Below are 71,426 nucleotides of genomic sequence, written 5' to 3'. Positions count from 1 at the left end.
GTCAACACTTTGTTCTGAGCCAGTATGGCATTCAGAGCATCAATTTCAAGAACTCCCTTCTTCTGAGGGACCCTATTATTCACGGAATTCCTCTCAGAGGTATACATGAACTGGTTGTTTGCAACCATGTCAATGAGTTCTTGAGCCTCTTCAGGCGTTTTCTTCAGGTGAATAGATCCACCTGCAGAATGGTCCAGTGACATTTTCGAAAATTCAGAGAGACCATAATAGAATATATCTAATAGGGTCCATTCTGAAAACATGTCAGATGGACATCTCTTGGTCAGCTGCTTGTATCTTTCCCAAGCTTCATAGAGGGATTCACCATCTTTTTGTTTGAAAGTTTGAACATCCACTCTCAGCTTGCTCAGCTTTTGAGGAGGAAAGAATTTATCTAAGAAGGCAGTGACCAGCTTATCCCAAGAGTCCAGGCTATCCTTAGGTTGTGAATCCAACCATATTCTAGCTCTGTCTCTTACAGCAAAAGGGAAAAGCATGAGTCTGTAGACTTCAGGATTAACTCCATTCGTCTTTACAGTATCACAGACTTGCAAGAATTCAGTTAAAAACTGATAAGGATCTTCAGATGGAAGTCCATAAAACTTGCAGTTTTGTTGCATTAATGCAACTAGTTGAGGCTTAAGCTCAAAGTTATTGGCTCCAATGGCAGGAATGGAGATGCTTCTTCCATCAAACTTGGATGTTGGCTTTGTGAAATCACCAAGCATTCTCCTTACATTATTATTATTATTTTCGGCCATCTCTTCCTCTTGTTCGAAATTTTCTAAAAGGTTGCCTCTGGATTGTTGTAATTTAGCTTCTCTTAATTTTCTCTTCAGAGTCCTTTCAGGTTCTGGATCAGCTTCAACAAGAGTGCCTTTATCCTTGTTCCTGCTCATAAGAAAGAGAAGAAAACAGGAAAAGAAAGAGGAATCCTCTATGTCACAGTATAGAGATTCCCTTATGTTAGTAGAAGAAGAAAGGGGTAGAAGAATGAAGGAGGAGGTTCGGATTTGGATGAAGAGAGGTGAAGAGAAGTGTTAGTAATTAAATAATTAAATAGAATAAGAAAAGAGAAGAGAAATTTTCGAAAATAATTTTGAAAAAATGGTTAGTGATTTTCGAAAATTAAAGATAAGATGAGATTAAAATTAAAATTTAAAACAAAAAGAATTTTTGAAAAAGAGAGGGAGAATTTTCGAAAATTAGAGAGGGAAGAGTAGTTAGGTGGTTTTGAAAAAGATAAGAAACAAATAAAAAGTTGGTTAGTTGATTGAAAAAGACTTTGAAATCAATTTTTGAAAAAGATAAGAAGATAAGAAGTTAGATAAGATATTTTGAAATCAAATTTTGAAAAAGATAAGATAAAAGATAAAAAGATATATTTGAAAAAGATATTTGAAAAAGATTTAATTTTAAAATTGACTTAACTAACAAGAAACTACAAGATAAGATTCTAGAACTTAAAGATTGAACCTTTCTTAACAAGAAAGTAACAAACTTCAAATTTTTGAACCAATCACATTAATTGTTAGCTAATTTTTCGAAAATTTGATAAAAAGATAAGAAAAAGATTTTGAAAATATTTTGAAAAATAATTTTGAAATTTTCGAAAATTAAAAAAAATGAAAAAGATATGATTTTTGAAAAAGACTTTGAAAAGATAAGATTTTTAAAATTGAAATTTTGACTTGACTTGTAAGAAACAACTAATTTTGAAAATTTTTGACCAAGTCAACCCAAAATTTCGAAATTTTAGAGGGAAATAAGGAAAAGATATTTTTTTTATTTTTGAATTTTTAAAGAAAAACACAAAAATGACCCAAAACATGAAAATTTTGGATCAAGACACAAGATGCATGCAAGAATGCTATGAATGTCAAGATGAACACCAAGAACACTATGAAGATCATGATGAACATCAAGAACATAATTTTGAAAAATCTTTAATGCAAAGAAAACATGCAAGACACCAAACTTAGAAATTTTTAATGCATGGAAAATATGAATGCAAAAATGCTCATGAAAAACAACAAAAGACACAAAACAAGAAATCATCAAGATCAAACAAGAGAACTTGTCAAGAACAACTTGAAGATCATGAAGAATACTATGAAAGCATGAATTTTCGAAAACAATGCAAGAAAAATTTTAAAAGCATGCACTTGACACCAAACTTAAAAATTAACACAAGATTCAAACAAGAAACACAAAATATTTTTGATTTTTATGATTTTCTAATTTTTTTGTATTTTTATTAATTTTTTCGAAAAACATAGTTTGGAAAAACGAAAAATAAAAGAAAAATTTTGAAAAAGATTTTTGAAAAGAAAATTACCTAATCTGAGCAACAAGATGAACCGTCAGTTGTCCATACTCGAACAATCCCCGGCAACGGCGCCAAAAACTTGGTGTTGTTGCCGGATTAAAAACTTGGTGCTGTGGTTGCACGTAATTGTAATTCAAATAATCCCCGGCAACGGCGCCAAAAACTTGGTGTTGTTGCCGGATTAAAAACTTGGTGCTGTGGTTGCACGTAATTGTAATTCAAATAATCCCCGGCAACGGCGCCAAAAACTTGGTGGACGAAATTGTGATTCCCTTTTTTCTTGTAATTGGATTTATAAAAGATGTATACTCTGAGGACATTGTTTATTTCCTTCACAATCTCGTTCAACTAGCCAGCAAGTGTACTGGGTCGTCCAAGTAATAACCTTACGTGAGTAAGGGTCGAATCCACAGAGATTGTTGGTATGAAGCAAGCTATGGTCACCTTGTAAATCTCAGTCAGGCAAATTAAACATTATTTATGGGTTTGAGGATAGGAATAATAAAAAGAAATAAATAATAAAAGGGATAGAACACTTATGCAGATTCATTGGTGGGAATTTCAGATAAGCGGATGGAGATGCTGTAGAGCTCTTGGACGCCTGCTCTCCTACTCCTTCTACTCAATCCTTCTTACTCCTTTCCATGGCAAGCTTTGTATAGGGGTTCACCATCAACTGTGGCTACTTTCATTCCTCACGGGGAAATAACCTGTGCGGCTGTCACTCGCACAGCTAACCAGTCTGGAGGCATCACCCATGGCTGATGGCTACATCCCATCCTCGCAGTGAAAACTATGCTAACGCACTCTGTCACAGTACGGCTAATCACCGGTTGGTTCCCGCTCCTACTGTCACCAACGCCCAGCAGGTTAAAGTTTGAAGCACGTCACGGTCATTCATGATCGGAATCCTACTCGGAACACCACAGACAAGGTTGGACTTTCCGGACTCCCAGGATCCTACTCGGAACACCACAGACAAGGTTGGACTTTCCGGATCCAGATGAATGCCGCCAACTATCTAACTTATACCACGAAGATTCTGTTGGGGAATCTAAGAGATACGCATTCAAGCTCTGTTGCATGTAGAACGGACATGGTTGTCAATCACGCGCATTCATAAGTGAGAATGATAATGAGGGTAATCTGACTCATAACATTCATCATGTTCTTGGGTACGAATGAATATCTTGGAATAAGAATAAAAGAGAATTGAATAAAAGAAGATAGAATTTCATTAATACTTGAGGTACAGCAGAGCTCCACACCCTTAATCTATGGTGTGCAGAAACTCCACCGTTGAAAATACATAAGCAAAAGGTTCAGGCATGGCCGAATGGCCAGCCCTCTCCATGATCAAGTGACCAAATAATGAAAGACTTAAAGTGGTCAAAAGATGGTCAAAAGATGTCTAATACAATAGATAAATGTCCTATATATACTAGACTAGCTACTAGGGTTTACATGAGTAAGTAATTGATGCATAAATCCACTTCCGGGGCCCACTTGGTGTGTGCTTGGGCTGAGCTTGAGGAATTCACGTGCTAAGGCATTTCTTGGCGTTGAACTCTGAGTTATGACGTGTTTTGGGCGTTCAACTCCGGATCATGACGTTTTTCTGGCGTTTAACTCTAGACAGCAGCGTGTACTTGGCGTTCAACGCCAAGTTACGTCGTCATTCTTCGAATAAAGTATGGACTATTATATATTGCTGGAAAGCCCTGGATGTCTACTTTCCAACGCCGTTGAGAGCGCGCCAATTGGAGTTCTGTAGCTCCAGAAAATCCATTCCGAGTGCAGGGAGGTCAGAATCCAACAGCATCAGCAGTCCTTTTGTCAGCCTTCTTCAGAGTTTTGCTCAAATCCCTCAATTTCAGTCAGAATTTACCTGAAATCACAGAAAAACACACAAACTCATAGTAAAGTCCAGAAATGTGAATTTAACATAAAAACTAATGAAAACATCCCTAAAAGTAGCTCAAACTTACTAAAAACTATATGAAAACAATGCCAAAAAGCGTATAAATTATCCGCTCATCAATCTCCTGAGTAAGTTTGCATGATATGGGTGCTGAGCTTCATTTTCTGGAATGTAGTGAAGAATAGTACATCGGCGCTGCTCCCAGGATCAAGCAGCACTTTCCGGACAATAAGGTCTCCCAACTGAATTGAGATCACCACAGGATCATCATAGTTCATATGGTTTGACTTAAAATCAGAACAACCAAAAGTCATCTCAGGGATGTCTGGGGTTGGTTGATATTGGACAGAAGAGTGTTCGACCGCCAACATGGCCTGGTATGTCCGTTTTCTTGCCGAGTTTGTTTCTCCTCCACCGGCATATCCTCCTGAAATGCAGTTAATGACTCCTCTGGGCTGAGCTGGTGCTTTGTCCTTTTCCTTGGATGATGAAATTGTCGCGGGTTGGTCGGAGCTTGGACGTTTCTGCATATGTCCTGCAATGAATTTATCAAGGTGTCCTTGCCGCGCCAAGCGTTCTAATAGATCCTTGGCGATCACACATTCATCTGTAGTGTGACCATGCTTTTGGTGAAAACTGCAGTACTTCGATTTGTCTACGTTCTTTGGCTCGGGGTAGTTGCCGGCTTTACGGGGTGGCTTGATGAGCTTGGAGTTTAAAATTTCTTTGATAATGTCGTCCCTTTTGGTGTTGAACTGAGTGTAGGACTCGTATCGTGGCACAAGCTTAAAGTTTTTCTTGCTCTCCCGAGGTTTATCCTCATCTTTCATGAAGGGAGACTTTTCTGCTCGTCGGGCCTGTCGAAGCTCTTCGATATCTATTTGCCCCTTAGCTTTCTCCCTAAACTCGGCCAAGGTCTTTGGCTTGGCCACTGCAATTGTTTCTTGGAATTTGCCAGGTCGGAGGCCGCTTTTAATTGCATGCAGGTGGACCTCTGGGTGTAGATCAGGAATTTGCATGGCCACTTTCGTGAAACGGGTAATATAATCCTTCAGACTTTCCTGTGGACCCTGTTTGATTGTAGTCAGATAGTCGGAATCATGCAAGTAAATTGCCGATGCTGCAAAATGTTGTTCGAATTGCTTTGCTAGCTCCTGAAAGCGTGAAATGGAATCTGCAGGCAAAGAGCAAAACCAGTCAAGCGCGGGTCCGTCTAAAAAGGAAGGAAAACAACGACATAAAATGGGGTCGGATGCCCCATTGACAATCATAATAGATCTAAATTTTTTAATGTGCTGCTTAGGATCCCCTAGCCCATCGTATGGGGTTAGTGTTGTCGGTAACGTGAATTGTCGTGGTAGTTGGAAATTCATGATGTCGGCCGTAAAAGGCCCCGCCGAGTTGTCGGGCTGGTCATCATCATCCTCGGGTATCGCCTCCTCGTCCCGATTGTCAGCATCGTTGTCTTGGGGTGTTTCCGAGACATGAGTCGGTTCGGAGCGTCGGTCATCATTTTCCTGGCGCTCGCGACGATCATTGTTATGTTCCAGTCTGGCGTTAGCCAATTGTTGAATCTGTTGTTGCATTCTTTGGTTTTCTTCCGTCATGCGCTGGTTTGCTTCAGCCATGCGTTGATTCGCCTGCTGGAGCTCGGTTACCATCCGGAGAAGTTCGGACGGGGTGGGGGGAGGGACATCGGCCATTGTCAAATGTCAGGGTTTCAAGGGCTCGTGGAAGGAAATTTCACACGAAGGCCCTCCTTCTAGCGCCAATCTGTTCTTGCCTGAATGAGGTGGAGGTATAACTCGGTTCTTTGACGTAGGTCGGCGATTCCTCCCTGGTGAGTATAATATACGTCGGTCGGTTGGAGCGGGGGGTCGGGTACCTGCAAAGGCACTCCGATGCTTAAGTTAGTAGAGTAATATGTGATGTGAATGCTTTCATCAAAAGATGATCTTACCTTTGGTTGTTTCCTCGTTCCTTTATATCCATGTGGACGAGGTTGTAACGTCTGAGAATTGATTGTGTATCCGAACGGATGAGGTTGTAACGTCTGAGAATTGATTGTGTATCTGACGTTACAAGCAATGATTAATGCTATCCTTCAGAAAAAGGGTCGGTTGCCGAGGATCATGCGTTGCCGAGCTCATAACTCGTAACCGATGTTTACTGGTCATATCAATGTGAATTATGAGTGCTAAATTGAGAAATCAAATTAAATAAATTGAAATTTTAGTCACCAAAAAAAAAATAAATTGAAATTTAAATATTGCAAGTGTAACTTTCGAACTTGTATGAATATTAACTCAATTAATATTTAATGCCGTATCAAGTAGGCCGTGGATGACTATGGATGTAAAAGAAAGGTCAGATTCAACTAATGATACAATAGTACTTAAAACAGCTGTGACTGAAAAATGCTCTTGATAACAGGCGCTTGTGTTCATTGTACTTAACAAACACTATTTGAGTCGCATTTTATGATGTTACATCAACAAAATTGAACCATGCATGAATCCTCTATGGCCTAACTGATAGCAAACAAATGTTAGTCATGTATGCTCTTTAACCCCTCAATTATTCATTAATAGCCTAATAGGTATCGTTTTCATCGTTTGACTGTCTGTTTTCCATGGTCCTCTGAGCTTGCTAGCCTTATTGAATTCGCTTTGCTTGTTTAATTTGTTCTTCTTAGCCTTTTCCGTTAAAAGAAAACAAATATTTTTTGCACAACATTAACAAATTTGTTTGTTTATTTAATTATTTTGGCGTTATGACTAACTTGGAACCAGGAAATTCGCGAGCTTTCCATGATGGACTTAAACATAAACAATCCATGGTTTATGTAATGACAAATTAAATAATTTACAATAATATATCAACCAGGCCCCGCGAATGGGTAATTAAAATATGATTTTTATGATTATCTTTCCCCCTTCCCTTCACAACATTTTCTTTGTATCATATTTTATATTTTTTACAGTGGAAAAGAGAAAAATATTTGTACGAAATGCATGTTCTTAGTCTTATTTTATTTCATGTAACATGTACATATTATTTGTTTATTGTATAAGATAAGAAACTCCGACGAGTGGATAGGAATGGATAAATTCTTATATATAATGAGCAATTAATTATTCCATTAAACACATAAAGAAAGATGAATAGGGCAAAGTCCAAAGGGTAGGTAATAAGCCAAATGAATAAAAAGATTAATCCACCCTTCTGGATGCATTGGATAGTGTCTTCTATGCTGACAAGTGACGACTAGGACTAACGCATGAAGAGTGAAGAGGGAAGGCAGGGAAGGAAGAAAGCAACTGATAAATTATTGAAGTCACTCGGAGAAAAAAGAAACAGAACCTTCTCGCCTTATCATTTCAATTCCCTCAAACACTCCAATAACTTAAAAAAAAAAAAAAAGAGAGGAAAATCTCTCTGTGTTCTGTCACCGGTGACCAAAACCGTAATTTCAGGTTTTTTGTGTTTCCCTCTGTAGTAAGACTAGAGTGATGAAGCCGCAATCACCGGATCGTCCGGTTCCCACTCTCTCCCCTCGCTCCCCCTTCGCCGCATCAGCCTCCGCTTCTCACCGCAAAATCGCCATCGCCGTCGATCTCAGCGACGAGAGCGCCTACGCCGTCCAGTGGGCCGTACAGAACTACCTCCGCCCTGGAGACGCCGTGATCCTGTTGCATGTGCGTCCCACGAGCGTGCTCTACGGCGCCGACTGGGGTTCCGTCGACTGCGGCGGCGGAGAGGAATCCTCGGAATCGGCGGAATCAGAGCAGAAGAAGCGGGAGGAGGATTTCGATAACTTCACAGCGACGAAGGCGAGTGACCTTGCGGAACCCTTGGTGGAGGCGAAGATCCCGTTCAAGATCCACATTGTGAAGGACCATGACATGAAGGAGAGGCTGTGCTTGGAGGTCGAGAGGTTAGGGCTTAGTGCTGTTATCATGGGGAGTAGGGGTTTTGGTGCTTCCAAGAGAGCTTCCAAGGGTGGAAGGTTGGGGAGTGTTAGTGATTACTGTGTTCATCACTGTGTTTGCCCCGTTGTGGTGGTGCGGTACCCCGACGAGAAGGACGGTGGTAACGGTGGTTTTGGTGGTGCTGGTAGTGCTCAGGGCAAGGTTGTGGATGAAGGGGAGGTTCTTCACCCTGTGCCTGAGGAGGAGCACGAGGTTGAGGAGTATCATGATGCCCAGGATGAACACCACAAAGGTTTGGACTTTCGACTTTAGCTTCTGTTCACTAGAAATATTGTTAGTCAACGCTTTTCTTATTCATTCAGAAGAATGAAAGTGATTGTTTCTGTATTCTTAAGGGTTTAATACTTGAGTTTGCATTAAAAACGTTGCTGATGTATTGAATGTTTGAAAAGTACAAAGCAGCTATTGATGACTGATTGTTATTTGAGTCAAAATAACAATTCAGTTTGGGGGATTTTGAGAATTCATGACTAGGGTTGAGGTTGGTGTGGTTGGTTTCTTTGTGGAATTGAATTTTCAGTTTGAGCCTGAGGTTAGATTGCATTTTGCAGTTTGAAAATGATGAGGATCATATCAGGAGGAGTTAGAAATGCCATTATTTATTAGTATTCCTTTACTTTTTTAAACTTAGGTGGTGCTTTTTGGTTATTGTTGTTTTTGTTTAGCTTCAGCTTAGGACTGGTGATGCGTATGCTATCATTTGAAGTAGTTCATGTTCAAATGTTTTAGGAGATAAATTATATAGGACTGTACTATTCTATGCACGATAACAACCAAGGGTAATACAGCCATGTAAAATCAAAGGGGCAGGGTGCTCTCCATAAGAAGACTGATTCCATTATCTTGACCTCTTTCTCATTCTGAATTCTAAATTCAATAAAATGTGTATTGCTTTGCAAGTTTTTATATAAGTTCTGAGTAATTATCACTGGACTTTTGGAAGTTTTGAATGTGGTTTACTTGAAATGGTTTGATATGAGGCTACAATTCATAGGACTGATGAGGATGATATATATTATTCTCAAGTATAGTATACAATGCAAACATTGCTAGCCAAGGTCATATTTGTTAGTTGTCAATCCAAATCTCAGTATGTGTTTCATGAATATATTTCATTACAAAATCATGTCTAACATATATGATACTGATCATTTCATTCTTTTCTATTGTACTTCCACTAAATAATGTTATTTGGTTAGAAACTATAGACACTAGGAAGCTGGATTGAATTCATTTGCTATTTAGCACAAACCAAAAAGGTTCCTAAACTGAGGTTTTTGCAAAAAAGAGGTATCTCATAGATTGATAGATATAATTTTTTATTTTGTTCAAGTTTTCTTAGGCAAGGCTATACTGCATTAAGAATTTAACATGGTCTTGTATCCCGTTGTAAGCATAATCAATATCGTTGTTTTTATTAAGAGGTCACCAAACTATGAAATTATCTATTTATTTACGTTTGACTAATTTTTCTCGGGTTTTACATATATATTTTTGTCGTGTGAACAGATACTTGATAAGAAGAATAGAGAGCAATATCAATATCCTACTTACTACAGGTAATATGCATGAATTACGTTTGTATTTTATCATTAAACATTTTACCCTCAAGTTTTGAAGTTAGCTGTTATTGACTCCCATTGAAATGTTGTGATGTATTATCATGAATTGAACTGTGCTTTAAAATTACCGCGTCTTCAATTTGTTTTTCAGAAAGGAGTTACAGCGTTAAGGCATGTGCCTGAAGAAGAAGGACGTGTGAAATTTGAGAACCATCTTGGACAAATTATACATTTTAAAGCGGTTGTTTGTTTGATTAAGCATTTGTATGCTTTGTACAAGTTTGTTTGGACACTGCTTCAATGCTTCATTGAAAGCTTTGAATATGCTATCTTTCAACTTCAGTGTTTGGAAACCATTTTATATAAGCTAAAAAAAAAAAAATCTCATTTGGCATATCAGCTATGTAATACCTGTTTCGTTCTGAAGTTTATGTCAAAGGAAAGTTGAATTGAACATTCTTATCGAGAGGTCTCGCCACAAATTCTCAAGAACTATGAAGTTAAATTACTAATCCCTATATAACCATCAAAATTCTATCTCTACACAAAGTGGATCGAACGAGGAATCAAGAAAAGGAAATTAGATTAAGAAAGAAGGGAGAAAGAAAGATGTGCACAGAACAACTGCAGGAGGTGATCAAGAAACAGTATCTTAATTTCAAAGCCCAACTTTTTCTATTTGGTCAAGCAAAGCCTAACTTTTTTTTTTTTTTTTTGCTACAAACCAAAGCCTAACTTTGAACTTCAGTATCTAGCTATTTATCGTTGCTGGTGTATCATGCCATTTAAAAATCGATGCACTTAGGAGTTACGAGCCAAACCTGTTATGTGGAGGCAGATTGAGGAGGATAAATATTTACAAGCCCACAAACCAACCTTATTTTAAGGTGATCATCTCACATTCAATCCAAATTTAAAAAAAAAAAAATTGGGGCAGTGTATGGTTCATTTTTAAATACTGCTATAAGACTGACTATGTTTTATGGTACAGAGTGTTGGGTGGTCAAAAGGAAGCACAAACATAAGTTAAATGTGGCAGAGATGAAGATGTTGAGATGGATGAGCGGTCATACGCAATTTGATAAAATAAAAAACGAAGAGAGTTGGAGTAGCACCCATTGTGAAAAAGATGGTAGAATCGCGTCTCAGGTGGTTTGGACATGTGAGAAGGTGACCGACAGAGCACCCAGTCAGGAGGGTAGATGAGATGGAGGATGGACAAAGGATGAAAGGCAGAGAAAAATCTAAAAAGATCATTCATGAGGTGGTCAAACGAGATCTACATGTAAACAGTCTCGTTGTAGATATAATACATGATAGAGCTCAATAACATCGTTTGATTCATATAACCAACCCTACCTAGTAGGACTTGTTGTATGGTACACTTTGGCAAGTGCGGTGCACCATAGCAGTAGCCCAAATTAATGAGTAATGACATGTTCATTTGTGTGAAAATTGAACTTTGTTAATACTAGGGAATCTCAACTTCAGTTCACACTGATTTGAATACGTCGTACTAGTATCTATTTGTGGGTCTTTTACTTGTAGAATTGAGGAATAGAGCTAGTAGTAATTTATTGACTTAAAGTCCTGCAATTGAATCATTTATGAGGTACCGATCTGGTTTATGTGGTCAACATTTCAATGTTTTTCGTGAAATCTTGTCTTTATTAAAAAAACAAGTTTGAACTAGCATTACTACAATAATTTATGCTTGTCCAGTTGTCCTGTTAGGCAAGCTATGTTCAAGAATAGAGTAAACTGTTAAAATAATATTCAAAAATTCATATCACTAATAAAACAAATTTTAAAAGATATTAATAATAAATAAGTTTTTAAAAAATTTAAAAATATAATAAAAATAATTAAATATTAAATATATTATAAAAAATAATACTAAAATTAAATTTTGATTTAGTTTTTTTAAGCATTATTAGAGAAATAAATTTTTTATTTATAAAATTTGATAATTTTATGTCAAGTAAATTTTAAAAAAAAAATTATGATTGTGAATGATTAATTTTTTTATAAATAAAAAAATTCTAGAGATTAAATTTTATTCTATTTTTTTTTATGCACCTCCTAAATATTTATTCAAAAGTTGTCAAAAAAAATCAAATAAAAAGGATAAGTTATTTGCTAAATATCAAAGATTTTTTTGTCACGTATAAATATATATTATATTTATTGATTATTTTTATCGTATTTTCAAATTATTCAAAAATTATTTTATTGATAACATTTTTTAGAAACTTTTTATCAGCATCTTCCGGTACCAAATTGGTAATTAACTCATCAAGAATATAATGGTTAGGTTGTTAACACTCAAGAGGACTTCACCATTCACTACCAAGGTAGGTAAGTATCCAATGGCAAAATGGCAACGAAAATTCAATGATTCAACGGCTAAATTATGACATAAAGGTGCAACAGTACATTAACACGGATGAAATTTGGCAAAAAACTGTGCCTAACTATTATCAATTAGAGTGGCTAAATTTGCATTGCGACTTTTTTTTCCCCCCTTATCTTTTCAAAGTATGATTGACCATAGATCTATTTTAATGAAAAGGCTCGAATTTTGTCACATCTGATATGGACGTGAATGGGCTGGAAAAGTCCTTGCAATAAGTTAAGTATAATAAGCATAATTGGTTTTTCAGTTAAAAACTTATAAACTTGGATTGTGGCAAATACTTCTTTGACAACTTCTATCAGTATGTATACCATAATTTTGGAATTCCAAGGTTCTAACGTAAATTCACTCGTAGTGTAAGATAAAGGTGGTGAGTTGACACATTTCTTTGTATAAAATTAATAAGAGTTGGGAAACACTGACATTTGGATGAATAAGTGTGAAATAATAACTTATCCGATCACCTCCCATTTCATTCCATTTGACCAACAAAATTCAAGAATGAATAAAAGAAAAGAAAATATATGTTATATTGAAGATCGTAGTACCAAATTCAATAATAATAGGTTGAGTGTTGGAATGAAATTACCATAAACTAAACATTTGACAAAATATTTTCCTTGATTTTTTTATGTTGGTATATGGCAGGCAAATTAGCTTAGTGTGCTAAATAAGGCTTAACTTGCTTTCATCATATCATATCTACGACATAAGATGGACAATGATTTTCTCTCGTTCGGCCACTAACCCAATTCCATGAAGATTTGTAGTGCCACTCACTTGTTTTGTGTTGTGAGGCACATGAAAATGTTGGCTGCTTAGCTTTTACCACATCTTTGCTCATGCTAGGCATGCTGATTGGGCAAATCTTCCCACCTTCGCAATGATGTTGTCTTATATGCAATCAACACTAAAATCTAACAAGCGATCAAGTGGATGGATGTTCAATTTTCTTCTACCAGATATGTATATGTGTGTACACTATTTTTAGAAACACAGACTAAACAAAAAACTGTTATGAAAAAAATAAAGAGTGTAATGTTTTTTTAAAATTAACAAATATAATATTTTAAATTTTAAATTCTAAAGATAAAATTTAAAATTTAAAATATTAATATAAAATATAATAAAAAAGAGTTAAGATTTGTTTTATTAATAAAATTTGTAGTAATAAATTAATAATGTAGTATTACTTATTTATTAACAAGCATTGAAAGGTGAGCCGATAAAAAAATATATTTTTTATTAAAAAGAAATAAAAACACAACCAAACAAACATATTATTAAGTTATGCTTTTACAAGAAGTACTCCTCCAAAAATATAAGTAGAAATAATTTTTTATTGGATATAATTATATAAAGAATAATATTATATGACTAATAAAGTTTATTATTTTTGGTTATTAATACTTGTCAATTTTAAATATTAAAGACTAATTATGATATCTAAAATTTAAAATATAAATCTTAAATTCTAATAATATAAAAATAAAATATTTATCTAAAATATTAATTAATATTAATAAAAAGTATTGATTTTCTAACATTTTTCTTATATAAATACTTATATAATGGTAACCGAAATTTTTTTGATTTATTGTATATGTCATATATTTTTTTTGTAAATTACAATAATTACGGATAAGTGTCATGATACTTTTTTTTAAAAAATTTAAGCTAAAAAAAAGACATATGAATGATTATATTTTTAACATATTTTCTTAAACAAAAGACATTAAATTGTTATATAGATAATTTTTTTCCTTTTATTTGTTTTATGTTGGTTTTTTTTTTGAATTTACCAAAAATCGAATTTATTTTAAATCTTTTGAACATAAAAATTTTAATATCATATCATAATACAACTTTTTTCAAAACTTTACTTTGATAAAAAAAATATAAATAATTACTTTCAAAAATAAATCTACATGTATTAGTATGGGGCAATTGCCCCCATTAAATTTTTAAAAACTCAATAATAAGTATATATGTATGTAGATAATTATCCTAATATAATAATTTATTTGCCTTCACACTTCAAAAAAAAAAATATAATGTGTAGATATTAATACAATAATAAAATTATTGTATTATATAAATTTAAACCAAATAATAATAATAACTAATAATAATATAATTATTTAATTACCTAAAGTGAAGCTTAACCTTTTAAATATAAATGAGATTATTAGTATTTAATTTTTTTTATAATATATATCATTTATTTACTTTTTATTGTTTTGTTTAATTTAATTTTTTTATATATTTAATATTATTTTCGTCGAAAAAGTTTTTGCTATAATATTATAAAATGTCAACTTTGTAATTAAATATCGAAAAATTATTTGAATATTTGTTTAACAGAAAAAAGATATTATTTTATCCATATCTATATATATAAAGAGAATTGTAGTTATTTGATTTAAATTTTTATTTTTTTTTTACAATTTTTTTATCCCTCTCACATAATTTTAATTAAAATTCAGACACCAAAATAAAAAATAATAAAAATTCTAAATTAGCTAATTCATCCGAGTTATACTCTTTATAAATTTTTTTAGCTATATACTGAGTTATTATTTTTTTTGTATCATATAAAAAATAATCAATAAAAATAAGATTTGACGGATATTAGATGCTTGACTAGACGTTAGTATTAATAATAAATATATTATTCATGCAATATTACCAAAACATTGAAATGAAAAAATATTTAAATTAATATACTTTTAGATGTGTTAATTATATTTATTTATTAGAAACTTGACTAACTAATACATTTCAAGATTTAAATATCTAAATATATATATTAATAATATTTTTTATTAATTTATCCCCACTTCTAAAATTTTTTAGATCCATCACCGGTTATGTCTCTAACAATAAGTAAAAGTTTTGTCGACAAAACGGAATCTATCAAGGATTTGACTTGCACCGTAAAATGATACAAACAGTTAGTGTGTGTTTGGATTGAAGTTTATAAATGGAAATTTGTATAAATTTGATTTTGATTAAAAGTGAGTTGATATTAATGTGATTTATGTTTGACAATATTTATATCAAAATAGATTATAATAAATTAAATATTATTTGGATTATATTATTCAAAATCACTTTTAGATAAAAAATTACTAAAAAAGATATAAATTTAAATAATTATTTTATCTTAGATACTTTAAATAAATTCTAATATTTTTTCTAGTACTCTTAATATTTTTTAGTTAGAATTTTTTTATTACTTATGATGCTAATATTATTTTTACGTTAGTTTTTTTATTTAATTTAGTCTTTTTAATAAAATTAATAGAATTACAATATAAAAAAATCTACATAAAAAAGAAATAACAAGAGCGATAAAAGAAACTCATATAAACCAAAAATAATAAGAATTTTATAAAAAATAATAATACGAATGAGAGAGTATTAAAAATAAATATTATAAAAAATAAAAATTATCATATAAATAATAAAGGAGAAATTAGTAGATAAGAAATAATTTTTTTTAGTTAATGGTTAAACGAAAAAAGCGAATGACAATAGTTAGAATTTTAAGTTTTTGGTGAAGGTGGGTTACACTACGGAATTATGTTTGTGTTTATGATTAAAAAAAATTAGCTAAAAAAAAAAGTAAAACTTAGTGAAAAAAAACTAAATATGTGTTTGAAGTTTCCAACACTAAACCAAACGCACTCTAATGATATGATGATCATGGACTAGGAATAGAATTTTAACGGGATTGCTCCTAATCCTCTATAGAAATTAAACACTATTTATGAAACAATTATCTATTTATAATAATTAGGGTATAAACTTGTAAACTAAAGGAGACTAGAATGTTCTAGGTGTTACTAGAAAGAAATATATCCCCTACATATATACATGCATCATGCATGTTACTGTGTCAGTCTTATTATTATAACCTCCACTACTTACTCGGACGCGTGGCAAAGAAACTCAGCCAAGCATATAGCATATAGCTTCCTCAACCATGTATTCTCGATCATCATGCGAGGTGAAATTTTATAGCCCTTGCAATACTTTCCCATAATGTGTTAACATTCAATGCTGGAAAGTAGTGAGGAAATGCGTGACGTGTACTCGGCTTGGCATGCATATATATCGAAAGCATATGCCTAATTCATCTTCACTCCTATGTGTTATGAGAAATTTCAAGCATATTTTATTGTGGGGCTACATATTATAATCGCATGGCTTAAATTAGTTGCCCAATCCTATTCACCACATATATTCTATTTTTGATTCTATAAGTCAAATTCATATATATGAGTAGAGCTAGCTACTTATATATCCTCCACACTACATAAGTTAAAATATCTAGTACCTCGCACCAAAATATGGGCCATAAGATCTCTATGGTGGCATTAATAAATGAATCATATATCAATTTATTTTCTTTTGTTTTATGGTCATGTAAATCCATATCATCACCACCCTTCATTACTCATGATATAAACAATGGAATTATACATTATGTATGAGATGAGATTGAACTATATATAATAAAATTTTATAGTGATATATATCAGCTGATCAGATAATAACAACATAACATCTAGAGATCAAATAATTTTATAAAGTGATATATATCAAGTGATCCGATAATAACATAACATAATAGAGATCAAATAATAGTATTTATATGATAATCATATTAAATATTATATATACTAAAATTAAATTAAAATATATATTAAAAATTAATTAAATAATATACATATTTATATATAAATATATAATAATTAATTTTAATGATTGATTGGAATATAATTTGTGATATGACGTTATTCGTTTTTTATCTATAATAGTACATATACATTCTCTAAATTTGTTATGTGTTGTCTTTAATTATTTAATTAGTTTGGAATTAATTAAAAAACTTATTTTATTAGTTTTATATTAATTATTTTTGAATGATTAAATAAACAAATAATTATGATAATGTAATGAACCACAAAATCTTAAAAAAATTATTACTACAAAAGAATTTATATTTTATAAGACTTTTTTTCAAGTGTTGGCTCTTCATGTATGTGAAACTATTTTAAGTATTAGTCCCACAAAATTTATAACATAGCATCTCTCTTTAAGAGTTGGCATCCCAATGATTTACTATACGATATTTTATTCAGTGGTACTTTACTCGATCTTTTATCAGTTAAAATCATCCACTGATCAGATTTTTTTATAGGTAGTCTTTTTTGGTTGGCCAATTTTCAATGACGACACCAATATAATGAATTACAATATTTTAAGAAAATTATTACAGCAAAAGCTAACTCATATGGTGAGAGAATCCAAAGCCTCATAATACGTGGTTGAAATGTTCTTAATAGGAAGAATTTAAGTATTATTTTTTAGTTATTAGTTTATATTTTTAAATATTAAAATATTTAATTATTTAATTTTATGTATTTTGATTTTATTTATTTAATTATTAAATTAATTTTTATGTTAATAGATTTAGAATTTTTTTAATTTTAATTTAATAAGAAGTTATAAAAAACTTTTAAATTGTTATAATCGTTATAGAGAAAATAGAAGATTGTCAGAGTATTTTTTAATTTCGTAATGAAATTATGGTGTGTGGACAAGTAAGATTGAATAGGTCTCTCTCTTATTGTATTGAAGAATTGGGTAGAAAGTTGAGTAATTATTTTTTATTCAATTTTTAAACTATGATGTGGAGTGTGGACAAATTAACTTGAGTGACTCTATTTTCTTGTTATGTCAAGAAATTGAATAAAAAATAGAGTGATTCTCTTTATATTCAATTTCAATTTGTCCCTTTTATTTTTCTATTTTAAATTTTGATTTATCTTTTCTATTCAATTTTAATTATTGTCTTTTTGTTTATCCCTTATTAAGGCTCTTTTTCAGGTATTGATCCATCGATATCACTAGAAGAAAAACGCTAAATACCGTCAGATTTAACGCTGAATTTATTATAAATTTGTCAGTAATTAATATCATCAGATTGAATTTGACGGGATAAACGACGCCGAAAAATTTTTATTGGCAGATTATTTTGTCTGACGCTAATTACCGACGAATTTTGCGTCGAATTTTGCAATTAATGTGACAAAAATAAACTGTTGGATACCATCGGATTATGTTTTGTGCCATATTATGTTTTATAGCGCCTAATTACCGTCAGATTATTCTACTGAAAATTTGACGGCATATTTTTTTTTTGCACACTTAGCGCATAATTAGTAGTCAAATTAAAATTTTTGTTTACAAAATTAGGGCACAAATTCAAAATTATCATAAATCAACTAACCATTTTATTAAATATCAAAGATATGAATATAATACAAAGTTAAAAAAGTATAATACAATGAAATAGACATAAAATAAATTAAATCCCTAAATTGTACGAATTCCAGCAATCGTCGTCGTCGTCTGTTCTTTGTTGAGGCAGCAGACTAGGTGCTGATGTTAGCGCCCCACAAGTAGCGCCGCTGCCTCCAGCATGCATCTGGTCGTTGTATACCGCCATCTGGTCTTGCAAACACTCTAGCCGCTCTAGCTTCTCCGTTAGCTCCGACCTGATGGCAACGGTATCTTCTATACGTGCAAGAAGCTTGTTGTTCCTCTTCTCAGATTGCTTAGCTTATTGGTGAAGCTCCTATGTGAGCTTTTGCACCTCCTCCCTCTAGTCGACAACTTCCTTGGGATCGGCAGGACTGGTGGTAGAGGCAGAGAAAGATGAAGCCACCAATTTGGAGGTGCAGAGGCCGCTGGCGGAAAATGACCCCAACCCGTAGACATGATTCTTGTAGGAGACAGAGGCGGTCTCATACCAAACCCTATCAGGATCTACGACTGAGACATTGGAGCCAGTATCGTCCCCACTAGGCTGAGATTGTTGGACGCGACCTCCAATCTCTGCGTGTAGTCCTCCTATGTAACACACATTGTGATTAGGATGATAGTTGATTGACTTTAAATCGAATACATTTCGAACTTAGAATTAATTGAAACTTACATAATGATCCGTAGACTGCTCATCAGCAAATCTCTCCTTGTTAGACGTCAATGTATGGGTATATTTGAAGGTCTCCGCTAATGTCGCCTCACGTTCCAACGACTTATACTACACATATTGAAACCAACTAATAAAATAAATCAAGTAACAATTAATTCAAGTAATGATAAACAGAGATTACCAAGCTATATACCAGCCTGCTCTTCGTCTTCATGAAAGTCGCCGACCCACCGATATACTTCGACGACCTCGACGAAGCTCTGTTAGTTCTGTTCGTCAGAAGGCAACACTTGAACTCCTTCTCAGTACTAAAATGTACATCCAGTTCCTTCTTAATATTTGGACAGAGCCAAATCATGAGGTGGTCGCACCCCTGACGAACGTCTTGCATCATCTACTAAAGTCGTCTAGCTATCTGGTGGTCGTAGATCTTGCAAATCAAGATATCATGTTTCTTATCCCGTATGAATTTCTCATGCACAAAGTAATTCAACTACATTAGCTAGTCGAAATAAAATACAGTTAAAATATAGTTAATTCAATAATATTGGGTTCTTACCCCCCACTTCTGAAACCACCCCTCTCTGGTCTTAGCAGGAATTTTCGTGTAGCTCGACCATAGGTTAACGTATATCGATATATGGACTTAATCACATTGGAGATCTCCTATGTACATGCATTGTTGTTTGGGGGCAAACCTATCAATGAAAACCTTAAAATTAGCAAACACATAAAAACACATAAAACTTAACAAATTCAAAATAGATTGTGGATAAAAGACCTTAAAATAGTATGTACACACATTTGCATGTCATCAGGCCAAATCCTTATCCATATGACAGACGGTAGTGGAAGAGCATCTGATTGGGACGCATCACCTACCGCGGACTCTGTCAATGGAGCTGTAGGAGGCAGAAGTGGGCATAGCAAAATGAGTCACATAGTTGATGTTTAAGACTATGATGAACTGCTAGTTCGGTAGACCTGTCTGTGACGTCACAATGGTCAACGAAGTAATCGGGGTAGAGGGTGATGGCTGAGAAGTCCCTAAGTACCGGTGGAAACCCTCCCTCTACCATGACCACAAGACCTACTCATGACACCTCTGCTACTTGTCGTCATGCCTACAAAGAAAATACCAATTAACACTAATCAACATATATACAACACAAATCCTTAACATTTATATTATTTGACATAACTTCCCTGAATATATATCTATATTTGTCATTATTAGTACATGTTATAATGATAATTATATACTTTTTGCAGTCTCTAAAAATATTTTTACTAATAATTATATAATTTTTACTAAATTTTTTTAACGATAAAACATAAAATGATTAATGAGTAAATACCAATAAAAATATTAGCAACTATTTTTATTACTACTAAAAATAAAATAAATAATTACTGAAAGTAATTTTTTTAATAATAAATATGGATTTTTTTTGTCAAAATAGATTAAATTTACTTATAGAATAAGTTAGGTCAAATTGTAGCTGTACTTGCTAGAGAGATCCAACTCTGTGAAGTTAACGTTTGATGTATACCTGGTGAGAAATTGAATGTAGCACCGTGTCCGTACGAGAATCGTTTTTGTTATTAAATTTGCACCGCTCACTTATCAATCATGAAGAAATTTAATACTTATATAACAATTCACGGTTCTCCGATGCTTCAAGTTATGTTAACTAGCGCTACGAGTCTATCATCCAAGTTCTTTACTTTAGCTCTACAAGATTAATTAATAAACCAATAATTATGATTTGGAATTAGATCATTTGTGTTCTAAAAACTTATTTTAAGAACATAATAATAGAATTTTTGAAATTTTAATATATTTAATATACTCTTAGAATGAAGATTAACAAGATCCTTATAATTTATAAAGTTTAATTCCCATTTTTATGCTCTGAAATATCAAAGTATAATAATATAAATAATAAAAAAGAAAATTTACATACATTCTTCGAAAATAAAAATTTACGTATAATTATTTTTTATGTAAAATTAATAATTAAAATTATTAAATAATAATTTAATTAAATTATCAAATTATTTAACTATTTTTATAAATCAATTTTAATAAATCATTGATGAGACGAGGAGAGAGTAGCGTATGAACTTGGTCAAAACGCGAAATGACATTGACCATGCGACCGGAGGTTGAACGTGTCCAAAAGAAAAAGAAAGCAGAACAAAGAAGAAAATAATAGAAAAAGAAAAAAGGGGGAAAAAATCTTAGATAATGGATACTGTATAGGAATACTGAATAGGGAATGGGTGAAAAGTCAGTAAATATTCGATTGTCGTTTTGAGAGGAAAATGAGCGCATTGGTCAGCGCGTACGCGAGATGCATCTAAGGACAATAAAGACACCACACACACACAGATCGTAACGGATCAGGATCCACCCTCTTTCGCCCTCAATCAACACAAACACTCTTCTTAACAAAGCATATGAGAAAAATCCACACATACATACATACATACATCCACCACCGTATATAAACACCGATCATTCTCCACCACATGAACTTACCCCCACTACTATATACACATGCAACTATTATTTTTATTACTTTTTATACTTTATGTAATGTAATTATTTTTTGTAGCTGCAAGCGCCTCCTTTTTATCCCCCTAGCTAGCTCCCTTGGTTAAAATTCAACGTTGTTTCAATTAAAATAATGTGATTAGACTAGGCTAGAGGATGATTAATAGATTAGGATTAATTATTACGCGCGCTCCTTACCATGTGTTTCAATTCCAATAATTTGAATGGTTGTTTGATGAATGGCTGGCTGATTTTCTGGGAGAGCCTCCCTCAGCCACAACTTCTTTCTGAGGCTCTTAAGATACCTTTACTCGCTTAGTACGACTTTCTTTTTTATTATTATATAATTCATTAATGAACCCTTCTTGTGTGCTTCTTATAATATTATAGTACAAGTAACAGGTTTTTGTATCTCATTTCAATAAAGTTGAATTCCCTCTATTGTATAAAGCTTTTCATCCACTTGATGTGATGGCCGGCCACACCACCCATGATTATTATTTTTATTTTTATGTTCTACCAGTGTGCATTCAAAGTAGCATATTCATGCAAAGCCAATCAATCTTTTTTAGCTTTGATATTTGATTAATTATTTGTTGTATTAAATTAAGTACATTATTATAACGATAATCATGCTAATCCAACTGGACCACAACCACAAGGTTAATAAGCTAGCTCCCAGATATTTGGCTACCACAAGTCACAACCGCATTAATTACTAAATAAGAAAACGAAAATATCTACCACATAAAATAATTGTATATTATATTATATTATATTAATCTAACATCTACAATGTGGATAGGAGCACTACTATGACTTGACCTTGTAGGACTATATTATTAATTGGTTGGTGAGCTCAGATGGGAAATAAGATATTCTTAATTTAAGAATAGAAGGAAGGAAGGTGGTGCAATTCCAGGAACATGGCACGTGAAATAAGCATGGATTAGTGGTCATAAGAATTGGGAGTTCCCATTGATTTCGTAATTCATGTGTTTGTCGTTGTAAGGCAAGTGACTAATCTAAGGACTAAGGTAGATAGATACATAGGCAATAGCATAACCGCTCTGCGAAAGCAATTTCATGGCACACCACCTAAGAAAGTGCCATGATCTTCGTGAACACTAAACCCTACGGGATAAAAATGCACACAAATAAGTTAATTTTAAATTTTTGTTTATGATATATACTTAAAATATAAAAAATTTTACATATTAACTATATAATATTTTAATCTTTGTAATAAATTTTAATTATATAAAATAATTTAAATTATTTTTATATTTATAATTAATATTTCATATTATATTAAAACATTTTAATAAAATACATCGAAAGTAAGATTTAACACTTTGACATACTATCATACGTAAATAAATTATATTAAGTATACATTAAAATTAATTATTAGTATAAAATATATATTAAAAAATAAAATATATTTTAAAAATAAATTAAATATGATATATTTATATACCAATTCATAATAATTAATTTTAGTATATAAATAATTTTTTTATTTAAATATATCCAAATGTATTAAAAAATATTATTTTTTACTTTTTAAAAGAGACAATTAGACCAAAAAAAATGTGTTAAACAAATCAAATATCAAATAAATAGTGTATTCTTAATGTATGCAGCACATAATCACAACTCCTCAAGGAATTGTCCTTCCTTGCTAGCACACCATAGAAGGAAAGAGAAACAGAGTTTTGCGATTCATAGCCACAAGCCCACAACCACAAGTTTTCATGCGTCTGGCGTGTTTAACAGCTGGTCGTAACATTTTCTTACTACTACAGCTGCTCTGTTTTGTCTTTTCCGGATTCAAATAAGTAACCAAGTATATCCCTACATCAATTAATTTATTTTCAATTCATAAAATGGAATTTAAACTACCGGGTGTAGCTTTCAAGCCTCATTAGTAATTTGTTGGGTTTTCCTAGTAAGTTAAATTACATATCTTAGAAAAAAAACACATTAAAAATTTAAAACTCACCAATACGAAATTTTCAGGCCCTCTACTAGCTAAATTTCCTTAAAATATTTACTACATTCACTTTTGTTATTATACAATCATATCAAGAGCAAATGCATATTTCCAGTGTTTAATATCCTGAAAAATGAAGAAACAAGTCGTTCTGGCAATCTATAACAATAATAATAAATAAATAGGAAAAAAAAGACTATTGCATTTACAAAGGAAATTTAAAGGAAAAAGAGAAAGAAGCTATGTCATCACCAGATTCAATAACAATCTTAATCTTTAAAAATATAAAAAAAATTAAAAAATAAAACAGACTCGTACATGATGATGGTCATAGTCATCATCATACAAAAAAGGAAAAAAAAAAAGGGCAACCGTCATGAGTGCTGTTAGAGGGTGTTAATCAAAGAGCTGAAGCACAAATAATTTCTTATAGTACCAACGCCAAAAGATCGTGCGGCTAAGATAACGCCACGTGCTCTCCTGATCAAACGGTTTCGGAGGCTCTACCAACGCATCAGCAACTGCAAGCAACCTGCAACCGCGTGGTCCATCAAAACTCCCCATCGACAACGCTGCCGCCGGGCTACTCCTTCCGGCGCTCAACGCCGTGCTCCACCGCCGTATCCTAACCAACCAACCTCCTCTCTCCACTCCCCCCGTATCTCCGTTTATATCTCCAAGCTTTCGAACCCTCCTAACAAAACATTAGAAACCAAAAGATAAATAAAATGAAAGAAGAAATCATCATTTTCAAGAATAATCAGTAATAACTAATAAGTCCCCCTTGTTTTCCCCCAAATCCGTAACGGTAATAGATGTATAAAATTATTCTTTTGTTTTTTCCAAGTAACTTATTTTGGAAGAGAAAAAAGAATTCAAAAAGGAGTAAGAATACAAACCAGAAAATCATCATGATCCACATCGTGACGATGCCGTTTTAAGGGAACTGCCTCAGAAAAATCCTCTTCGTCTGCGTGGTTGCACCGGCGGCTGACCGACTCTTCGCTGCTGGATGAACTCGGAGCCGGCGGGGGCGGCGCCGTAGAGGACCAAGGCACCACCTGGTTGTCCCCGTCTTCTTCCTCCTCCTCGTCGGCGGGAACCTCGTCATCGTCATCATCCTCTTCCTCTTCTTCGTCTTCAAGATCGTCGTCCTCGGTGTCTATGTCGTCGTCATTGCCTCCTTCGCTCTCCTCCGCGGAGACCTTGTTGCCGCCGGCGCACATCTCACAGAGCGAGACGGTGTTGCCTAACCTGTCGCCGGAAGCCTTCCAGGGCGTGGGTGACTGGCAGGCGTGACAGAGGAGGGTTCTTGTGTGCCTGGCGACGAGGAAGTTAGCACCATGAACGTTGGCGTCGCAGTCCCAACAGAGACTGGCCTGGTCGGACTCGCAGAAGGTCCTGGCCGGAACCTTGCACAACTCGCAGCTCTTCATCTGCAGTCGTTGTTGCTATTTCAGAAGAAGAATGAAGGAGAATGATGGGAATTTTGAGTCTTACGGTTTTCGTCTTTGGTATGGTTTTGGTCTCTTCCTCTATCTGTTTGTAACTGTCTCTGTGTGTGTGGCCGGGATATATGGTTTCCTTTCTTTCTCTCTCTTGGTCTGCAGGTACGGTATGGGTTAGAAGGGAAGAGAAGAAAATTGAAGGTGCAACTTGATGAGTATATATAAATAAATAAAATACACCTACTGTTTATGGTTATGATACTTGTTAAAAAATTACAGTTTAATTTAAGTCAAAAAAAAAAATACAGTTTAACTGCATAACACTATCTTTTCTTCCATTTCTAAATTAATTTCTGTAATTTTGATGTATAGAAATTATAAAATTCATTCGATAGCATTTGTTTTTTTCTTTTAACAAATATTTTTATATGTACCCTACATCAAAATTTAATACTAAAAATGGTTAAAAAAAATACAGAGAAACAATGAGAATCATAAATCATGTGAATAATAAAATAAAAAATGAAAGTAAAATTAAAATTTTAAATTTTTTATTAATTAATTATTAATAATTTTAGATTTTAAAATTTTAAAAATAAAAATTTTAAATTAAACCAAATTACAAATAGTGCAGTTACACTAACACCCATTATGTAAAAAACTTTAATAAGCCAAGTCAAGAATCATGTAACGTAAATACGCCAAAACGAAAATCGTTTCAGCAATAAACCAAATCATATTTTTATATAATTCGAACCATGTTGGTTCGAATTCCATTTCTACATAATTCGAACCAGCTTAGTTCGAATTATACACAAACACATGCATACACGTAATTCGAACCAGCTTGATTCGAATTACACACAAACACACGCACACACCAGTTTGGTTCGAATTACACACAAACACACGCACACACTAATTCGAACCAGCTTGGTTCGAATTACACACAGTAATTCATGGTATAATTCGAATTATGCTGTTAAAAAATTAATAATTTATTTAAAAAAATTATTAAAAAATTAATAATTTAAAAATAAAAAATATATATATTTTTATTTCATACGTTAAAAAAAACTAACAAAATATTTAATTACGAGACTTCTTTAAAATATTAATGAGCTATCAATTCGAATTCCATACAATACTTTTCTGTCCATTTTTAATAGTTCATGAATATTTTTTAATAAATTTTTTTAATAAATTTTTTTAAATTATAGTACAAAAAATATTTTATCCTATGCAAAACAATTTAAAAAAAATGGCTTAAAAAATGTTAGGAGTACTATAAAAATTTGTAATGATATAATAACTTAGGTAAATACATGCATGTATTCAAATTTTAAATAAAATACTCTACATAGTCAATAATAATTTAGAAATGAAAGAAAATATTTTATTCCATACAAAATAATTAAAAAATATATTTTGTTCTATACAAAATAATTTTAAAAAATGGCTTAAAAGATGTTATGAGTACTATAAAAGTTTGTAATATTCTAGTGATTTAGGTAAATACATGATAAAAATATTTTTTCTTTAATTTCTAAATTATTAGTGACTATGTGGAGTATTTGTTTAATGTCCGAAGTCATTAGGACTTTACAAATTTTTATAGTACTTCTAACATCTTTTAAGCCATTTTTTAAATTATTTTGCATAGAATAAAATATTTTTTTGTGGTATAATTTAAATAAATTTATTAAAAAATATGGTGAGTAATTCGAATTCTATACAATACTCTTCTGCACATTCTTGATAGTTCATGAATATTTTTTAATAAATTTATTTAAATTATACCACAAAAAAATATTTTATTCTATGCAAAATAATTTAAAAAATGGCTTAAAAGATGTTAGAAGTACTATAAAAATTTGTAATGTCCTAATGACTTCGGACATTAAAGAAATACTCCACATAGTCACTAATAATTTAGAAATTAAAGAAAAAATATTTTTATCATGTATTTACCTAAATCACTAGAATATTACAAACTTTTATAGTACTCATAACATCTTTTAAGCCATTTTTTAAAATTATTTTGTATAGAATAAAATATATTTTTTAATTATTTTGTATGGAATAAAATATTTTCTTTCATTTCTAAACTATTATTGACTATGTAGATTATTTTATTTAAAATTTGAGTACATGCATGTATTTACCTAAGTTATTATAACATTACAAATTTTTATAGTACTCCTAACATTTTTTAAGCCATTTTTTTTATATTGTTTTGCATAGGATAAAATATTTTTTGTACTATAATTTAAAAAAATTTATTAAAAAAAATTATTAAAAAATATTCATGAACTATTAAAAATGGACAGAAAAGTATTGTATGGAATTCGAATTGATAGCTCATTAATATTTTAAAGAAGTCTCGTAATTAAATATTTTGTTAGCTTTCTAACGTATGAAATAAAAATATATATTTTTTTATTTTTAAATTATTAATTTTTTTAATAAATTTTTTTAAATAAATTATTAATTTTTTAACAGCATAATTCAAATTATACCATGAATTACTGTGTGTAATTCGAACCAAGCTGGTTCGAATTAGTGTGTGCGTGTGTTTGTGTGTAATTCGAACCAAGTTGGTTCGAATTACGTGTATGCATGTGTTTGTGTATAATTCGAACCAAGCTGGTTCAAATTATGTAGAAATGGAATTCGAACCAGCATGGTTCGAATTATATAAAAATATGATTTGGCTTATTGCTGAAACGATTTTCGCTTTGGCGTATTTACGTTACATGATTCTTGACTTGGCTTATTAAGGTTTTTTACCCTTATCATTCTAACTTCCCTCCTCTGTTCACAAATTTTGGTTTGTAGAATAACACAATCGTTACTTCATTTCCTCGTTATTCGGTCAGGCGCCACTCAGATTCCAGTTGTCGCCGCCTAGCCTTTGGCCGACACCACCCAACTTCTCCGCGAACGTCCGATTGCGTCATACAAGTCTCGTATAATCTCTTTCGTGCTGCCCACCCGCCACGGCCGTGCAGTCGCCCCCATAGTCCACTGTCGCCTAGACTCCATCCACAGCCGTCCATTCTTCCGCCGACGCTGCCAAACCTCTCTGCAAATATGCGATCGTGCCGCACAAGCCCTATACAGCAGCCTCCTTCATGCTGCCTACCCGCCGCTGACCGTGCAGCCTCCGCCACAGCCCACTGCGTTTTCCATCCTAACGTTACCATCCGCAACTGATCCGCTCAACATACATTGTCATACACGGTTGCATTTTCGTACGTTCATTACCTCTCACATCCACGTAAATAGAGTCCGAGTTGGTTGAACTGCTTTTTACTGTCCCATCTTCATTCACTGACGACAACTCCTCCCCTGCCTCTATGTGTCGCCATCGATTCTCTCCACCCCGCAAATGTGTCGGATGTTCAATTCACTAGGTATGTAGATGGTTATTTTAATTCTTAATTGGATGGTTATTTTATTCGATTCAGTTTAAGTATATACAATTAACAAATGATGGATGATCATTTTATTAGGTACCTGGATGATTATTTTAATAACTACATGAATGGTTGTTTGATGACGATCCCGCGATGGAGAAGAGGGCGATGATGGGCAGTGAGGGAGTTTCTAACGCCAAAGAGGTAGGATGATTAATGAGAGAGGGAGGAGGTGGCAAATGATTTGGAGAAAGAGGATGTTTGAGTGAATTATTTTGATAAAGTTAAAAAAAGTTAATTTTTTAAAATAACTGTTTAAAATTTTTGGTTTATATAATTTGAAGAGTTTTTTTATTTTTTTTCTTGTGTTGAACTAAATTTAGAATTTATTGTTCATATTATTTAGATTTTTCATTATTCCTCTAACGAAATGGATTATTAAAAACATGAGAATTTGACATTTATAATAAAATTTTTAATTTTAATGTTTTAAATATATTTTTTTAGATAATTACTTTTTGGCATAATAATACATAACTAAATATATGTATAAATTTTTTTTATATTAACAATACATTAAAATTAAATATTTTATAATATATATTTTAAAATTTTAAATTTTTTAATAAATATTTTTAAGACACTCTTAAGTAATATTTATAAAATTAACAAATATCTTTTTTTCAATGTCTCAAATTGTTTTATTATTGTTATTCTCTCTATTATTATATTTAAGCTGGCATTTTAAATAAAACATACGTTTTAGTATTTATGGTTGATATCTTATGTTAAATTTTATTTTTTTAATTTTAGTCCTAATTTAATCTGTTAGATTGATATATAAATATACATACAAATCTAAATAAATATATTATATGTGAATCAAATTTTGTCATTAAAAATAATATTTTTTATTTTATAGTATTGTATATCTAGAAGCTTTTTTATTTTATTTTATTTTTTTACTGACATCATATGCAATGAGTATCCAATTTTGTTTAGATGACTGCTAAATATCAGTATAAAAATATATTAAAGATCATCGATAATATAGTTTTATTCGTTCATCATTGGAACTCTAATCATCCTTAAATAATGTATGGTGTTGTATTTAGGTTTGAAAATAAGATTTAATTATTAATTTGAGAATTTTTATAAAAATATTTAATTATGTTTTTATCATACCAATAAAAAATTAATTATTTATATATTCAACGACTGAATAGTGATCATCTAAATAAAAAAAATTGTTGAATAACAGTGTTAATTAAAGAATTAAAAGATTGAAATTAAATCTTTAAATACAATTTTTCAAATCATAATACGAAGCGAATTAAGAACTTTAAAAATGTAATTTTTGTGTTAATGTAAGAACAAGTTTTGCCAAACATATAATTTAATTATAATGTTTCGATAATGATAATGATAGTATTTGATTTAAATTAGAATTTGTCTAACTTAACTATAAAAGAACAGCTCGATCCATAAATATATTACGTTAAGTAATTTATGGTAAATACTGCATTCAAAAAATATGATATAAATTGCTTAATTTGATAAATACATGAAAAGAATCAAAAGGATATTAGCAAAAAATTAGTCAAACATTTTTAGATGAATCTAAAATCTCTACGAGTTAATATATATGGATGTTTCTCCTATTAAGTATCAGAATGTTTCTTTTTCATACTAAATGGATGTTCTTTTATATATTTTTCGAATTTTTTGTATTACAAATGTGAATGTCTCTATTTTTTAAGAATTTCATAATTTTTTTAAATTTTATAGATATTTAATTATTTTTGCTAAAATATAATTGGATATTTCTTTTGTTAAGTATTAGAATATTTTTTTTTATATTAAATGAATATTTTTTTATATTTCTGTAATTATTCAAGGACTCCTTTTAAGTAAGATCAAGTGTGCAGTTTGCAGTCTCTTTAATCATCAAAACGGCACCAAATATCCTTAAACGGGGTAGGGATGCAATAGGAACAAGAGCTATGTATGCTCCATACATTTCTGATGAGTTACGCCAGAAAGTGATGTCTATGCTTTATGTTGGGATATCTCTTGATAACATAATATAGCACCATGTAGAGGTGATGCAGAAGCAAGGTGGACCCTAAAACCGTGATGAATCATGATTTTCTCACTTGAAATGATGTGCGCAACATGAAACGGAGTATTCGTAATTCTTCACATGAACTGCAGGAAAATGATGAATGCAGTGTAAAGATATGGATACAGCGCCATTAGAAGCATGTTTTCTATTACCAAGATAACTCAGGTTCACAATTGGAATCCGACGAGTCAGATGTCAGTGATAGAAGAAGAGTGGATCGCAGTGGAGAGGCAGAGAGGGCCTGACGGTGAAATAGAGGTGTGTGTGATTATTAGAGATGAGTAGGTTAATGTGAGAGATAAGAGGAATGATTTTATAGATATTAATTAGATTTATTTAATTAATTTTAAAATTTTTAAATTTTAAATTAAAAAAATTTAAAATTAATTAATTATTAATATAAATTAAGAGGAATGCTAGGGGCCAATAATTTTTGTGATTGTTAGCCATCAACTAGCCATCAATAATAATTTGATTGTGTGAGATTGGTGTGAAATTTTATCCAATGGCTCACTTTTCTCTGCTGATTACATGTTGGCCAAAATTCAATAAAACTGCTGACTCCTTAGACTTTTAATTTTGTTTAGTTTTAACTGATAATCTTTTGATTCCATATACTTTTCCTAAATACATTGGTGGTGGATTCTAAAATTTGAACTTATTAAAATTTGTTTAACTTAAGCATAAAAGAACTACAATTCGGTATATAAGTATTATATTACGTTAAATAAGATAGAGTCAAATCTAAAAAGTATAATATTGACGGCTTAATTTGAAAAATATATTATTAGTTGATTCCAATATTTAAACATGTGATCGTAAAATCACATAAAAATAACTTGTTAGATATATTAAAACAAAGCAATTTTATATGAAAAGGAAAATTACTCAATAATGACAATGATTTTTAAACGATTTTCAATAAGTATTCTAAACGTAATTATTGCCAACACCCTTTAATTATTCACTATCTTAGGAATGTTAGAAATAAATTAAAGACATGTTAATAATCAAGTATTCAACTGAGTAAAGACATATTAGCCGTGAATGAGAGTATGTGTTTAGTTTAGCATTTAAATCACATCGGTAATGTTAGAAAAAAAAGAGTCAAAATTTATTTAAATAATTAATAAATATTAAATAAGATAAATTTTAATTATTTTTTATTAATTATTTTTTATTATCAAATATTTTTAAAATCACATAAAATATGTAAAATTATTTTGGACGTTTTAACTTTTGTTTGACTATTTTTTTAAATATAAATATGATTTTATATTTTAATTTTCTATTTGTCTGAAATAACAAATTATAATTTTTGCGTTGTGATTAAAAAAGTAATTGAGAAATTTTATTTTTTTAATCATATTTGGTCTTTTAGGTTTTATATATTTTTATAAAATATTTTTAATTAATAATCTAATTACAGAAAAAAAAAGAGAAAAAGCGTATTCGTGATGGTTATTCGATGAAGTTGAAAGAAAAACAAGAAGAAAAAGATGATAATGATAAAGATGGTGGTTACATAATTTTAACAGAGACACTGGAGGTGATAATTGATGGTGGTGTTGTGTTGATGGTCGAAAAGAAGTTAGGGTTGAAGAAGAGGAAGTGATTCAAATTTTAGAGTTCTGAACTTTTGATCAAGTGGATGAAGGGACACTTAAAACGTTGGCTCTCTTGTTGATTTGAATTGTGACAATTAAAAAACTAATCACCGCTATCTTAATTTCTTTTATAGCAAAAGTCTAAACTACTATTATAACCGTTCATATTTTATCAATTTGTGACTATTTGATAAACAACCGCTGATTAACCGTGGCTATCTTCCGCATTTGCACGCATTTGCCCCGCAAATGCGTTCTAGTTTTAGGGAGTTATCATATATATTGATTAATCATATGATCAACCAATAAATTTGGAAATAGCTCCACAAAATTTTAGTTGGCGAGTATTGCTACGGCATGGTAATATAAATTCTCAATACTTCAAGTTTACCTACTAGTACTATAAATAACTGAAGAGTGTTAGAGTAGTCTTGGTTAACTTTACTAGATATTATGGTAAGTAGAAGAGTAGCAAGGAGCACTCCAAATGTTAGAAAATTATGCCCTCATGCATTCATTGTTCGTTTTGGAAATAAATGATTAGTACTTGTGTTTTTAGTAGCTCACTCAATTATTTGTGATCTTATTAATTTTTTTTAAGATCCAATAAAACCATTCAATAATACACATATATTATTTTATAATGTGTGGTGAACATCTTCACCGTCATGCATGGTTGAGGGCTTAATGGTACCGTAATTTGTTGTTAGCCATAATTAGCCGGCCAAGAAAGAATAGTAAGGTTATAATAGCCAATAGCCATAGGCATATTATATGTGGACTTAATGCAAAGAAAGGTCTCGTCAGTAATGAAAGTTTGTATTATACATTAGCTGAATTTGGTCATGCATTATAAGATTTAGCGTGTTTTCTCTATTCGTTTTATGAAAAAAGGACAAGATTCTTTAATATAATTTTGACGTAAATCTTTATTATTCAAACGGTGGCTTGATCATTATCAGTTTATCACGAAGCAATTTTTTGACAAAATTCCAAACAATTATATATACAGCATAATTGAAGCTCATCCCTAACATAAAAAATTCAAATTAGCGTCGTTTTGTTTTAAAGAAAAAAGAACAACTTGGTGATCTTTTATTGTATTCTAAAAGGAATTATATTTTTTTTTGAGGAAAGAATTATAATTTTATTATTGTCTGTACAAATTCAGGTTAATTTTTTTTATATGAAAAAATATTGGTATTTTTTGTAGAAATAAAATTATTTGATATAATTACATATGAGTAAATTTTATAGGTGAAAAATCAACACGTGAAAAACGTGTTACAACATATAAGAGTGTTAAATATGTTATAATATTCCAACTAATACATGAAAGCGTATTAAAATACGTAGAAAAATATGTTATATTTTTACAATACTATAATATATTTTAATTGCCAATATTTAAATAAAATACTATTTTTATTTTCATATTAAAAATAATTTCTGACAAATGCATGCTAATTTGGAATTCTGTTATTTCTTTAATGTTAAAAAAATAAAATTCTTGTTCCGGTCAAGCAAGTAGTAATTTTGTGAGCTGTAACGAAACATAGAAATATCGATGGCAAAATGGCAATGTCATAGGGGTATTTTAATTTTAATAAAAAAATGAAAATAGTTTCTACATCTACATCTACAGTAAAATACTAGTACTAGTAGAGAGGAATAGTAGAAGTGTAGAAGTAAATGAAGGAAGAAGCAAAGGTGATGGTGACTTGGTGTGTAGGTTATGTGGTGAAAGGGGATGCCAGGTGTCTCATTTGAGGGAACAAAAATGCTTTTTCTGTTTCTCTTTTGTGTTGTGTGGTGATAGAGCCTCATATATACCATACGTACCTCTTTCGGATTCGGGTGTTGGCGATATTTTTATAGCCTTGCAAATTTGGAAGCAACGCGGTGGCTCCACGTGGCAAGCAAAGCATCGTGGAGATTCCGATTTGCTTGCGTGGCTTGATTTTATTCACTGGGTTCACACTAGGCCATGTGGGATATATGTGGATGGATGGATGTGCTCTTCTCCACCTGATTTGATTCTCTCTCTCTCTCTTATATCATCGACCACACCCAACCCATAATTTATCATCACCAACTCCAACCCTTCCTTTTATTCATTTCGCACACGCACTCGCGTATTTCGGAAACTGCAGTCACGCGCTCTTGTGGGACCCACACCCACGTGGTCTATGAGTCTATGGCATTTTTTGCTTTTTCCATTGGTTAATTCCAGTATTCTCCGCTGCTTCCTCTGGCTACCACACCCCATGCTCTTGTGGGTGTGTTTTATTTTATTTCTTCTTCTTTTTTTTTTCTTAATATAATTATTAATTATTATTCTGTGTGCGGTGATGAAGAGGAAACAACGCCGTTTTCGTAATGAGAATGGAGTAGTAGTGTAGTACCGATTCCAAGTCTAGAATAGCCGTTTTTCAACGTTGGTTCGTCAACTCTTGCTAGTGCACGGAGACTTGAGGTTATACGCTTCCTTTAATTATGTATAGCATTTGTGAATATATTAGAATATAATTTATGACCTGTGTATATTGAATTCAAGCCATAGAATGCCTAACTTTGATTGTGTGTCAACAATGGAATAAACTACTATGCTTTATCACTTTATCAGCTTCTCCCGTTCAGATTTCATATTTTCAGTCCTACCAATAATTTCGTTTTTTTCATTTTGGTTCTCCATTTCCCCCTATGTTTTCCTCTATTCTACTTGCAAATAATTTGGGTGTATGTGGTAATTTCAGCTTCGATTGCCAGGAAAATTGACGAATCTACTGAATTGAAGTAGTATTATATTTGAACTTCCCCAGCTGATACAACCTTTTTGTCTGTATGTATCTATTGATCTGTCTTGCAAGTTAATTATGCACATGATGAAGCATGAATGCATGACTGTATCAGCAATTCAGCGAGGACGATATATATAATTCATTCGTTTTGTTTCTCATATATAGCTAACGTGTGTGTTGCTTTTATTTTTATTTTCGTATATGTAGGACACAATATGGAATATACTAATAGGAATTACGTTAACTACACATGGCACTATTTTGGTGTTCGAAATTATTACTTGGACTTTCATTAATTTTCTTATAAAATTTGACTAAATAGTAACCTAGCTCAGTAGCTACTATTTAATGAGATTCGTCATTATCAAATTATTAATGAGTTTTGATATTTAAACATCACACATGTTGAGTTTTGAAGTATAATATTTATATATATACATGCTGGATTCTTATGTGCTAGCCTTGTTGCTCCTTAGTCTATAATAAGCAAAACTAGACAATCTTTCACAAGAAGGCAAATCTCCTTATTACTCTGTATGAATGTGCAAATCTTGTTGAGCCACTCTATAATGACTATGTCTCATATTATTAAATCATGATCGATAAATTCGTAATCAAGGATGATAGTTTCTGATGCATACATTTGTATGAGTAGTGTCTCGCAATTTTTTGGGTCATTTTCTTTTAATTTGAATTCTCAGCATGGATGAGTTTTTAGTACATGACAATATGGCTAAAGTGAAGTCCCGACTCCGGAGCCGTGACTTCAACGTTATAAAAATATGAAGAAAATAATAAATAAAGTAGAATAATATTATCGATTTTTTATTTTATATTGGAGAACGGGGTTTGAAACACACACATATCGGATTGGGAATTGACAATAATCAACATTGGAATCAGAAAATCGTCTTCTCAGGTTCCTATTCTTCTTTTTTTTTTTTTTGGACTGGAGGACTGGAGGTTCCTAGTATTTTCTTTGGATGGGTGGGTTCCTAGTCTTCTAAAACCTCTCTTCTCTCTTCTACTTGTACGTCTTTCCTTTTTTGTTTTCTTTTTTTTATTAGACAACTTTCAATTCTAGATACACAATACACACTCAGACACTCCTCAGTCCTCACATACTTACTAATTTTTCCTTTTTTGTTTTCGGTCATTACTTCTTTCCTATCTTAGACGAATCTGTTTGTGGGCTTGAAAACTATAGCAACTAGGCCTAACATTGCACATAAAGGCAGAATTAATACTCTAATAGCATGGAAAGAAAAATTGAAAAATGTATATGTAATGGGCTCTTGAAAGCCCATAATATACCTCAACACAATTCACATGGAAGGCCATACACTCACCATTCACCAAATATACAATTCGACGTTATCAATTATCACTAAACAAACGTTGTTTTTTAATGATCATGTGGAGTCCAAATCAATAAATAAAGATAAAAAAAAATCGTATGGAGCATTGGTGGAGGAGCCGTCCTTCTATGTGTTATTTGGACTGCTGGTGTACCTACCGTGGATTATTGTTTGGATTTTGCATACGGTTTGCGTCGAATTGGCCGATTTTTTATGAATTTGCCTCTCATTGATCAATATAAATACAACAAAAATATTATTTGTATACTAAAATCAATTATTAAAATCAATTATTAATATATTTATATAAATATATGTGTAATTTAATTTATTTTTAACGCGTGTATTTATATTCCAATATATATTTTATACTCCTAGTTCTAATTTTGGTGAGCAACTTAGAATAATTGTAAATACAAATATGGACTAGTCTCTAACCAAATTAGCCAAATCACTGGTTGACTGATTCTGATTTTAATACCTATTTTGCTTCAAATAAAAAAGCTAGACCTAAGGCTTTCACTACACCCCCACAATGGCACAAACTTGGTGCTCCCCCAAAATATGGATCAATAATGAGCAAAATCATTTGTCTTTTTGTGAGGAAGGACCATTTCATTGGCTTTTATTTTATTTTTCTCTGAAAGAGGACTAGTTCAATTGTTACATAATATCAAGGTTGTAGGCTTGCAGCCATTGATGTTTATGTTACGGTGATGATCGATTATAGTGAATACCATTTTCCATATTACTATACAATAGCATTCCAGCTGGTTCCCATGATAACTATAAACCCTTGTATGTAATAGCAGAGAAAATTGTAAATATATGAAGTGCAGATAGAGACCACAAATATAAACAGGTAGAAGGCTAGAAGCTGACAAATAACGAAGACTTTGACGCGGACTTGCCTGAGTTCTACATAACATAAGCATGCTGGGTTTAAATGTCGCGGCAATTTATTAATTATTTTATTTTATATGACCCACGAAGACTAGTACTAGTGCATGTCCAACGCGGTTGCATTGATTAAGAATACGTATTGAGTTAGAAGAATATGCAGTAAAAATAAAATGAATAATAATATTTGAGAAATAAAAAAATTCTGTCAGAAAAGTTTAAATTTATTTTATTTAATATTTATTAATTATTACATAACGAGGTATGATGGTGACATTTACAATGTAAAGTTAGTCTCAAATATAAATAAGAGAAATGTTAGGGACAACAATTTTGGTATTTTATAACTATTAATTAGCCATTAATAGTATTTTTAATGGTGTGAGATTATATCTAATGGTAGAAGATCACTCACTTTTATTTTAATGGTTAAATACTGTCCAAAAAATACAAAAATTACTGATTCCCTATACTTTTCCTATAATTTGAATGTGAGCAGCCAGGCATGCATGGTGACATGTCATTCGTTCAAACCTGTGGAAAATATATGTATTATCATCACGTATAAATTTGGGTGGCTGAACAAGGTCTACTAGCAAGTTTTCCATATGTCTTGGATCATTGTGATAGATTAGTCCACCACTGAAATTACAAATAAGTCCTTAAATATGATTTTGTATTTTTCTTATTTCCTTCATGCAAACTGAAAAGTGGTCCCATATATACATCATCTGTATTAGGAAGGACCATTAACATTGTGTCATAATTTCTTCACCAGAGAATCATTAAGCAATGAAGGATCACAACTCACAAGCACTATAAAAAATTTCGCCATTATTCTCCTAGCAGAACCAGCAGTAACATGCGAACTACTCTTGTAGTTTTCCTTGTTTCATTGCTGCAATGCACTTCTCAAGTGGTTGTAGCAAAAGATATTATGGAGTCTGGCCAAAACATAACTTCAGAATCTTCATCAAGCTTTCTTGTTTCAGCTGGACAGAGATTTGTACTAGGCTTCTTTCCTCGTCCCGAAAACACATCAGAAAGTTACCTGGGGATATGGTACAACACTAATCAAATACAATACCCTGGAAAACAAACAGTGGTATGGGTTGCCAACAGAGACATTCCTGTTGTGAGTTCCAATGTTGGAGTCTTTCATATTGCAGATGATGGAAACCTTGTACTAGAAGATGCATCGAGTAAACGACGCTATTGGTCCACATCAATAAGCTCTGCATCCACGGCGACGAACAAAACAAGGAGAGTGCAGCTAATGGATTCTGGGAATCTGGTATTGTTCCATGAAGAAGAAGATGGAGATTACATATGGCAAAGCTTCCAACACCCCACAGACACGTTTCTTCCGGGAATGCAGATGGACATGGATGGCATGGAATTAAGGAGTGGAAACTTCACCTTCAAGATGGTTCGGAAGAAGCGTTATGTCATCTACTTGAATGATCAACAACTCTATTGGGAAAATGATGGACTCAATTCAGATGCACTGAGCCCTGACAAACTCGAATATTTAACTAACTGGACAGACATCGATATCCCTACGTCTTCACGTACGAAAGGTGTGAATCGGACGATGAAACTTTCAGCCACTATGAACATATCCAGCACTGGGACCTGGGAAGCCTTGTATAAGAAATACATGAACACAAGAATTGTGATGAATTCTTCAGGGGAGATACAGTATCTGAAGTGGGAAGAGGAAGACTCTACAGGTGCAGGATGGACGATGTTATGGAGGCAGCCATCGGACAAGTGCCATATATATAATTTTTGCGGCAACTTTAGTAGCTGCGACATTGCAGATGATTCGAGGATCTGCAAATGTTTACCAGGGTTTAAGGAGAATCAGATTCAGAGCCATGAGGGAGGGTCCAGATTCCCAGGATGTAACAGAAGTACACTATCACTGTATGACAGCAGAGGCATGATGTTCATTAACTTGACCATGGTGAGAGTGACCGCACCAGACCTCAAATCCCTCGCAGAAAGCGAAGATGAATGCCGGATTTCGTGCCTTAACATGTATCTTCCCCGGTGCCAAGCTTATTCGTATAATGGCTCTGTTTCAGATTATGATCGTCTTCCTCTCACATGTGGAATTTGGACACAGGATTTAACTACTCTTCAAGTGGTCCAAGATGATGGTGCTGCTACTGCTTCTCTTTCTGTTCTGGTCAACCGTTCAGATATAGGTATATAATTATTCATGTGTCTCATCCTGTTAGCTTAAGTTTTTGTGTTAGAGAAAGTGTTTAAGATTTATACATAGGGGTGTCTCAAGTGTGTAGTGTATGTTGTGCAGCACCAAAGGCAAAATCATGTGAGCCTTGTGGTATATACGTAATTCCTTATCCCCTAAGCACTGGACCAAGCTGTGGGGATGCCACCTACAACAAGTTCATCTGCAACAACTCAACAGGGCAGCTTAACTTCACAATCTCCGGTGGAGAATCGTACCGAGTTACTTGGGTAGACCAAAATACCAGAAGGTTTTACATTCAAACCAGCAATTCTTATCGCTGTGATTCCAGCAGTCAAAATAGAGTCCCTGATCCTCCCTTTAATGTCACCAACTGGTGCTACGGAGCAGATGAAATTGAGGTCAGTTGGGATCCAGCGCCAGAACCCCCCTGTAATCACCTCGCAGACTGCAATGATTGGCCTCATTCAACATGCCGACACAAATTTCATCCAGGGGAAAAGAGGTGCTTTTGCCATTCAAAATATCACTGGGATGCCTCAACTCTTACTTGTACTCAAGGTTAGCCACCCTTCTTAACTCTGCTAATTTTCACTTTTTAGAATTTCAGAAAGAAATTTTCATGTTTCTTGGAGTACATCGTGTCAATGAAGGTGTTTTGGCTGCATCATTTTGATTATCTTTATCCTTTTTCCTTGCTTTCACAGGAGAGGAATCAAAAAACCACAAATTGCTATTGGTTGTAACTCTTACCGTCATGCTTTTGCTAGCATTTCCAGTGATATTTGCATATGTATGGAGAATCAAGACAAACCCCAAGATTGGTAAGAACTTTAATTTTGGTTTTGAACATTGAATTACTCACACAACTATATTCTTCTTAAATCCTAATCAAAATGAGCTATGGAATTCAGACAGGGCGAACATTCTAATACAGGAGAGCTTGCATGATAGTGAAAGACAAGTCAAAGGTTTGATAGGCTTGGGAGGTTTAGAAGACAAACACAGTGAAAGCATTGCAGTGCCTTTTTATACTTACAGAAGCATTGTAGCAGCTACTGATAATTTCTCTGAGTCAAACAAGCTTGGAAGAGGAGGTTATGGACCAGTCTACAAGGTTATTTAATTTTTCTTAGTATTTCTTGCTAACTCAGCAATGAATCTGTGCAAGATTTTTTCATGACAATAAATTATTCTTGTTCAGGGAAGGTTTCCCGGAGGCCAAGATATTGCTGTAAAAAGGCTTTCAAGTGTTTCAACACAAGGCTTAGAGGAATTCAAAAATGAGATTGTTTTGATTGCCAAACTCCAACATCGGAACCTTGTTAGACTCAGAGGCTATTGCATAAAGGGAGATGAGAAGATTTTACTTTATGAATACATGCCGAACAAGAGCTTGGACTCTTTCATCTTTGGTATGTTTCACTTTCACATATTGTATTTTGTAACTTTCAAGAAGTAGAGTTTGATTTTTGTTATCATAAATATACTAACCTTGATCCTTTTGATGTGTTTTCAAACACTGAAATAAAAGACCGTTCAAGAACTTTACTCCTTGAATGGCCAATGCGGTTTGACATAATCCTAGGCATTGCACGAGGATTGCTTTATCTTCACCAAGACTCTAGACTAAGAATAATTCATAGAGATCTAAAGTCTAGCAACATTCTTCTAGATGAGGATATGACTCCAAAGATTTCAGACTTCGGCCTTGCAAAAATATTTGGAGGGAAAGAGACCGAAGCAAGCACAGAGAGAGTTGTGGGAACCTAGTAAGTTCTCTAAGACTAAGCAATTGTAAACATATTGTTCATTACCGGATATTTACTCATGATTATTAGCTTGCTACATATAACAACCGATTTTTTTTTTTCTTTTCTAGCGGATATATGGCACCAGAATATGCTTTGGACGGGTATTTTTCAATCAAGTCCGATGTTTTCAGCTTTGGTGTAGTCTTATTAGAGATTCTCAGTGGAAAAAAGAACACAGGATTCTTTCAATTCAAACAAACTGCTACCCTTTTGGGATATGTATGTTTTCCATATCTTCTAACTCTTTGTTATTGCTCTTTTGTTTTGTTTGTTTTGCTGACTGTATTATAATAATGGACATTATCTCAGGCATGGGGACTATGGACAGAGAATAGGCTTATGAATTTAATGGATACATCTTTCAGTGGAACTTGCAATGAGAATCAATTTACCAAGTGTGCACAAATTGCACTCTTGTGTGTGCAAGATGAACCAAGTGATCGACCAACCATGTCAACTGTTGTGACAATGCTTGATAGCGAAATTGCAACCATCCCTATTCCTACGCAACCAACATTTTATGCAATTAGAAGGACTACAAGCACTACTGCATCTTCTTCGAGCAGACCAGAAACAACCATGCAAATTGAGAGCAGTTATCAAGAAGGGAGATAGATAATACATGGTGGATTAGACTCTAATATGGTAGAAAATATAATCATGAAAAGTTATGGTATATAGGGTTTAAAGAAAATAGAATCATGAAAAATTTAAGCTATAGCTGTGTGCTTATAAGAAGAGCAATGTTGATTCCTCTGCAAGGAACCTATGGAGGTGCAGAAATCCACATATTTGGCACATTGTGCCATTTCTCTTCTATCTCTGCTAATACTAACAAACTGTAATTGGTTAAATATCAACTTTTAGTATGAATTTGCCCAAATATAATATGTGAAACGTGTTAATGCAAAGAGATTCATTGTCCTGTGAAATAAGATAGTTGAAAATAAGCTAATGGAAGTTTGTGTATAATGGTTCAAAACATATTTTGTACAAGAACACAGGTTCAAGTTCTATATACTATTGTAAGATCTTTTTTGGCAAGTAATTTGTTGTAAACACCAATAAATTGACTAGTTTTGAAGCCACTTAAACTTTTTTCAAATAAACAGAAAGTTAAAAACACTCATCGAACGAAAAACCTCTCACCAAGGAACACCAAAGCCATTGTTTTTCTAGTATAACTTAGTCAACTGCACAGTTCCAAAGGAGTAACAAGAGCTCTCTAGAGACGAGGTTTTACAAAGGTTAAGATATATCAATGATTGAGACTATTATCAAGATTTAGGTACCCGATTAGCCACTGCAAGCATACTTGTTTTAAATAGTATCTCTTGTTTTTCTTTAGCAAATTAATTTTTTACTGCTCCATAAAATATTGTAGCTACACTTGCTAGCTGCTAGCATCTCACCCGACGACTTTGACTTGTATTTGTATAGCACCATTGCACCAAGAGAAGTAAGCCATAGTATCAGTCATAATTGACTAAGTCAACTTGTTGAATTGTTTATTTATATTGGCAGCAAAAAGCTAAGGAGTAAAGACACATGTCGTGGACAATTTCTTGGATTCAGAAGTCACAAGTATATTTTGTTATTATTATATGAAAAGTTGGAACTTGGAACTGAGGATTATGTATCTTATTGTTTCTACATCAGTCAATTGTGAAAGTGATATTTTGGAGAGAAAAAAATGGAACCTTTTCCCACATTGTTATTACTTATTATACTTTGTTAGATACTTAACTGATGAGGTGGAAAACAAACTACAAATATACAAATCAAACTTATAATAGGAGGAAAATATAAATAATGAGTTATTCTGAACTTTGAATAGTATTTTTTCAACCACCAGTTGAGTGCTGTTAGGTCTATAAACAAAGTAGTTTCCATGACAATCAATGAACAAAATGAAACGATGATAACTAACATGAGAACCCTCACTTTTCTTCTTCTACTCTTCCTTCTGTATGATTTTTTGCAGGCGCATTCTGCACAAGATACTCTAATCACCGGCCAAAGCATACCTAGAACTAGAAAAGTTCTTGCTTCAGCCGGTGAAAAATTCGTACTAGGCTTCTTCTCTCCTCTGGAAAACCCAGGTCAAAGTTACCTCGGAATATGGTACAACACCAACAGAACTTACCCAGGAAAAACAGTAATGGTTTGGGTTGCAAATAGAGACAATCCTGTTCTGGGTTCCAATGGTGGAGGAGTCTTCCAAATTGCACAAGATGGAAATCTTCTAGTCACAAATGAATCAGGGTCAACGTTCTGGTCTTCTAAACTTGATAAATCCAGTTCCAATAACAGAACAGTCAAGTTAACCGACTCTGGGAACTTAGTGTTGTTCCAGCATCATGATGATGATGGCAATGGAACAAGCTACATAATTTGGCAAAGCTTTCAATACCCAACAGACACGTTTCTTCCCGGAATGGAAATAGACAGAGCCATGGAACTTACTTCTTGGAGATACGACGGCGGTGGCGGTGGAAGAGAGAGCTTCTTCACCTTCAAGATGTCTCAAACAGGAAACAACCGTTTCAGAATCATGGATAGCCAAAACCAACTTCACTGGGAGAATGATGGACTCAATTCCAATGATTTGTCCCCTGATGTGCTTAACTACTTGACAAACTTCACCGATGCAGAAAATCGTCCATCCAAGTATGTCAACACAAACACTTCGAAATCGTTGTACTATTCATACCAAGACACAAGGATCGTGATGAACTCTACAGGAGAGTTACAATTTTGGAAGTGGGAAGAATCTGAATGGATCATGCAATGGAAACATCCTTCAAGCATGTGCAAGATACACAATTTCTGTGGTAACTTTAGCAGCTGCAACGTCGATGATTGGATGCCATGCAAGTGTTTGCCAGGGTTTAGGCTCGCTTCAGAGTATGAAACTCAGAGCTATGAAATGGGGATGAAATTCCCAGGATGTGTGAGAAAGTCAGAATCCCATGGCGACAACAGAGACATGGTGTTCCTCAATCTACCTAAGATAAGACTCGATGAGACAGATCAAAAGGAATATAACACAGAGACTGAAGAAGAATGCAAGTTTTTGTGCTTGAACATGTCTCATCCACAGTGCCAGGCTTATGCATACAACACTTCTAACGACTATCGTGTCGTTACTTCTTCTTCGTGTAGGATTTGGACAAATGATTTAGCTACTCTTCAAGTAGACCAAGAGGCTGGTGGTGATCTTGCTGTTCTTGTCAAGAGTTCAGATATAGGTAAATTTTAAATGATTTGGCAACCAAAATTGTAACAAGTTGAACTGAGCCTGAAGTGTATATTTCTGTGCAGGGCGAACAGTGGCATGTAATCCTTGCGGAATATATACAATTCCTTATCCGCTAAGTACAGGGCCAAACTGTGGAGACCCGGAATACTATAAGTTCAATTGCAGCTACTCAACAGGGCAGGTAAGTTTCATGATGCCCGGAGGACAATTGAAAAGAATTACTTGGATCGACGAAAATGCCAGAAAGTTTTACATCAAAACGGATGATACATATCATTGTGATTACATCTATCAAAATGACAAACCTGATCCTCCATTTTATGTGACTAACTGGTGCTTTAAAGAGGATCAAATAGAGATTAGTTGGCAACCGCCACTCCAACGGCCTTGTAATGAGCATAATGACTGCAGGGGTTTCCCTCATTCAACATGCATGCCAACAATTGAAGGGAAAAACAGGTGCCTTTGTGATCCAAAATATCAATGGAATTCCTCAATTTCAAATTGTATGCAAGGTTAGGTTTCTATCCTATGTAATCTCAAGGTTAGATGAATCATTTATGCTAGGCTGCTAGGCTAAAACATTATTAGTCCAGAAATTTTGGGGTTCTACATTATAATTATTCTATGCATTTTATTTACTTCATTGCACAGATGAGAAATCAAGAAATCATTTGAGGGACCGAGTACATTTGATTCTCATAGTAACTCTTGCTGGTGTGATTTTTCTAGCAAGCACAATGGTATTTGGTTATGTGTGGAGAAAAAAAGTGATAGGTAAAAATTTTTGGTTTTGCACTTTCAATTATTCACACACAGCTCATCTTCATAATGATCATAATTCGTCTCTGTATTGAGTTCAGACAGGGAAAACATTCAAATTCAGGAGAGCTTGTATGACACTGAAAGGCATGTTAAAGGTTTAATTGGTTTGGGACGTTTAGAAGAAAAACACAGTAAAGGGATTGAAGTGCCATTTTACACTTTTGGAAGCATTGTAGCAGCTACTGATAATTTCTCAGATTCAAACAAGCTTGGAAAAGGAGGTTATGGACCAGTTTACAAGGTAATTGAGTTAGTTCATTTAACTTTAATTTCTTGCAAACTAAGCAATCAAGCTATGCAAGAGTTTGTCATGACATATGCATGGATTAACTGTTATTTAGGCAAGGTTTCCCGGAGGTCAAGACATTGCAGTAAAAAGGCTTTCAAGTGTTTCTACTCAAGGGTTAGAGGAGTTCAAGAATGAGACTGTTTTAATTGCCAAACTCCAACATCGGAACCTTGTTAGACTCAGAGGCTACTGTGTAAAAGGGGATGAAAAAATCTTACTCTATGAATATATGCCAAACAAAAGTTTGGACTCATTTATATTTGGTATATCTCACATGGTCCATTATGTAACTTACAGGAAGTAAATCTTAATTTTTGTTTTCATAAATTATTAACCTTGTTTCTTTGAACATCGATGTGGTAGATCGGACACGAACTCTGCTCCTGAACTGGCAAATGCGATTTGACATAATTTTGGGCATTGCACGAGGATTGCTATATCTTCACCAAGACTCTATACTAAGAGTAATTCATAGAGACCTAAAAACTAGCAACATTCTTTTAGACAAGGATATGACACCAAAGATTTCAGATTTTGGACTTGCAAAAATATTTGGAGGAAAAGAAACTGAAGCAAGCACAGAGAGAGTCATGGGAACATAGTAAGTTCTCCAAGACTATGCAATTGTAATCATAACATATTTATCAGAAGATATTTACACATGGAGATTAGTTTCGTGACATGTTACAATAAATCTTTTTTCAGTGGATATATGGCACCAGAGTATGCTTTGGATGGATTTTTCTCAATCAAATCTGATGTTTTCAGTTTTGGTGTAGTCATATTAGAGATTCTAAGTGGAAAAAAGAACACAGGATTCTATCAATTCAAACAAACTGCTACCCTTTTGGGATATGTATGTTTTTCGTATCTTACACTCTTTGTTATTGTTCTTTTGTTTTGTTGTTATGCTGACTTGATTACAATAATGGACATTATCTCAGGCATGGGGATTATGGACAGAGAATAGGCTTACGGATTTAATGGATGCATCTTTCAGTGGAAATTGCGACGAGAATCAATTTATCAAGTGTTCACAAATTGCACTCTTGTGTGTGCAAGATGAACCAGGTGATCGACCAACCATGTCAAATGTTGTGACAATGCTTGATAGCGAGATTGCAACCATCCCTACTCCTACACAACCAACATTTTATGCAGTTAGAAGGACTAGGAGCACTACTCCTTTTTCTTCAAGCAAACCAGAGACAACTATGCAAGTTGAGAGCAGTTATCAAGAAGACATGGTGGATTAGACTAAAATATGATAGAAATTTTTTTGAAAGATTAATTTAAGATGCTCTTTGGATCATGAAATTTATCTTGATATGATCCTTTTCGCTGATTATCATGTAAGGTTTAAGCTAAATAAACGTTAGAAAAAGATAGAAAGATAAAGTGTAAAGAAAATGGAATCACACAAATTTAAGCTATAACTAGTGTGCTCATATCCTTAATGATTATGCGGTTAAAACTCATGTGAAAGTAGAAAAAGCTCCTCCTCTATAGCATATCTAACATTGTTGGTCGTCTGTTTCAATTTTTTTTATTAAATTTAAATAACATCTCATAATATCTCTTGGGAAAAAGAATTCCAATAATAGTACAAATAATACCATTCAATGATTGAATTTTCTACTTAGGTATATGGGATTTAGCAGCATTTACAACGACTTGGACTAGCATGGCAGCTAGCAAGTCACGAGTCCCTGTGGGGAGTATTACTTTTTATTTATATATTCATGTTGAAACTAAAGCTAAGTACATACCGGAATATTATGATGGAGGAGGATAACAAATTAATAATACCCAATGTGGTAGTAGGAGAAGGACAATTGTATCAACCTAGCAGTTTGTGTGCAAATTGCAGCTGAAGGAGGATAACAAATTAATAATACCCACATGTTCTATAGCATACCCCATTTTTTGTCATGACATGCATAAAACTACCAAACCTCCATTTTTGACCTTAACAGGTAACATGAGAACAATCACTTTCCTCTTCCTCTTCTATCTGCAGTTGCCATGCTCCTTTAAGTCCTGTTTGGCAAGGGATTTCTTAAATCCTGGCCAAAACATAACTGGAATTACAAGTGTTCTTGTTTCAGCTGGACAAAGATTTGTATTAGGCTTCTTTTCTCCAGCTGGAAACCCAACAGAGACTTACCTTGGAATATGGTACTACCAATCACAGACCTTCTCATCAGAACTGCCGACAGTGGTATGGGTGGCCAATAGAGACAAACCAATCTTGAATTCCCATGTTGGAGTGTTCCAAATTGCAGGTGATGGAAACCTCGTGGTCAAAGACAATTACTGGTCCTCTGAACTTGAAGGGTCTTCATCAAGAAACAGGACAGTGAAGCTAATGGATTCAGGGAACCTAGTATTGTTCCAAAACGATGAGAATATATGGCAGAGTTTCCAACACCCCACAGACACGTTTCTTCCGGGTATGAAAATGGATACAACCATGGAACTAACTTGTTGGAGTGGTGACAGTGATCCACGACCTGGGAACTTCACCTTCAAGATCATGTCTCAAACAGCAGGGGACAACCCTCCTTACATAATCTTGAACAACAATAAGCTCTATTGGGAGAGTAGTGGACAAAACGGACACTTGAATCCAGATTCAGAGTTTGATGCTGTAGCTTACTTTTTGAGCAACTTCAGCTCTTCAACGAAACTAGGTAATCCCGTGAGTCCTACGAACTACGAGAACACAAGGCTATTGATGAATTCAACTGGGTATCTTCAGTTTCTAACAAGGGACAATTTCCAAGGTGATTGGTTGGTTTATTGGAAAGCTCCAAAGAGCTTATGCGACTCATACAATTTTTGCGGCAACTTCTTCACCTGCAACGACAACAACGTGGAGCGATGCAAGTGTTTACCGGGATTTAACCAAGTTAGCGAAGGTGATACTAATGGCTATTGTGCTAGAAAATCATCGTCGTGCGGAGAAGGCATAGGGTTCTTGAATTTGGTGATGGTGAAAGTGCGAAACCCTGATGTATATTACACGGCAGCAAATGAAACTGATTGTAAGGACAAGTGCGTTAAAATGTGCCCCAAGTGCCAGGCCTATTCTTATAGTGTTCCTATGGACACTACAAGGCGTGACCTTAGTTTCTCTACTTGCTGGATTTGGACACACGATTTAATTACACTCCAAGAAGGATACTTCGGCCGTAATCTCTCTGTCCGGGTAGATATATCAGACATAGGTATCATGCTTTTTCTTACTCATACAATTTATTTGAAAAATGAAATGGATAACAATTATCATGTTTGCAGAAGCAACTCCAAGAAGTTGTGAGCCTTGCGGAACAAACATAGTCCCTTATCCGTTGAGCACTGGACCCAATTGTGGTGATCCCTTGTACTTCACGTTCAGTTGCAACCGCTCAACAGGAGACCTTAGTTTCGTACCTACTACGACAAGTGACGGTTACACAGTTATTAGCATTGACGCAGATTCTAGAAAGTTCGTCATCAAAGTCAGTTCTGCGGAAACTTATTGTAATCTGCAAAGTCGTAACGATAAAACTCTGCAAATCCATTTTCCGTTTAACGTGACTAACGAGTGCCGCACAGAAGATGAAGTAGAGGTTACTTGGCTACCACCTTCTGAACCCATCTGCAATGAATCACTGGATTGTAAGGGTTGGAACCACTCAACTTGTGAAAAAACAGGAGATTCTAAGAGGTGTCTTTGCAATTCAAACTATCGTTGGAATAACGCTTCTCTTAATTGTGATATTAATGGTAAGCATGTTATTTTGTTGATCACTCATTCTTGCTAATTCACTCAAGCATTCATCCTACTTGATCTTTCTTTTGCAGAAGCAATAGCCATTCCTGTTGGTACAGAACAAAAGGTAAACAAAAAAAGCCAAAAGTCTTTGATTATCGGAGTAACTCTTGGAAGTGTGCTTGTTCTGGCATGTGCTATAGTTTCTGCTTATTTATGTAGAAGGAAAATAACTTACAACAAAGGTAACTTTCTTTATAAGAATAGTTTTACAAATGCATTGCATTTAATTATGTATCGTCACAGGATAAAAAATAATTACTTTTTACAATCATCGCCTGAATGATTATTCCAAAAAATAGGAATATGATTGAATATTTGAATGAACCTGTAGCATCAAAATTAAACTCTTTTTCTATTTGAGAATTTTTTCATTCACATAAAGTTGTATCAACTAGGGATGTCAATGGGGCAGGGCGAGGGCGGGGGAGGCCTCCTTGCTCCCCATCCCCGCCCCCCAAATTTACTCCTCATTCCCATTCTCATTCTCCATTGTGGGGGAATATTGCTCCCTATCTCTATTCTCCATTTGGCCCCATTTCCCGCGGGAACCCTATTCCTCAATCTCTCTAATAGTTTTGATTAATTATTAATTTTCATAATAAAGTTGAAAGTATCTATCCTATATAAAAATAGCAAGATTTTATATAAAAAGTCCAAACGTCAAGATGGTGACTTTCAAATGACGCGGTGGGAGACGTCATGGCAAGCCAGAGCATAGGGCAGTGGACGAGGGTAGAGGTAGGGGACACGGCATCAAAGAGAAGAATGGACACGATGATAGAATTGTGGAAAGGAACGCCACGAATATAGAGAACAACACGGTGAGGGTGATGGAACAGTGAGGGGTGACAATGCAGTGAGACGGGAGAGTGGCGAGAGAGTGGCTACAGAGAGGTTGGATGGAGTATGGATGACGTTAGAGATCTATGAACTAAAGAAGGTTATGCAAATAAGAATTAGGAATAAACTATTAAGGACAATTAATTAAATTTAGAATAAACTATTAGGGTTATATGGCATGTGAAATGACTAAAAAACATATATGAAAAATAAACTATTAAGGACAATTAAGCAACTTTAGAATTTCGGGGATTAGCGGGGACGGGGTGGGGATCCCCGCTCGGTCCCGCTCCTACCTCGGGGGAATTTCGTCTCCCATCCCCATCCCCGCGAAAAAAATTCCCCACAGTCGGATCTCCATTCGGGGCAATTCCCGCAGGGATCCCCGCATCCCGGGGAGTTTTGCCATCCCTAGTATCAACTGCTTTTAATTAAAAAAAAAAAGAAAACCCATTGTTATCTGCCTGTTTACAAATTTTCAGACAAGGATAAAATTCAGAGAAATCGAGGGAGATTTTATGATAGTGAGAGACATGTGAAGGATTTGATGGAGGTTGAAGGATTTGAAGAAAAAGACCATGAAGACATAGAAGTACCATTCTTTGATTTTGAGAGCATACTAATAGCAACAGATAACTTCTCTGATGCAAATAAGCTTGGACGAGGTGGTTATGGACCGGTCTACAAGGTGATCAACGAGGCATATATATAGATCTATTTATCCATTTTTGTTTAGTTACTTTCTACTTTCTAGCTAATTAAGTTTCCGAGAATGACATAACATGTTATTTGTTTTTTCAGGGTAAGCTTCAAGATGAAGTTGTTGCAGTAAAACGGCTTTCAAGTATTTCGTCACAAGGTTTACTTGAGTTTAAGAATGAGGTTGTTTTGATAGCCAAATTACAGCATCGAAATCTTGTTAGGCTAAGAGGCTATTGCATCAAAGGAGAAGAAAAGATTTTACTCTATGAGTATATGCCTAACAAAAGCTTAGACTCATTTATTTTCGGTTAGTCCCAAAGTATATCTATCAGTATGATTTAGTTCATTCCAAATATATCTAGTTCAATTACTAACTGTAACTGCTTTCATTGGCATGCAAATTTGGAATTCTGCAAAGATCCTAAACAAAGTGTACATTTGGATTGGCAAATACGGTTTGACATCATTTTAGGAGTTGCTCGAGGAATATTATACCTTCATCAAGACTCCAGACTAAGAGTAATTCATCGAGATTTAAAAACTAGCAACATTCTTTTGGATAAGATGATGCAACCTAAAATTTCAGATTTTGGCTTGGCAAGAATAGTAGGAGGCAAAGAAACTGAGACGAACACAGAGAGAGTAGTGGGCACTTAGTAAGTTTGATAGTTTGTGTATGTTTTGGCATGATATTAATTCATTGTTAAAGATTACTTTCATGTTAATTACTGACGATTTTTTCTTTTTACAGTGGATATATGTCTCCTGAATATGCATTAGATGGATTCTTTTCGACCAAATCTGATGTTTTCAGCTTTGGTGTAGTCTTACTAGAGATTATAAGTGGAAAAAAGAACACTGGATTTTATCAATCCAGCCAAGTTCCAAGCCTTTTAGGCTACGTAAGTCTCACCCTAGTCCAATAATTTCCCTTCAAATTTCTTTTAGCTATGTAAGTGTGATTACTTATTATTATTTTCTTTCAAGATTGTTCCAGGCATGGAAACTGTGGACAGAGAATAAGTTGATAGATTTAATGGACATGAGTTTAGTAGAAAGTTGCAATGAGAATCAGTTTATTAGGTGTGCACATGCTGCACTCTTGTGTGTCCAAGATGAACCAAGTGACCGACCAAGCATGTCAAGTGTAGTGACCATGCTCGATAGTGAGACTTCAACCCTTCCAACCCCAAAACAACCAACATTTTTTGCCAGCAGAGGCCAACCCACAACTTCTTCCAGTAAATCAACAGAAATAAATATGCAATTTGAGAGTACCACTCATTATCAGGAAGGTCGATAGAGTGAGAAAGCTCAAGGCATCAAATGATATGTTTTTGCTTCTTCCTTGGATCTGAAGCTGCTTTCTAAAGCGCTTGGTTCATTTTTATTGCATTTCTTTGCAGCAAGTCCTAACCTCCAAATTGATCAATGTTTGACGTAACTATTGCCTTGCTAAGGGGTGCATTTTTATTCAAATTGTATTGAGACTTCACAGGTAAAACAAGAAGAAAACAAGGTTTATGTGTTGAGTTATGTATATAACTAATTTTAAACCAATGACAAACATTATTTTATTGGATTAAACACCTAATTAACTTTTGATTGTGTTTGATTAGTATTACAGGGCAAAAAAATAAAATAGATCAGCCCAAATCAATTGAAACAAAAACAGAAGCTGCTAAAAGTAAGTCCAAAAGGAAATAACAAAGAAATCACATCGGCTGAGAGGTAAGCGAAGCAAATTCAGCCCAAGTTGCATCATTTAAATGGAAGCCTTCCAAAGCTATCATTCACGAGTTCACTTCCGTCAGAAACATGAAGAAAGAGAAGAAAGCTTCTTCTTGGTTTATGCAACGGAGCAGAAAAAAAGAGAAAGGAAGATTACAAAAGTAAATGTGTTATGGCCTAAAATGAGTCATGACCGGTGCTCAAGAGAATAATTCCATAGCAAGTCTAACATACATAAATATAAGTTAGAACAAGAAATTTACAAATATTTCACAAGTTTTAAAATAAATAGTTATACATTTTTAACAAAAATTAAAATAATTAAGAATAGTTAGATTCTGTCTGTGACATATGGAGCATATACACCTAGGTACTCGATAAAGAATAGATACTCGTTGTAGATTGTTACTCTTAAATAGAAAGTCTCACATAGTCAAGTATTTATTCCTAAAAAATATTTTTAGAAAAAACGGGATGAGTTTTGCAATGACTAAACAATACATCTATAATCGACATGAGACCATATAAACATTATTATCAAAGTAATTTTAATTAGAAAATAATAATTGATAATAATAAGTGAATCAATAAGAGAGCTCTCATATAGAAATTAAATTAAAAGTCCATATTTGGGCGGCTCCACCTCTATGTTCCTCTAGTGTGTCCTAACAAAATAACAGATTTAACGTGCGGCCTACACGTTAGGCTAGCAACATCCCTGCTAGCTGGAGTTTGAGTCAGATGCATTTAAGTTAACGTCATAATCGCTGTTAACTACGATTTTTTAATACGAGCTTCCCAAACTAATTCAAAACATATAGTTTCAAATATAATAAATCTTTCAGATATATAAAGTATTGAATCAAACCAAATCAAATAATATTTTCTCGTCAGAAATTTTTTTCAATTATACTTTTTAAATTATAAAAAACAAATTTTACAATTTTAAAGTAAGTGAATGTTAACAAATATTTTAATACTTCAAAAGTATATATCTTAATGGATAAGAATATTCTAAATTCTAGATACTATTTATATTAGTATATAATATATATTACTATATTAATAATATATATTACTATATTAATCTATTAATATAATTACTGTAACTGTAATAGAATTTCTACAAATTCGAAATGATAATAAATAAAAGAAATAAAATATATATATTTTTTCTAATTTTATTTTAATAAAAAATTTGTAATAATTGAATTATGACATATTCATTATGTTCGGAAATAAATGTCAACAAATAAGATATGTCTTTCTAACTATTGCCTTGCTAAGGGCCAAGGGGTGCATTTTTATTCAAATTTATTGAGACTATTCACAGGGTAAAACAAGAAGAAAACAAGGTTTATGCATATCCTTAATAACATTGAAGTTGGTAATGCTCAAAAATATAAAAAAGAAAAACTAAAAAAGTAATCTTCTTCGCGGTAAAAAAATATACTTTTTTATCCCCTTAAGAACGTAACATGTAAACTCTAAGATGAATGTTACCTGTGTAATTACACTCTTATGCATGTACACATCCGTTTTAGAATTTAAGGTGAAAGTTAGGAAAAGAGAAAATGTAAAAAGTTTGTTTTTGAGTATTATTATTGTTTGGTGCGGTGCTTGCAGCAGTCACTTTAATTTGCCTCGGTCAATAGCTGAAGCACTACTTTTAGACTGCATCTGGAGAAGAGATCGAGACTGAGAGACTTAGATTAAATTAAGCCTTTATATCGTGTTTGGTATAAAATATAATAGACTGAATTATATCTCAATATTATGTTTAGTTTAAGATAAATATAGAGATTGAAAGGTAGATTTAGAATTTAAAAAATTAAATAAAAATATTTTTGAAAAGATACGTTATTAAAATTTCAGTTTATGTCCTAAAAAATTGTAGTCCTTGTATCACTATTCTTTAGAGATACTAAAGAGATTAAAATTTTGTATCCCATAACTGAAATTTTAGTTTTAATATCTAACGACCAAATATAATACTGAATTTCAATTCTCTAATCTCAATCTCAATTTCTGACTTTTTGAAAACAAAAGTTTTTCTCTTTTGAAAAAACTAAAAGATGCATAAATATGATTGATAAAGCATCCACATAATGTTTTAGTAGTTGTTAAAAGGATCACAATTACAACAAATTTGGTCACTATTGATCTTATTAGCTAATAACTAATAACAACATGAAATACAGAACAGCCTTTCTCTCCCTCCATTGTTTGCTGTGCACTTTCCATTCATGTTTAGCAAAAGATTTCTTGAACGTTGGTGAAAACATAACCGGAACAAGTGTTCTTTCTTCAGCCAAGAACAAATTCGTACTAGGCTTCTTTTCTCCTCCTGGAAGCCCTACAAGAAGTTACCTAGGAATATGGTACAATCAATCACAGTATCCAGGACCGCAAACAGTAATATGGGTTGCCAACAGAGACAATCCTATTTCAAATCCCAACGTTGGAGTGTTTCGAATTGCCAATGATGGAAGAATCACTGTAACAGATACATCAGGTTCTGGCCAAACATGTTATTGGTCTTCAAGGAATGAAGCTTCTACATCAAGAAACAGGACAGTGAAGCTATTCGATTCTGGCAACCTAGTGCTGATGATGGTACTTGACGAAGCCATCATCTACCAAAGCTTCCATCACCCCACAGACACGTTTCTTGCCGGCATGAAAATGGACTCGGAGATGAAACTAACTTCTTGGAGCAGCGATGATAATCCTAGAACTGGATCATTCACTTTTCAGATCGCCGGGGACGGTGATGACTACAGCTACAAGTACAAGTACAGCCCTTCTTATGCTATCTTAAAGAATTGGCAACGCTATTGGGAGAGTGGGAAGCACTTGGATTCAGATTTCGATGCCATAATATCTTACATGCTCACCAACTTCAGCACCGGAACAAACACTTCTGACAACTTTGACAACACCATGTTGGTGATGAAGAGTACCGGAGAGCTTAAGCTTCTGGTTTGGGACAGCTTCGGACACGATTGGTTGGTACGGTGGAAGGCTCCGGCGAGCCCCTGCGACCAGTACAACTTTTGCGGCCACTTCACAAGCTGTAACGGTAATAACTACAAACCTTGTAACTGCTTACCTGGCTTCAAGAGAGCAGAAGTTAGCGATGAGAACAACGGATGTGTTAGAAGGACAGCCACAGAAGAATCATGTGGTGGCGGCGGAGGAGAAGGTAGAAGTGCTTTCTTGGAGTTTGTTAAGGTGAAACCTGGAATCCCGGATGGAAAATACCCTGCAGAGAATGAATCAGAATGCAAAGAAAGATGCCTTCAGAACTGTAGTCACTGCCAGGCGTATTCGTATGTTGAAGCTGATGTCAACGGTTATAGGTGTTGGATATGGACACAGGAATTAGATACAGTTCAAGATGTTGAAGATGATCACCTTCGTAACCTCTTCGTCCGCCTAGACAAATCAGATATAGGTATATATTTGTCTAACTGAGAATTCTCAGATGATTTAATATGTTTAACTAAATTGTTATTTAACGATTGCTGGCAGAGCCAACTACAAGAACTTGTGAACCTTGTGGGATAAACACAGTTCCTTATCCGTTAAGCACTGGGCCAAATTGTGGTGACCCCAATTACTTCAACTTCAGTTGTAACAGCTCAACAGGTCAGCTTACATTCATTACTAGAACTTCCACGAGTGGCACTACTATCCATCATAAAGTTACTAGCATGGATGTTGAATCCAAAAAGTTGGTTATTCAAGTTGACCCCTCAGTCACTTACTGCACATATGAGACATTTAGCAGCGATGAAAGTCTCCACATTGGATCTCCATTTAGTGTGACCAATGATTGCCTTGACGAAGATGAAATAGAGGTCACTTGGGAACCGCCACATGAACCAATCTGCACTCACTCACAAAATTGTGAGGGATGGAATCATTCAACTTGCAAAGCAACAAGAAATGGAATGAGGTGCATTTGTGATGTCAATTATCGTTGGGATGGTGATTCTCTAACTTGTAAACAAGGTAATCAAACTAATGACGTATAAGTTTCTATATAGTTTAAAATAACAAGAAAACAAGTTTGTTTGATAAGTAGTTTACATTTTTTTTTTAAATATGGTGTTTGTTCTCTTTCTTCTTCTTCTGTAGTTCCTAGTAAAGGAAATTCAAGTGGCAAAACATATTTGATTCTTGGAATAACTCTTACAAGCGTGATTACTCTGGCATGTGCAATTATCTTTGCTTACTTATGCAACAGAAAAAGGAAGGAAGGTAACTGTTTCAATTACTTTAGAATTTTGAATAGGTTTGGAAAACTTTTTTTTTCTCAGCACAAATACAGTGGATATTTTATTTGCCCATTTAACTACTATTTCAATTCAGACAAGAAAAGTAATAAGAGAAATCGAGGGCGCTTATTTGACAATGAAAAGGATGTGAAGGATTTGATTGAGGAGGAGGGATTAGAAGAAGAAGACAACGAAGGCATAGAGGTGCCTTATTTCGATTTTGAAAGTATATTAAATGCAACAGATAACTTCTCAGATGCAAATAAGCTTGGACGTGGAGGCTATGGACCTGTCTATAAGGTGAATATACGATATATCTCTGTTTGAGTTTAGTTACTTTAGTTTCTTCTTAACCATTTGTTTTTATGGAATTCCTCACCAAAATTTTGATGATGTCATCTATTGATTTTTAATTTCAGGGTAAGCTCCAAAATGGTGAAGTTGTTGCGATAAAGAGGCTTTCAAGTATTTCATCACAAGGCTTACATCAGTTTAAAAATGAAGTTGTTTTGATCGCTAAACTTCAACATCGTAATCTTGTTCGACTAAGGGGCTATTGCATTAGAGGACAAGAAAAAATTCTAATTTACGAATATATGCGGCATAAGAGTTTAGACTCGATTATATTCGGTTAGTATTACAATACATAAAACTGATTTATAGTTTCATATATCATAATTTTGCACTTAATTTCTTTGACATCATGCCAGTTAAATGAGAAAAAAAAATGGTGTGACAATGAAAATCTAAAACAGTGTCTACATGACTACATGTGTTCGTTTACAAATATATTTATTAGCATTATTTATGGTGCATTTCAAATATATCATGTTTACTAATTCCATGATTTCTTTTTATCGAAAATGAACATCTAAGCAGATCCAACACAAAGTGGATTTTTGAATTGGCAAATCCGGTTCGACATTATTGTTGGAATTGCTCGAGGAATGCTCTATCTTCATCAAGATTCTAGATTGCGAGTAATCCATAGAGATTTGAAAACCAGTAATATTCTATTAGATGAGGAGATGAAACCAAAAATTTCAGACTTTGGATTGGCGAAAATAGTCACAAATAAAGATATCGAAACTGACACAAAGAGAATAGTAGGAACTTAGTAAGTTAATTTTAATTCATCTTATTGAGAATGTTAACAATTTTAATTAGTTCCAATACAAAAATAAATAGTTTTTTGTATAAATTATACCAACTTATTATAATTTTTTTAGTGGATATATGTCACCTGAATATGCAAGAGATGGACGTTGTTCGACCAAATCTGATGTTTTCAGTTTTGGTGTAATCATACTTGAGATTATCAGTGGAAAAAAGAATACAAAATTTTCCCAGTCCGACGAATATCTAAGCCTTTTGGATTATGTAAGTTGTGTTTCACATGCTGAAGCCTTTGTTTTCTTTTCATTTAATTTCTTTTATGCAATCTAGCTAATTAGTATCATGATTATTTTGCTAACAAATTGTTCCAGGCTTGGACACTATGGACACAGAACAAGTTGCTGGAGTTAATGGACAAGTCTTTAGGTGAAAGTTGCAATGCGAATCAATTTATTAGATGCGCACATATTGGACTCTTGTGTGTACAAGATGATCCAGGTGATAGGCCAACCATGTCAAATGTTGTGACATTGCTTGATAGTGAGACTGCAACCATTCCAACTCCAAAACAACCAACTTTTTTTGGAGGCAGAAGAGCCCTCTCCACCACAACTTCTTCAAGTAAACCGGAAACAACTTCCAGCAGACCAGAAATAACAAGTATTCAATTTGATAGTACTAGTAGCATTCTAGAAGGTCGGTAGAACATGATGATCAAGGCGTTTATTTCCGCTTTTTTCTAGGCATGCGTTTTTATGCAAACTTATATTCATGATATGCTTTTTTTTTTAAAGTTAGGAGTGAGACTCGAACCTGCGACTTTATTTTAAATGAGTATGAAGAGAGTATTATGTCATTTGAGTTATATTTCGTTGGCCATGATATGCTTTATTATCATTATCGCGTATGTTTTATTTCATTTGTTGAGTCATAATGCATAGAGTCCTTGTTGTTCAGGTCTTCAGGATATACATGGAAAGTAACACGTTTCTGTTTATTAAACAAAATAATAATAATAATAAAGGAACAAATGTTTGGTATTTGATTATTTTGTTATCGGGCATGCTTTTGATAATAAAATATAAAATAATTAAATTAAATAAAACACGAATTAATTTTGCTGGTTAAGTTAATAATTTGTGTATAAAAGTGTTCGTAAACTAATGACTGATAGGTCGCGAATTAGAGCTTTAAATTTTATCGCTAGTCAATAAATTATTGTATATATAAAATAAAATTTAAATTTTTGATACTTTCTTAAGAAGATGAATAAACTAAGTACTCATCAATCCAAGTCAGTTATTTTCATTCCTTACTTGTACATTAGTTTTCAAGCGATGGATTTGCATTCCTTTTTGAATGATTGATGATTGATCACACAAGCATATCGTCCTATGCACCTACCCAGACAAGAAATTAAAGACCTTACTTTTTTCCTTTTTCTCTTTTGAAAAAAGAAAAAATAAAAGGTGAAATGAAAAAGAATTACGTGGAAAAGGTAGGACTAATAAGTAATAACAGTAGTAATGTGTGGCAAAAAAGTCACCGGCAATGTGCTTAACGACTAAAGTTTAGTAATAGATATTCTAATTTCACATAATCATTCTCTAACTTTTGCTCTCGGAAGAGGATAAGACACTTACAGCCATATTTTGTATGGAAGTACAGGAGATCATCGTCATGTGGGAGACAAATGTCGAAAGATTGTGTCTTAAAGATCGAAAATCATTGTCATAGATCGAAAAATTATTCCTAAAATTTTAGGCAATGCGTTGACAATAGTTTTTAACCTGTGAGAAGCAAAGAAAACGAAGCAAATACAAAAAGAATAGTGAAAGCTTAGTAAGTTAACTAGATACGCGTGACTGAAAATTTTATGTTTTGTTATCATTACTCATCGATATAGATAATTTTTACATTGAATTGTTATATTACAGTGGATATATATCTCCTAAATATGCAGTGGATGGATTTTTTTCAACCAAATCGGATGTTTTCAGCTTTGGTGTAACCGTGCTTGAGATTATTATCACCGGAAAAAAGAACAAAGAATTCTCAGTCCAACCAATTTTTAAGCCTTATGGGTTATGTATATATGTTTAGTTTATTACTCTTTTTTTCTCTTTTTTTTCTTTATTTCAATATTCTTCAGCAATCTATTTTAACATGGAGACTATTGATAGAGGATAAGTTGCCTGACTTAATGGACATATATCTGTAAAAGAAAGTTGCAATCCAAATTAGTTCATCAGGTGTGCACAAATGGACTGCTGCGCGTGCAAGATGATCCACATGATCGACCAAGCATGTCTGATATTGTGACACTTCTTGTTACTGAGAATGCAACCATTTCATATCCAAAACAACCAACTTACTTTCGGAGCAGAAGCCTAGTTTCTACCACAACTAAACCAGAAATAAGTATGCTGTTTGATACTAGTATCCTTTAAAAAAGATGTAATATCATATAATAAATATTTAAATATGTTAAATAATTTTAATAATGCTAATTGATCTTAATATGAGTTAATAGTCAATTTCGTCTCTGAAAGATACCTCGATCTCTATTTTCGTCCCCAAAAGTCAAAATTAATCAAAATCGTCCCTCAAAAATACCTTACCTGATCACATTCGTCCTTCTGTCATCTCCCTAGCTGAGTTGACAAACGTCCGCTGACGTGAGCCGTTAACTGCCAAGGTGACAGAGAACAAAAACGACGTCGTTTCGGTAGAAAGCGCTACTAGGGTTGAAACGTCGCCGTTTTGTCTTCAGAGGAGGCGTGTCATATCAACCATCGTTGTGTATTTCATCATGGCAGCACCTTTACCTTCACCTTCACCTTCTCCTTCTTCTCCTTCAACATGCCCCCATCGACTTTAGCTATGTTAAGAGAGTTCCATGGAACCCTTCAGCATGTGAGAATTTCCACTCTTTATCATCAAACTTGAGCAACTGTTGTACCTCGCTCTTATCTCTAATCGGAATAGGGAAAGCAATTACAAATTTCAACCTCCCAAACCTTGAAACCTCAACCTCATGCGTCCATGATTTCCAGTCTCAGCTCAATTCCTTGTTTCTCCAAAACAACCTCGTTGACTTGTGCTTTGACCCTCACCAGTTCGTCATGTCCCGAAACATCTGCGCAGGAATTGAAACCCTAAAAGATTGGGACAAGAACCTTGGCCAAATCACGCCTCTTGATACTAGTTGCAAACAAGACCTCACTGATCTTTCGCTATGTGATGTGTGTCTTACTGCGGGATTTTAGGTGCAGCATAAACTTGTCTCCATTGATGGTAATGATTCTCACTCTGAAAATTGTTTCAAATTTACTATTCTATATGCTACTGCGTTTGTGGGTATGTCACTTTGGTATGTCACTTTACCCACAGGGTGGTGGTTCTGGTGGGAAAAGTCACCAGGATTTAGTTTTTGGGTTAACTGGTGCTGGCGTTGCTTTGTTAGTTATGTCTTGTTTGTTAGGGATTTATGTTTGGTATGATAGGAAGGTTAGGAGGATGAAGCTTAATGATGAATTTGATTTTGATCCTGAGGAACAACGGTCCAGGCGTAGGTTGATGCCTAATACGGGGTCTATTTGGTTTAAGATTGATGAGCTTTATAAGGCTACTGATAATTTCTCAAACAAGAATTTCATTGGCAGGGGGTGGATTTGGGCTTGTTTTCAAGGGGGTTTTGTCCGATGGTTCAGTCGTGGCGGTTAAGAGGATCTTGGAATCTGATTTTCAAGAGGATGTGGAGTTTTGTAATGAGGTAGAGATTATTAGCAACCTGAAGCACCAGAATATGGTGCCTCTTCGAGGCTGTTGTGTAGTAGATGATGATGATGAAAAATTTAATGACAGGGAAAGGTAGAGGATTTTGGTTTATGATTACATGCCGAATGAAAACCTTGAAGACCATCTGTTTCTGGTGAGTGAGCAGCAAAAGTTGAAGAAATCGCTGGCTTGGCCTCAAAAGATGAGCATAATCTTGGATGTGGCAAAGGGGCTGGCTTATCTGTCATGTGATGCATGTGACACGCTACCACAACCACCATTTCCTATCTCCATCCAGTCAGCCAGCCAGGGATTACGGCTCCTACTTACCTCTACTGCTACCGAAAGTGTTCACGGTAATGTATTTATCGTTCAAATTGGGATTAGGATTTATCCACTCCAGGGACTAATTTGACATCTTAAACAAGAGTTATCTTGTCATCAACAACATGCTATAGCCTGGCGTTTGCCACCTTGGCAGTTAACGGCTCACGTCAGCAGACGTTTGCCAACTCAGCTAGAGAGATGACGGAAGGACGAACGTGATCAGGTAAGGTATCTTTGGAGGACGATTTTGATTAATTTTGACTTTCGGGGACAAAAATGGAGATCGAAGTATCTTTCAGGGACGAAATTGACTATTAACTCATCTTAATATATTCTAACATCTTTCTCGGATTCAAGTAACAAGTTGAATTTGAAATTTATTTAAAATAACAAAATAAAGAAAAAAAGCTACATAAATTGATAGATATGGTGCAGACGAAATTATCGAAAAGAAGCTGCCACAAAAAAATGCAGATAAAACTTCTGCAAAAAAAGTGCAGATGAAACTGCAACAAGAAAAATGCAGACAAAGCTACCGCAAAAGAGTGCAGATGAAGCTGCTGCAAAGAAGCGCAGACATAATTGTCACAAGAAAAGCCCAAATGAAATTGTCGCAAAAAAAAAACGCAAAGAAAAGTGAACTGCCCGAAAACTGCCAAAAAGGTGCCAAACTGCGAAGAGATGATAAAATGTTAGAAGATGGCGAACTATTGGAAGGTGATGAAAAATACATCTATGAGAATAGGTAAGCAATGGATGATAATGGGGTTGGTTCATTAGACTCTAAAAGACATAGACGCAGAGAAAAAATATCAAAGGAGTGACAAAAAACAAAAAAATATGGCATAGATAAAAAGGGTTAAAAATACGGTGATTTCACGAGAAGAAAAAATAACTTATTATCTTTAAGGAGGATACATGACTCTGATACTATATTAGAAAAAGTAGGAGAAAACAATAGAAGAAATGTCTGTGTATATTTAAATTATATAAAATGATATAATATAAAAGGGTATTTATAGATGTTAAGAAAATCGAAATAATAAAGACGTGATATCCTATCATAAATATTCAAATATGTTAAATAATTCTAATGAATACTAATTGATTCTAATATATTCTAACATTATATTTATAGGATTTTTTATTTAAAAAAATTAAAAAAGAACTTTATTATCCCAAAAAATTATTAAAACTTTAATTTTCAAAATACATTTTTTTTGTATTTAAGATAAATTCGTCGCATTTCCGACGAACCTCATTATTTTTAAAAAATTCGCCTTATCCCATAACGAACTTTAACTCGGATTCTCCATAAATACCCAGACAATAAAAGACAATAAAAATTCTTAGAGAGTACAAAAAAAAGAATTGAAAAAGATAAGTAGTGACTCTTTGTGGTTGTGTGTCTCTCCACGCTATAACCCCTCTTCTAACTGTTTTGTCTTTTCTATCAGTTTACAAATACGTTATTTTAGGTTTTGTAAAAAAAATTATGTATTTATGTTAATAATTTCTAAAAGCTAAATATGTTTTTAAGAGTATTTTAAAATTGTGTTATACTTATTAAAATTAAAATGTCAAATATAATTTAAATTTATTTTTATATTTATGTCAGTTATTTTTATAGTGAGAAAAGAAAAAAAAGCAATAGATCATGTGGGATGAGTCGTCTTCTTATTATCTTTGATGAGTCTATATTTGATGATAAATTTTGCCTTGATTTAGACAGATATCATCATATAAACTCACACTTAATTATCAAAATAAGATACTTTTGTGTTTGATCTCTAAATTGATCCTAAATGTGAAAATATGCGTTTTTGTGCTTAAATTGATCATTTTAATTCTACTTTTATGCCATTCGATGCCATGACATGTTTGTTAAGTATGCGTATGCACAAAGCACGTGAATTCATTAAGGAAACATGTGATCCACGATTTTAGGGGCCTTTGGCCCAGTTTTGGAAGGTTTGATGTTGAATGGAAAGTGCTATATCAAGAAGAATTGAAGCCATATGAAGCATGAGCTTACATTAGGACTTAGACATAATTTTACATAATAGAAGTAGGAGTAGTGTAAATTAGGGAGAGCTCTCTTAGGATTTTTAATTAGAGTTCATTGTAGCATTTTATAGCAAGATTTGATTTTTGATTTTGCTTATCTTTATTGTAAGTATTTTTGATCTTCTCTTTAATTACACTACTTTTGCTTTTATTTTCTTATGGTTCAAGCTACTTTGTTTATATATGCAACTTTAGTTTCTTGAAGTTTTGATTGATGAATTTAATGTTTTATGGTTTATATATGCTTGATTACTTGTTTATAGTTGGTTGAATATTTTGGTTATATCTTTTATTTTTCTTTGCAATTTCTCATGTTTTGGTTTTGTGTCCACCAAGTGTTTGTGAAAATGCCACTTGGTAATCTTGAGTAGATTTTCACACCTTGACTTGGGATTTGAATTCTTAGGATACTAGAGTCATGATGTCCAACATTTAGTGGTAATTCTTAGATAGTTAGTTGACTCTTATTTCCATTGCCGCTAGCTTTTTACCAATTAGTTTGGTAAGTTAGCTAGGACTTATGGATTAAAGTCAATTATACTTGCTTAACTTACTCCTCGATGTTAGGGGTAGACTAAGCGAGATTGACTTATCATAATTATCATAGTTGTAGTTATGACGATGATATGATTTTTTGGATTCTCATACCCAAGTCTAGACTCTTTATGCATTGCTAGCATTTTTACTAAATTTTTATCTTGTTTCTCTTTTTATTGCATTGATTTCCAATTTTGATCATTCTTTAATTCTTTTATTTCTTAAGTTCTTTTAATCTTTTGTTTTTTTTTTTTATTGAAAAACCCCTTTTTCCTCACAACCGAAAACGTGACATCTCAATTGCATTCCGAGAGAGAACGACCCAAAATTTCATTACTCTCGGTATCAATTTGTATTGAAAAAAATCGTACTTTAATATTGGGAGCTAATTATTAATTTAGTTTATATTTATAATGAACCGCTTATTCTTCTATCGAAAAATTTTGAACAGAACAATTCTCACATATCAATCTTCATCAATTCTTTTTATGTATTCTTTATTTACTGTCTTTTTTTTCTTGGATATTTACGGAAAATGTGTTAAAATTTGTTGTAGAATAAGACGAATTTCTTAATAGAGATGCAATAAACTTATCTTAAATATTAAAAAAAATTGTATTTCAAAAATTAAAATTTCAAAAATTTCTTTCGAAAAATATTTTTTTTTTATTTTCTAATAGAAAAAATTCCTATGTTTATACAAAGACAATGATTCCTGTGCTAGATAGATGAAGTGAAGAATATAATGGTGTGTTTCAACTTTCAACAATAAAGATAAACCCACATCAGACTCGACAATAATAAAGATATGTCTACTTTTATTTTTTTTCTTTTCTCAAAAGAAAAAGGTGAAAAAGAGTATCAGCTGGCGTGGAAAACATTGTAAGGATTGAAGCACTTGCCTTTAGACAGAGGTCGATACGAAACGAGACTTTGACATGTATAACTTAGAATCAATAATGGCCTCTTTCACCATATATACTGTATCTCATTTCTTTTTAGCTTTGAATCATTCTTGCTTATTTGTAGCATATTTAGTTATTCAAAAATGTTATTCATATGTTAAAATTAATTATTAATATATTTATATATAAATATATATATATATTTAATTTATTAATATATTTATATTTTAATATATTTTTTATTGATAGCTGAGTTTAATAATTAATTTTAATATACATACAATGTAGTTGTTAGTTATTTACCTTTGATTTTAACCTGAGAGAATAAAAACAGGTACATTATTAATTAATTAATTTGCCTAACTTATTGGCCTTGGCAAACGGCAATATTGTTTATTAGGATTTAACCTCAGAATAATTTAAAAAATTAATAATGTTTGAGTGATAAAAAAAATTAGTCAAAAATTTAAATTTATTTTATTTAATAAATATTAAATTAAATAAATTTAAATTATTTTTTATTTTTTTAATATTATTTTTATAAAAAGAGAGAGATAAGTGTGATGAGCACTAGTAGGCTATTACAAGTAGTGGGGCAAATGGGTGATTGATAATGTGGCAAATAATTATAAAAAAATTAACCTACAAAAAAAAATATAAAAAAATTAATTATAAAAAAATTAGTACTAATATCCATGTGAATTAATTATAAAAGAAATATTTTTTTAATAATCTAATGTGGTAAATAATAATATGCAATGCTAACAAGTTATAACTCAAAATAACATAATTTCTTTATCTTCACCATCTATAGATCTCAAATTTAAATCTCACTCCTAACTTTAAAAAATAAAAAATAATAATATGTAGCATTAATCAATACTACCATAAGTACCTACAAAATTTCTTAAGATGACACATTAGTAGAAACATAATTTTAAACAGAATTATCTATTGTAACGATAAAAATAGAAAAATTAATCACCATCATCATATGATAACACTGATTTTGTTAGTGAATTATTTTGTTTCAATTTACTAACCAATAGGCAATAGATGAGCAAATATCAACGTGAAGGAACGAAAATTTTTAAAGGAAAAAAAAAAAAAAAAGACTTACTAATTGGTAGTTGAAAAAAGTTTATTTTCAATAATCATTTCAATTTCACAAGATATAAGTAATAAGTCATAAACCATATAATAAAGAATAAAACCAATGTTTAGGTTTAGCAGGAAGTATGATGCATTTTATTTTCTCCACAACATCCCATGCAGTTTCGTCAGTGAATAAATGATTAATATGAGAGCCACCCTGCTTCTTCTCTTCCTCCTGTGTTCTCCATGCACTTTAAATGCGTTTTCAGGAAATGATGTTTTGAAAGCTGGCCAGAACATTCCTGGAACTACACTCTTTCTTGCTTCAGCTTCAAAGAAATTCATACTAGGCTTCTTTTCTCCAAAGGCAAGGCCTAATGACAGTTACCTCGGGATATGGTATAACACAACACAGTTCCCTGGAACACAAAGAACACTGGTATGGGTTGCCAACAGAGACCGACCTGTAGGTTCCAATAACAATGGAGTCTTTCAAATTGCACAAGATGGAAACCTTGTAGTAACAGATTCTTCAGGGGAAACATATTGGTCCACAAAACTTGGAAACTCCTCTTCCACAAACATCACAGTGAAACTAATGGATTCTGGGAACCTTATGCTGTTACAATATGATCAAACGGGGAAGACTACTACTATGTATCAGAGCTTCGATCACCCCACCGATACGTTTCTTCTGGGAATGAACATGGACTTGGATTTGAAGCTAACTTCTTGGAGCAGTGACAATGATCCTCAAAGTGGAAGCTACACCTTCATGATGGCTTCAGATGGAGACAATCTCAACTCTTATGTGATTTCGAAGAACAACCAGCTTTACTGGGAAAGAGGAACAAAGAATCTGAGTCCACGGTCTATGTTTGGAACCGTAGATTTCTTGTTGAACAACCAAACAAGCACAGACGAAGACCCTTCTTCTGCAACAAACACTCCCCCCTACAAAAACATTGGTAACAGGTTTGGCAAAAAACAATTGCCGATTACGCGTGTTCCCGTTGATGAATTTAACAAGACGAGGCTAGTGATGAAGTACAATGGGGAGCTTCAGTTTCTAACATGGGATGGTATCCAACAAGATTGGATCGTTCGTTGGAAGGCCCCAAATAGCTCCTGCGACAGGTATAATATCTGTGGCAACTTCGCAAGCTGTGATTATAATCTGATTAATCTCAACATCAAGGAGTGCAAGTGTTTACCGGGATTCAGCAGTGTTATTGGTGGAGTCAGGGGATGTACAAGAAATTCAGGGTCATGCAGTGGAGACACTACAGCGTTCTTGAATTTAGTGAATGTGAAAGCAAGAGAACCACCCGATGAACAACACCCTGCAGCTAGTGAAACAGAATGCAAACAAATTTGTCTAAGCAAGTGTCCTGAGTGCCAGGCCTATTCGTATGATGCAAAGGCTGCAACTTCCAAAAGTGGTGATGATAATGATAGTGCCCAGAAAAGTTGTGGGATCTGGACAGAGGAATTAGTTACACTTCAAGAAGGCTTCCATGGTGATGATACTGATAATGATGAAGATAATGGTGCTCATAGTTTCTATGTTCGAGTAGACATATCAGACATAGGTACTTTCATTTTTTTTTCTTGATAAATTATTGGAAGAATTAAAAGCAGAACAGATAAGCAAGTACAAAAACAGCTAAGCCTTCTTAGTGTGAAAAATCTGAGCACAACTTGATATCCATAAAAAAATTTGGTTAATTCGACAAAACTACCTAAAAGACAGTTTTTTTTGGATGGTTTTGTCGCACTAATCTAATTTTTTATTGGTTTTTGAACTAGTTTATATTTTCATAGTTAGAATTATCAGCGTTCAAAGTTTTTGCAATTAAAAGTATTTTTCTCATAAATCCAGCCTCGTTAAAAGTTAAAACCTTGGTGTTGGAATGGCATTGCAGAACCAACTCCAAGAACTTGTGAACCATGTGGGACAAACATGGTGCCTTATCCATTGAGCACTAGTTCGAACTGTGGTGACCCTATGTACTTCAACTTCAGATGTAACCTCTCAACAGGCCAGCTTAGCTTCATTTCTAGAACTTCCAATTCCAATGCAACTTATCAGAAAGTTGCTGTAGTGTATTCAGAATCCAGAAAGTTTGTCATGCAGGTTGATCCATCAAATACGCACTGCGAAGATGAGAGATCTGAAAGTAATGAAATTATGCAGATACACTCTCCGTTTTCTGTTGCATATGATTGTTTTGATAAAGCCAAAGTAGAGGTTACTTGGGAACCACCGCATGAACCTGTTTGTTCTGAGCCTAAAGACTGCGTAGGTTGGAACCATTCAAGTTGTAAAGTAGCCAGTGGTGGAAAGAGGTGTCTTTGTGATAAAAATTATCATTGGGATGGGATTGCTCTAGAGTGTACTATAGCAGATAAAGGAAAATCCAAAAGTCAAATTTCTTTGATTCTTGGGATAACTCTTGGAAGTGTGATTATTCTGGCATGTGCAATAACTTTTGCTTATCTATGGAGAAGGAAAATAACTCCAAAGATAGGTACTTTTGTTTATATATATTTGAATTTGCCTTAGAATCTTATGTCTACATTAGTGAGAAATCAATAACGTTGTTATTCTATGCATTTATTCAAGGCAAGGAAAGCAATGTGAAACAACGAAAACGCTTCATTGATAGTATAAGACATGTGAAAGATTTGATTGAGGATGGGGGATTAGAAGAAAAGGACAATGAAGGCATAGAGGTACCTTATTTTGATTTTGAGAGCATAGTAGTAGCTACAGATAACTTCTCTGATGCAAATAAACTTGGACGCGGTGGTTATGGACCGGTTTACAAGGTGATTGAGGCACAGCTTCATCTTTATTTAGTTATTCTCTTGTCAACCAATAATTATTTTTAGATAATGTAGTTTGATGATTTTTGCTTTCAGGGTAAGCTTCAAAGTGGTGAAATTGTTGCAGTAAAGAGGCTTTCTAATGTCTCATCACAAGGCTTGCAGGAATTTAAGAATGAGGTTGTTTTGATAGCCAAACTTCAACATCGAAATCTTGTTAGATTAAGGGGCTACTGCATCAAAGGAGATGAAAAGATTCTACTATATGAATACATGCCTAACAAGAGCTTGGACTCATTTATATTCGGTTAGTTTCAAAATATATTTATCACTATGTTTACTGCATTTTAAATGTTTTATGTATGCTAAGACGTGTTGTTTGACTTGTTTCTAATGGCAAATGGAAATCTTGAAAGATCCCACACAAAGCATACTTCTGGATTGGGAAATGCGATTTAACATAATCCGAGGAATTGCACGGGGTTTACTTTATCTTCACCAAGACTCCAGGTTAAGAGTAATTCATAGAGATTTAAAGACCAGTAACATTCTTCTTGACGAGGAAATGCAACCAAAAATTTCAGATTTTGGATTGGCAAAAATAGTGGCAGGCAAAGAATCTGAGGCAAATACAGAAAGAGTTGTAGGAACCTAGTAAGTTAACTTGATGTTTGCAATAAAATGTTGATAGCTGTCCTAAGGTGTAGCAATAAAATGTTAATAATTCTTCTTTTTTGTAGGGGACATATGTCTCCTGAGTATGCATTAGAAGGACTTTTCTCAACAAAATCTGATATTTTCAGCTTTGGTTTAGTGCTTCTTGAGATTCTTAGTGGAAAAAAGAACACCGGATTTTATCAATCTGACCAATTTACAAGCCTTTTGACTTATGTATGTTTCAGCTGATGAACTCGTTTCCCTTTTTTCCCTTCAACCTTAAATAGTAATCTACATGCCTTATTATCATAGTTTTTGTATTAAATCTATTCCAGGCATGGAGACTATGGACAGAGAATAGGATGATAGATTTAATGGACATGTGCCTCAGTGAAAGTTGCATTGCAAATCAATTTATTAAGTGTGCACATATTGGACTCTTGTGTGTACAAGATGATCCAGCTGATAGACCAACCATGTCAACTGTTTTGACATTACTTGATGGTGAGATTGCAAGCCTTTCAAGCCCAAAACAACCAACCTTTTCTGGGAGCAGAGGCCAATCTAGCACAACTTCTTCCACTAGACCGGAAATAAGTCTTCACTTTGAAAGCAACACTCAAGAAGGTCGATAGGGTATGGCAATATAATGTCACGGCGTTGTAAATAAATTAGATTTCCTTCTTATTAAGGTATGAAATTTGGTGATACTCTAATAAAGATTTTATAATTGTTTTTATTTAAAAATATTTTTTTTTGGCTCTTTAAACAATGAATTGTAAAGTTGGATTTTAATATATTATAAAAGTATTTTTTTATTTAAAATGTGACTAAATAAATAAAATTATAAAATTTGTATACACCTGCAGTCTAGGCTACTTGT

At 33.4% G+C, this 71,426-nt stretch overlaps 7 protein-coding genes, 1 long non-coding RNA gene and 1 other non-coding gene across 11 annotated transcripts; 7 read left to right on the top strand and 2 right to left on the bottom strand.

Moving 5' to 3' along the window:
• Positions 1-261: 261 nt before the first annotated feature.
• LOC112708595 (small nucleolar RNA R71) lies at positions 262-365 on the top strand. Its single transcript, XR_003156447.1, has one exon. It is a non-coding gene; the product is annotated as a small nucleolar RNA R71 (small nucleolar RNA).
• A 4,001-nt stretch (positions 366-4,366) lies between these two features.
• Positions 4,367-5,953, bottom strand: LOC140174707 (uncharacterized). Its single transcript, XM_072200208.1, has one exon. The coding sequence runs from the start codon at positions 5,951-5,953 to the stop codon at positions 4,367-4,369; it is 1,587 nt and encodes a 528-aa protein (XP_072056309.1).
• Positions 5,954-6,704: 751 nt separating this feature from the next.
• Positions 6,705-10,198, top strand: LOC112707050 (universal stress protein PHOS32). Its single transcript, XM_025758607.2, has 3 exons — positions 6,705-8,474; positions 9,752-9,801; positions 9,956-10,198. The coding sequence occupies exons 1-2, from the start codon at positions 7,763-7,765 to the stop codon at positions 9,757-9,759; spliced, it is 720 nt and encodes a 239-aa protein (XP_025614392.1). The 5' UTR covers positions 6,705-7,762; the 3' UTR covers positions 9,760-9,801; positions 9,956-10,198.
• Positions 10,199-23,828: 13,630 nt separating this feature from the next.
• LOC112707048 (uncharacterized) lies at positions 23,829-25,626 on the bottom strand. Its single transcript, XM_025758606.3, has 2 exons — positions 24,685-25,626; positions 23,829-24,479 (listed from the first exon to the last, which is right to left on the bottom strand). Exons 1-2 carry the CDS (start codon positions 25,219-25,221, stop codon positions 24,411-24,413), a joined length of 606 nt encoding a protein of 201 aa, XP_025614391.1. The 5' UTR covers positions 25,222-25,626; the 3' UTR covers positions 23,829-24,410.
• An 8,749-nt stretch (positions 25,627-34,375) lies between these two features.
• On the top strand, positions 34,376-35,345 carry LOC112707047 (uncharacterized). Its single transcript, XR_003155967.3, has 2 exons — positions 34,376-34,860; positions 35,141-35,345. It is a non-coding gene; the product is annotated as an uncharacterized lncRNA (long non-coding RNA).
• Positions 35,346-36,111: 766 nt separating this feature from the next.
• On the top strand, positions 36,112-42,389 carry LOC140174838 (G-type lectin S-receptor-like serine/threonine-protein kinase At4g03230). The gene is made up of 8 exons (XM_072201118.1): positions 36,112-39,656; positions 39,767-40,225; positions 40,372-40,488; positions 40,579-40,781; positions 40,869-41,079; positions 41,199-41,436; positions 41,547-41,697; positions 41,788-42,389. Exons 1-8 carry the CDS (start codon positions 38,306-38,308, stop codon positions 42,091-42,093), a joined length of 3,036 nt encoding a protein of 1,011 aa, XP_072057219.1. The 5' UTR covers positions 36,112-38,305; the 3' UTR covers positions 42,094-42,389.
• Positions 42,390-43,283: 894 nt separating this feature from the next.
• Positions 43,284-52,803, top strand: LOC112705269 (uncharacterized). Its single transcript, XM_029288466.2, has 16 exons — positions 43,284-44,729; positions 44,803-45,255; positions 45,395-45,517; positions 45,604-45,806; positions 45,907-46,117; positions 46,218-46,455; positions 46,560-46,710; positions 46,799-47,107; positions 47,704-49,084; positions 49,155-49,625; positions 49,704-49,856; positions 50,997-51,202; positions 51,316-51,523; positions 51,635-51,872; positions 51,968-52,118; positions 52,214-52,803. Exons 1-16 carry the CDS (start codon positions 43,370-43,372, stop codon positions 52,517-52,519), a joined length of 6,162 nt encoding a protein of 2,053 aa, XP_029144299.2. The 5' UTR covers positions 43,284-43,369; the 3' UTR covers positions 52,520-52,803.
• A 2,254-nt stretch (positions 52,804-55,057) lies between these two features.
• LOC114924320 (G-type lectin S-receptor-like serine/threonine-protein kinase At4g03230) lies at positions 55,058-59,211 on the top strand. The gene is made up of 8 exons (XM_029288465.2): positions 55,058-56,404; positions 56,482-56,964; positions 57,091-57,213; positions 57,325-57,530; positions 57,650-57,860; positions 58,110-58,347; positions 58,460-58,610; positions 58,718-59,211. The coding sequence occupies exons 1-8, from the start codon at positions 55,138-55,140 to the stop codon at positions 59,048-59,050; spliced, it is 3,012 nt and encodes a 1,003-aa protein (XP_029144298.1). The 5' UTR covers positions 55,058-55,137; the 3' UTR covers positions 59,051-59,211.
• A 7,939-nt stretch (positions 59,212-67,150) lies between these two features.
• On the top strand, positions 67,151-71,368 carry LOC112707046 (G-type lectin S-receptor-like serine/threonine-protein kinase At4g03230). 3 transcript variants are annotated; one of them, XM_025758603.3, is made up of 7 exons: positions 67,151-68,649; positions 68,983-69,588; positions 69,684-69,889; positions 69,983-70,193; positions 70,303-70,540; positions 70,690-70,777; positions 70,879-71,368. In XM_025758603.3, the coding sequence occupies exons 1-7, from the start codon at positions 67,254-67,256 to the stop codon at positions 71,176-71,178; spliced, it is 3,045 nt and encodes a 1,014-aa protein (XP_025614388.1). In that variant the 5' UTR covers positions 67,151-67,253; the 3' UTR covers positions 71,179-71,368. The 3 variants fall into 3 exon arrangements, 2 of the variants coding, with proteins under 2 accessions (XP_025614388.1, XP_025614390.1); XR_003811415.2 differs by having other exon boundaries at positions 67,152-68,649; positions 70,627-70,777; XM_025758605.3 differs by lacking the exon at positions 70,690-70,777.
• Positions 71,369-71,426: the final 58 nt, after the last annotated feature.

This window comes from Arachis hypogaea, chromosome 8 (genome assembly GCF_003086295.3).
Source record: "Arachis hypogaea cultivar Tifrunner chromosome 8, arahy.Tifrunner.gnm2.J5K5, whole genome shotgun sequence".
Classification (NCBI taxonomy): Eukaryota; Viridiplantae; Streptophyta; class Magnoliopsida; order Fabales; family Fabaceae; genus Arachis; species Arachis hypogaea.
This window is presented reverse-complemented; position numbering and strand designations above follow the sequence as displayed.

Excerpts from the sequence above, each read along its gene's own strand:
- LOC140174707 (XM_072200208.1), bottom strand. The coding sequence starts at position 5,953 with ATGGCCGATGTCCCTCCCCCCACCCCGTCCGAACTTCTCCGGATGGTA.
- LOC112707050 (XM_025758607.2), top strand. The coding sequence starts at position 7,763 with ATGAAGCCGCAATCACCGGATCGTCCGGTTCCCACTCTCTCCCCTCGC.
- LOC112707048 (XM_025758606.3), bottom strand. The coding sequence starts at position 25,221 with ATGAAGAGCTGCGAGTTGTGCAAGGTTCCGGCCAGGACCTTCTGCGAG. Across the intron at positions 24,480-24,684 it reads TGGATCATGATGATTTTCTG|GAGGGTTCGAAAGCTTGGAG; the intron begins GTTTGTATTCTT and ends ATGTTTTGTTAG.
- LOC140174838 (XM_072201118.1), top strand. The coding sequence starts at position 38,306 with ATGCGAACTACTCTTGTAGTTTTCCTTGTTTCATTGCTGCAATGCACT. Across the intron at positions 40,782-40,868 it reads GTTATGGACCAGTCTACAAG|GGAAGGTTTCCCGGAGGCCA; the intron begins GTTATTTAATTT and ends ATTCTTGTTCAG. Across the intron at positions 41,080-41,198 it reads CTTGGACTCTTTCATCTTTG|ACCGTTCAAGAACTTTACTC; the intron begins GTATGTTTCACT and ends CTGAAATAAAAG.
- LOC112705269 (XM_029288466.2), top strand. The coding sequence starts at position 43,370 with ATGACAATCAATGAACAAAATGAAACGATGATAACTAACATGAGAACC. Across the intron at positions 46,118-46,217 it reads TTTGGACTCATTTATATTTG|ATCGGACACGAACTCTGCTC; the intron begins GTATATCTCACA and ends TCGATGTGGTAG. Across the intron at positions 51,203-51,315 it reads GTTATGGACCGGTCTACAAG|GGTAAGCTTCAAGATGAAGT; the intron begins GTGATCAACGAG and ends TTGTTTTTTCAG.
- LOC114924320 (XM_029288465.2), top strand. The coding sequence starts at position 55,138 with ATGAAATACAGAACAGCCTTTCTCTCCCTCCATTGTTTGCTGTGCACT. Across the intron at positions 56,405-56,481 it reads CCTAGACAAATCAGATATAG|AGCCAACTACAAGAACTTGT; the intron begins GTATATATTTGT and ends GATTGCTGGCAG. Across the intron at positions 56,965-57,090 it reads TTCTCTAACTTGTAAACAAG|TTCCTAGTAAAGGAAATTCA; the intron begins GTAATCAAACTA and ends CTTCTTCTGTAG.
- LOC112707046 (XM_025758603.3), top strand. The coding sequence starts at position 67,254 with ATGATTAATATGAGAGCCACCCTGCTTCTTCTCTTCCTCCTGTGTTCT. Across the intron at positions 70,541-70,689 it reads GAAAGAGTTGTAGGAACCTA|CTTTGGTTTAGTGCTTCTTG; the intron begins GTAAGTTAACTT and ends TGATATTTTCAG. Across the intron at positions 70,778-70,878 it reads TTACAAGCCTTTTGACTTAT|GCATGGAGACTATGGACAGA; the intron begins GTATGTTTCAGC and ends AATCTATTCCAG.